At 35.3% G+C, this 72,089-nt stretch overlaps 2 long non-coding RNA genes across 4 annotated transcripts; both read left to right on the forward strand.

The window, feature by feature from the left end:
* Nucleotides 1-26,810: 26,810 nt before the first annotated feature.
* Nucleotides 26,811-32,083, forward strand: LOC141670571 (uncharacterized). Of its 3 annotated transcripts, none has more exons than XR_012554632.1 (3): nt 26,811-27,039; nt 27,189-31,493; nt 31,743-32,083. It is a non-coding gene; the product is annotated as an uncharacterized LOC141670571 (long non-coding RNA). The 3 variants fall into 3 exon arrangements; XR_012554633.1 differs by lacking the exon at nt 31,743-32,083 and having other exon boundaries at nt 27,189-29,301; nt 29,466-29,901; XR_012554634.1 differs by lacking the exon at nt 31,743-32,083 and having other exon boundaries at nt 27,189-28,984; nt 29,054-29,901.
* Nucleotides 32,084-33,869: 1,786 nt separating this feature from the next.
* On the forward strand, nt 33,870-37,266 carry LOC141672354 (uncharacterized). The gene is made up of 4 exons (XR_012555476.1): nt 33,870-34,239; nt 34,433-34,532; nt 34,791-36,182; nt 36,714-37,266. It is a non-coding gene; the product is annotated as an uncharacterized LOC141672354 (long non-coding RNA).
* Nucleotides 37,267-72,089: the final 34,823 nt, after the last annotated feature.

Below are 72,089 nucleotides of genomic sequence, written 5' to 3' on the forward strand. Positions count from 1 at the left end.
CCGGGTTTGAACCCTCCTAAGTCCTCTAATTCGATGGCTACCAGATACAGATGGAATGTTTTACCTTGAATCTTTATCCGTTGGGTGTAACCACACTCCATAGACGACGAGAAGTCAAAGGCTATGGTGCCAATCTACGGCTTTAAGACGTTAATGGTCATGCCTCGATCCTGTTCGTCGAATATTTCGAGGAATAACCCTTTCCTCTAATTGCGACCACACAATTATATTCACTTAGTTGGGCATCTCCAGAGATGTATTGCTATCATTTCGTCAAATGACTTGACCCCATTCAGAGTTTAAATAACTCTTGCTAACTAGCAGTTCAAGTACCTCTTAAGGTTTAGAGGGGATAGACTCAGATACATAAGTATCTAAATGTATACGGTAGAGGTACTACCAATTCATCCTTATAATTTGTTATTACCACATTGAATACACTTCAAGGGATCTCCTCTCAGGTGTATTGGGTTCCCGCTGTTGATGAATTATGATGGGTTAGCAGTCCCATCCCCAACCCCGACTTAAGGACTATAGCATGCTCAAGCCCTTTAGTCAGCGGATCAGCTATATTATCCTGAGTTCCTATGAACTTTATAGCAATAATCCTATCAGAAACAAGACCCCTTATAGACTTTAGTCTAACTTGGTTGTGTCTCTTTGTTTTAGAATTATACTATACACTTCTGACTTTGTCGATAGTTGTACGACTATCAGAATGAAAAGAAATGGTAGAAAACGGCTTGCTTACTACAGGTAACATACTCATGAGTCCGTGTAACCATTCAGCCTCCGTTCCCGTGGCATCAAGTGCACACAACTCAGCCTCAAAAGTAGACGGAGTAATCAAAATCTGTCTAGAAGACTTCCAGGACATTGTTCTACCCGTAAGGGTAAACACATATCTAGTCACTCCATTGGAACTAGATTTCTTTTCCATCTAACTTGCATCACTGTACCCCTAGAGTACCCCCGGAAATCTCCGATAATGCAAGCCAAGGGAATTAGTTCCCTTCATATATCTAAGGACTCTATCTTGTGCCTCCCAATGAGTCTTGTTTGGAAAGCTTGTATATGTAGCCAACTTAGACACAGAATAAGAAATATCTGGCCTAGTCACGTTAGCAAGATATTGTAAACTCCCAATAATCTGAGAATACCTTAACTGAGTCACAGGAACTCCTGAACTATTCTTGACTAAGGCAACTTTTGAATCATATGGTGTACTAGCGATTCTACAATTTGAATAACCGTACTTCTCAAGTATAGATTTCTCTATATAATATTCCATCAGTTGACTGAGTCAACTTGATCCCAAGAATCACAATAGCCTCACCCATATCCTTCATCTCAAAGTGCCTCTTCAGGAAACTCTTTGTGTCATTAATAATCACAATATTGGTTCTAAATAACAAGATATCATCTACATACAAGCACACGATCAGACAATCATTACCTCTAACCTTATAGTAGACACACTTGTCACTTTCATTAACTAAAACCTCAAAGTCTAAAATAGTTTTATCAAACTTTTTATGCCAGTCTATAGGTGCTTGTTTAAGGCCATAGATGGACTTGACTAGTCTACATACTTTCCTCTCATTACCATAAGCAACAAATCCCTCAGGCTGATCCATATAAATCTCTTCTTCAAGGTCACCATGAAGAAAAGTTGTCTTTACATCCATTTGATGGATGATAAGACCATGTAGAGAAGCCAATGGAATAAGCTTTCTGATTGTTGTCATTCGGGCAACTGGAGAATATGTATCAAAATCATCATTGTCTTCCTTTTGCTTAAAGACCTTAACAACTAGCCTAGCCTTGTACTTATCTATTGAGCCATCATGGTTTAGCTTCCTCTTGAAGATCCATTTACAACCAATAATAGAATACCCATGGGGGAGATCAACTAACTCCCATGTTCCGTTTAAAACAATTGAGTCAATTTCACTCTTTACAGCGCCTTTCCAATACCTTGACTCTGAAGAATCCTTGGCTTGACTGAAAGTTAAAGGCTCATCCTCGACATTGTAAGTGCTAAAGTCACTTCCAAAGTCCTTGACTACCTTTGCACGTACTACACCAAAAGTGACCTTCTGCATCATTTCACAAACGTTGCAACAGGCCAAATAAATGTTGCAACAGACCAAAAAATTTCTACGGCAACACTTTTGTGATATTAGTATTTTTGGTGTTGCCTTAGGGTTCAAAGGCAACATTTTCTTATCAAGGGCAACACCAAAAATTATATCGCCAAAAATTGTGATTTTGCAAAAAAATGGGCTCATATGACATGTGGATTGTCACGTGGACGGCCACGTGGCTTGACATGTGGAGAGGTGGGTCCCGCTGACGGGGGCCGCATAACCACGTGGACTGCCACGTCAACATGTGGGACCCACATAGCCACGTCATCATGTGAGTGGGTGTTACAAAAGGAAAAAGATATAATTAGATATAGATATCTCAATCAGTGCTACAAAATCAGTAACAACATTACACAGATGGATTCTTCAGTGCATGATAGAACTTTGCTTTACCAAAAAATATATTCATTCACATAATTACAAGAAATATGAAGTACAGCAAATGTGCACCATTTTTCACAAGAACTGTGCAGATATGATTACATAGCTTTCACAACAATTGAATAAACAAAATTATGCACAAAGAACCCAAGCTTGAAATTCGAAACACGTACAACGTATAACTTTTAAATTATCGAAAGCACATTTTTTAACATCCAACTGTTAATTCAGCATGCAGCAACATCTCTGGATTGGAGGAGTTCATGAATGAGTCATTGTACTGAACATGATTCTCTTCAGTTCCAACATCTGAACTATCCTTATCTCCGGAAAGGTTGAAGGGTTGTTTATTGCTTTCTTCGACAAGTATTGCTCGATCTTTCTGATGTGCAGGCTTCTGTCTCAACTTGACAGTGTTTTCCCCAGTTTTTGAGACTAGAAGACCCTGCATATAAAAATTGCAAGTTCATGATTCTAACCTCTTTATTCATCATAAAACGCTGATACATAATCCAAGTCTCATGAACAGGATTGAGAAGATAACATAACAATCAACACGAACAGAAATCAATGCTTCTATTTAGACACATGATTGAAAAGCATGATCAATTTACAGAATATATATTCCACTATTTTATACTCAAATTGTTAGGTTGATCCTGTCAGACCCAACTCCATGTCATTTAGAAGGAAAAAAGTGAGTTCTGAATGCAAACTACCCCATTCCCCCAAAACCCAACAGTACTGGCCTAATTTGTTAGAAGTGATGGATGTTTACTGTAACACCCCCAGATCCGGGGTCAGGGATCCGGGTCATCACGGTCTTTCTTTCCACAATATCACTTCACTTAATTAACAATAAATAACCTCATGTTGTGACCCCACACTAACACAGACCACAACCCGTTATAGTCTCAGAGATGAAATTGAAATAAGTACAAGTCTTTGAATCCACAATTTAAAAGTTATTACAACCCAAAAATGATTACATGATAAGTTTACAATTAATTGCCATTATCTTCCATAAGTTATAATTATACATAATTGATTCCCAAAAGTAGAAGGTCTGATCTACAAATAGATCTACCTCTACAACTATAGCAACTATGATCTCAACGGGAAGGCGCGGGGCGCTTCCCACGCTCTTGCGTTGGGTCTGCTGGAGTCTGGCCATCTTTCCTAACTGTTGTTGTGTGATGAAGAAATAAAGCAAGAGTGAGCATTACAGCTCGCAAGATAATATACAGTGTAAACAATAACGCAAACATCTAAAAGGATAACTTGCTGGAAACCTTTATCAGGTGAAAGATAATTACTTACTGGATATAAGCAAAAATAAGGGATGAAGTTACCAATTACTTTACTATACTCATATCATTTATAAGGCTAGTTGAACTACCACTGTTCAAAGTATTATAGGTTTCAAAAGGTCATCACATTGATGAGACCACAAGTTAAGACTTGAATAGATTCAATCTTTGAAATATTATTGAATGAAATAAAGTTACGAGATACTTTATTTAGTCCCGATATATATATCCACGTATATATCTCTTAAACATTTCCTGGAACCTCTGTTATGTAAAGTATGAACAGATTTTGTAACATCCAATGAATTTTGGAAAGGAAAAGAATTTTGGCATAAACCCGATATCTTGCTGATCAGGCAAAGATACCAATACGTAACCTTTTCTACTAGTAGATGGATGAATCCCCCACCGGTCATCACCCTGGCCACATAAGGACCTTGTGCTGGACCGCCACCCGGCCTCTTACGCGTTGATGGACTGCCACCCAGCCACTTACACTTTGATAGACCGTACCCCGACCTGTCGCTTATGCCGACTCAATTAGAGGGACTTACTTCCTGAACGTTGGGCAAGTAATCAAATTGTTTTCTCAAAACAGCAACCACGTTGTGAATGTAAAATACACCACAGAGCCGAATCCCCCAGGTTTTGAGCGAGTATTTAAATCCCCTTCGAAAGGAGGATCTCAAATATAAAAGAATGAGTTTTTTTTTGGATCCGCCCTAACTTTTAGAAATCATTTTGAAGACTCGAAAACATTTTTAAGAATGTTTGGAGTACTGCTGATTTATTAAAATAAATCAGTCCCGATATATTAGAAATACCTGAATATTATTATTTAAATAATATTCTCATAAAGTTAATCCTTATAAAAATAATCGAAGTAGAAGTTTTAAAACTCATACTTGAAATGAATATTAAATAACCAAAGATATACTTATACGAAAGTACTATCTTTATTTGAATAGTCGAAAATAAGTTTGATTATCGAAACATTATTCTTTAATAAAATAAAGAATATTATTAAATAATAAGGGGAGTCATAATACCTCGAATAAATATTATAAATAATATTCATTAAATAAAATAAACGGAGTCATACATCCTCAAATGAATATCCAATTAATAATCATTAAATAGAATAAACAGAGTCATAAGTCCTCGAATAAATATTCAAATAATATTCATTAAAAAAAATAAAGTTATCGAATAAACCTTATTCGATCAATAGTTTTGAAAACTATATCCCCATATATATAAATATATTTATATATAATATTCTCGGGAACATCGACTCCCGGATTAGAAATATGTTCACCTTTGGGTCCCCTATACTAAGGGTATACGCAACTACAGCTTATTTCTAGCATAGGTATTATGCAACTATAAGCATTGAAATCAACAGATAGATAACCAGATTACGATACAGACATGCATATATACCATATCAGCATGCTCCAATATATCGCAAAATTTGCTAATAACAATCATGCACTTATCACAAGATAATGCATATACATATATTTGCATCACAACAACAGTATAACGGGTAGAAAACTTGCCTGAGCGACTGGGGTTATAAATGGCTTAGGACGAGTCTGGTAACCTATAAACAACATATAAGTTGGAATTAAGCCAAAGTCACTTGTAAATCTATACTTTAACCAATTTAGAATCTAACGCTCGCTTTGCGCTTAATGATTCTCTTAAGTCGCTCGAGTACCCTCGGCTCCACTATTTTTAATAAATTAACCATTACGAGTTTTAAGGCGATTCTTTCACGAGTGTCTTACCAACTTCCTAACACACTTTACATAAATGTTTCATACTCCAATTAGCCCTTTTAGGTCTTTAACATATGTTTCAAAGTAAGGCGAGAGGTAATGATTCGTTCGCGAAATGTCGTTACTTAAAACGGTCGTTTCTCCTAAACCTTACATCGGAATCAAACAAACCACATATCAAAACGAAGCTCGTAACATGAACTATCTAAACATGGCAATGGTCAAAACCTAGCAGGGAGTTCTAAAGAAAATTGGACATTACGACGGCTATGTTTACGCTATTTCCCAAATTTATACCATTCCAAATCAACCACCAATCAATCCCAATTCATTCATACAACCAAAATCCATCCATATCACACTACAACAGCCCCAACACCTCAAGTTCTCCAACTTATGTTATTCTCAACATGAATTTAAAACTATACTTAAGTCCTTTACTAATCAACAAGATTCAACATTCAATTCACTACAACTCCAACCCAAACTCTAAACCTACAAGCGTCAAGCTACTCTTTTACCATAACAATCAAAATTATCCTAATATACAAAGTAAAGCTAGGGTTTGGAGATGTTATACCTTCCTTGAAGTAATTGGAGTAGCTAGGAAGCCTTAAGAAGCCTTGAGATGTCTTAGGGATGCTTGGATATTAAAGGAAAAACAAGAAAAATCAAGTTAAAAATCTTGAAATCACTATTCATTATCTTCTTCATTGATTTCTTGGAGAAGATTCTGAATGATTTGGAGGCTTAAACTTGTAGGATAGCTATATCTATGCATAAGGAGTACTAGATAATTATCTTACCAATTAAGGAAGCTTGGAACTTGAATTTTGAAATTCTTCTTCTTGAAATGGAGAGAAAAGTCGAGAACAATGGTTGAAGAAATGAAATGATTTTGTTTTTGTGATTTGTTTAGCATAGCTTGGTTGTTTTTGATTAGATTTTGGTTAATTACCTTATTAACCTTGAACTTTGTGTGGTTATCATTCATCCACACCTCCTTCCCCCCTATGTCATGCTTATGTCACCTTGTGATGTCATCATCCCTTACTTGCCCTCTTCTTATTGGTTGGATGACCTCATCATCCCTAACCTCCTTGATTAACTTCCTAATTATTTGCCTAATGACCACTGATCTGTTATGCGGTTCACTTAACTTTCGTTCTCGTTTCTCGTTTGAGGGATCATACCCGGGATCTTATTACTTGGGTTTCCTTAACCTTTCTCAGTACATTATAATCCTTTTATGATCCTTTCTTATAATCCTTTAATTTAAATCATTTTTATCCTGTTACCTTATACTCAATTCTTTCCGTATCTAGTGGATTTCCGGGAAAAATCAAAGTGTTCGGAATTGGATTCTGACGATCTTTACATACACTTATATACCATATAGAGTACTAATAAAATCTCAGAATATCCATATAAAAACCCCTACATAGTGTGGCATGAAAAGTTTTCTTGTTCAGCAAAAACAATATTCATAAGGGTTACAAAAAGTTCAAAATTTTGGGGGTTATTACAGTCTCCCCTCCTTAAAAGGATTCCGTCCCGGAATCAAATAGAAAACAAATGGGGGTACTTTTCTAGCATTGCGCTCTCTAGTTCCCAAGTTGATTCTTCCACATTATGATTCTGCCATAGCACTCTGACTAGCTTGATCACTTTGTTCCGAAGCACCTGCTCCTTCTTATCTATATTCCTTACTGGTTTCTCCACGTAAGTCAGATCTGGTTGCATATCCACATGCTCGTACTCCACTATGTGTCTGGCATCCCGATGATACTTCCTTAGCATTGACACATTGAACACATTATGAACTTATTGTAGGTTCGGGGGTAAGGCTAGCTCGTAAGCCAACTTCCCAATCCGTCTTAGTATCTCAAAAGGTCCAATGTATCTTGGGCTTAGTTTTCCTTTCTTTCTGAACCTCATTAATCCCTTCCAAGGGGATACTTTTACTAGTACTAAGTCCCCTACTTCATATTCCTTGTCCTTTCGGGCTAGGTCTGCATATTTCTTCTGTTTGTCTTGGGCTGCTACAAGCCTCCCTCTGATAAGATCCACTATGTCTTTGGTCCTTTGGACCACTTCGGGTCCGAGCATCTTCCGCTCCCCTACTTCATCCCAGTATAAGGGAGATCGATACCTTCTTCCGTACAGGGCCTCATAAGGCGGCATTCCGATGCTAGCATGAAAGCTATTGTTATAAGAAAACTCGATCAACGGTAAGTGATCATCCCAACTTCCTTTAAAGTCTATTGTACAGACTCTCAACATATCCTTTAGTGTCTGGATGGTCCTTTCACTCTGCCCATCCGTCTGGGGATGGTATGCGGTACTCATATTTAACTTGGTCCCCGCACATTCTTGAAAGCTCCTCCAAAATCTGGAGTTGAACCTGGGGTCTCGGTCTGAGACAATGGACGCTGGTACTCCATGTCGCGTCACTATTTCCTTAAGGTAAATGTCCACCAGTCTATCGACTGTGTATCTCTCATTGATAGGAATGAAATGAGCTGACTTTGTCAGTCGGTCTATGATCACCCATATGGCATCATGGTTGGCTTTTGACCTTGGTAAACCGACAACAAAATCCATGGCTATTTGTTCCCATTTCCATTCGGGAATCTCCAGGGGTCGTAAAAGTCCACTGGGTCTCTGGTGCTCCGCCTTTACTCTTTGGCAAGTCAAACATTTGCTTACCCATTCTGCTACGTCCCTCTTCATGTTGGGCCACCAGTAATATTCCTTCAAATCCCTATACATCTTGGTGCTTCCTTGGTGAATGGAATACCTTGAACTATGGATTTCATCCAAAATCTCATCTTTAAGCTCTTGAACGTTCGGAACCCAAATTCGGTAGGAGTACCTCATTATCCCTTTATCATATTTCTCAGTATGGATCTCTTCTCCAGTCATTGACTCTCTGCCTTCATTCATTATTTTCTCTTGGCACAATCTTATCTTTTCCAATAACTCTGGCTGCATTGAGATCTCAAAAAGCTTTTCAGTTCCGGTTCCGGTTACCTTTACTTCTATTTCCATTCTTTTGAAATTCCTGATTAATTCCTCTGAAGTCATTATCATTCTGAGCCTTTCCTTTCTACTGAGGGCGTCAGCCACCACATTGGCTTTCCCCGGATGATAGAGAATCTCACAATCCTAGTCCTTGATTAGCTCTAACCATCTCCTCTGGCGCATTTTGAGCTCTTTCTGCGTGAATATGTATTTGAGGCTCTTATGGTCTGCGAAAATCTCGCACTTCTCTCCATACAAGTAGTGCCTCCAAATTTTTAAGGCAAAAACTATTGCCGCGAGCTCAAATTCATGAGTAGATATCTAATCTCGTATTCCTTCAGTTGTCTCGATGCATATGCAATCATTTTACCGTGCTACATAAGCACACACCCTAATCCTTTGTGCGACGCGTCACTATATATCACAAAATCTCCTTTTCCGTATGTCAATGCCAACACCGGGGCCGTTACCAACCTTTTCTTTAATTCCTGAAAACTGTTCTCGCATTTCTCCATCCATTCAAACTTCTTTGTCTTACGAGTAAGTCGTGTCAAAGGGGCTGCGATCTTCGTAAAGTCCTGTACAAATCTCCGATAGTAGCCGGCCAATCCTATGAAACTCCTTACCTCTGTGGGTGTGGTTGTCCTTTCCCAATTTGAGACCGCCTCTATCTTGGAGGGGTCGACCAATACTCCTTCTTTATTGATCACATGTCCTAAAAATTGTACTTCATTCCGCCAGAATTCACACTTCGAGAATTTGGCGTATAACTGTTCCTCTCTGAGTATTCCTAGAGCTATCCTCAAATGCTCTGCATGTTCTGCCTCAGTCCTTGAGTAGATCAAAATATCATCGATAAAAACTATCACACACTTGTCCAAGTACTTCTTAAATACTCTATTCATTAAATCCATGAAAGCCGCTGGGGCGTTGGTTAATCCAAAGGACATTACCAAGAACTCATAATGCCCATACCTGATACGGAACGCTGTCTTGGGAATATCTTCCGGTTTAATCTTTAGTTGGTGATATCCAGTTCTCAGGTCAATCTTGGAAAAATAAACAGCATCCTTTAGCTGGTCGAACAGATCGTCTATTCTAGGTAACGGGTACCTGTTCTTTATGGTTAGCTTGTTCAACTCTCGATAGTCGATGCACAGCCTCATGCTCCCATCTTTCTTCTTAACAAATAAAACTGGTGCTCCCCACGGAAACACACTGGGTCTTATCATACCCTTATCCAAGAGTTCCTGCAATTGGGTAGCTAATTCCTTCATTTCTAACGGGGCTAACCGGTAAGGTGCTTTTGAAAGTGGCGCCGTCCCTGGGGCCAACTCAATAGCAAATTCAATCACTCTATCGGGTGGTAATCCCGGAAGGTCTTGTTGGAATACATCTTCAAATTCGTTGACTACTGGAATATCTTGTAAGTTGGGCACCTCCTTTCGCGTGTCTACCACATAGGCTAGGTAAGCCTCGTTTCCTTTTCGTAGCATCCTTCTAGCCTGGGCCATTGTCAAAAATTTATGCGTCTGCCTCTTTCCCCTAAATATGACTTCTTTCTTTCCTGGAATATTCAACTTAACTTTCTTCCCTTTACAGTCTATCTGAGCATCATTGCTAGATAGCCAGTCCATTCCCAAAATTATATCAAATTCCTCTAACTTAAAAGGAATCAGATCAACACTGAAAGATTGTTCCCCTATGCCTAACTCACAGGCGAGGTGAATCAGATTAACAAAAATAACTTCATGGTTGGCTATTTCTACTTGTAAGGGCTCTATTAAGGGTTCAGCTTTAAGTCTTAATTTACGCGCAAAGTCCCTTGATATAAAAGATTTAGTTGCTCCTGAATCAAATAAAATGTTTGCACTGACTGAATTTAGAGAAAGGGTACCTGCTATCACATCTGAATCTTTCATAGCATCCTGGACTGTCATGTTGAAAGTCCTTGCAGTAGGTGGCTTATTAGAAGCAGCCCTGCTTGCTCCCGAAGCTGCTGGTTTGTTCATTGGGCATTCCCTCTTCCAATGACCCGGGCGTCCACACTGATGACAAGTGTTGGTTGGGCGGGTAATGGGGGTTGGCGAAGTGCACTTGTCCGAATAGTGACCCTCTCGACCACACTTGAAGTAGATTACCGGCTTTCCTTTACATTTCCCAGAATGCATCCTTCCACAAGTGTTACAGGCTAGCAATGGGGGTCGAGACTGGTTGGAATAGGACATTCTTGACTTCTGGTCGCTCTGGCTCACATTTACATTCATTGGCCGCTTAAACCCAATGTCTTTTCCCGATAGGGACATTGCTCCCCTATTAACTCTAGTTGGGAAGTTCCTTCCTGCGGAACCTCCACCCATGCTCATACTTTTCCTCTTTATTCCCTTCTTTTCTTTTTCCTTCTGCATCTGTTCACTTCCGGCTTCTACAATTGTTGCCTTTTGCACCAGATAAGTTATTCTGCTTTAGCTACAAGAACTTGAGCTCCATCTGGTTTTCCATAAACCTCGGGAAATATTTTCCCAGAAACAACTGACTGAATCTTTCCCAGGTTATAATAGCATCTGTCTCCATGTTTTTCTCGGCCTCTCACCAGTAGTTAGCCTCACCTTTTAGAAGGTAGGTAGCAAATACAGTCTTCTGTGCCTCATCGATACTCAGAATCTCAAAGGATTTCTCCATTTCCTTTAACCATGCCCTTGCCTCAACTGGGTCGGCTGATCCGTGGAACTCAGGGGGCTTAAGGGACTTAAAAGCCCTGAAAGAGTTTGCCACATCATTGTTATTTCCTTGAGGGGGTGGGTTGTGTTGACGTTCCAAGTTCTGCCTTAGTAGTTGCATGAACTGGCCCATGGGATCCATGTCTGGGTTTGGTATTGGTTGCTCAACCTCAGTTTCTCCTTCCTCAACCTCTATCTCAAATCCCTCTGCATCATATGTCTCATCCTCCTCTTCATACAGGGAGTCATCATGTTCAACATAATCCTTGTCTTCCTCTTCACTGTGTTCCTGGTTCCTATCGTCCTGGTTATGGCTTCCCTGGTCCTCAGATCCAGGGTTCGCCCTAGTTCCAATCTTTCTTGGCGGCATGATACTGATAAAAAAAAATTATTAGGAAATTCAACGTTAGGTCACAATCATACTCAACAGTGTGCCTTGCACAACTCTATAATGGGGAGAATGTATCTCACAATTCTAATATTTTATGACAGTTCTAATAAGAAGTGCAGTAATAATAATGATAAAACAGTGATCTCGTTACTAAGGAACTGAACTGAAGGGAAACAAATATATACATAATGCGAGAAATACATAGTTTGATCTGGTCAAAAGTACAACAGTGCTACAGCCATCTGTCCCAAAAGTGATACACAAGAGTCTATGTGTCTAGTCAGAAAAAGGGATGATATATACAAGTCAACTATCCCGGAAAATTGGCTCTTACTAAGGCCTCGACTAGCTAGACAACTAGACTATCCCATCGTCAGTCCTGAATCACACACCGAGCGGGTCAGCTCCCATACCCTTTCCATCGCACGACGGAAGATATAGTCGGCCTGCCGCCTGGAGATCCTACCATGCTTGTCCCCCTGGAGCGATCTGAGTCTCGCTCGGGACGTGAGCTCTATCCCCGTCAGCTCCCTCCTCAAGGATCGGGGTATAGCAGCCCTAGTCTCATAAGCTCGGGTACGCCTACCCGCCCTCTCCGCATCCAACTCCCTCCTGGCCTCATCCAGCCGGGCCTCAGCAACAGCCACTCAGGTCCTCAACACATCCTGAACATAGTCGTGGGCTAACAAAGACTGCCTATGGGCAGGGTCGAGAGGTGGTGAATTCGGAGCCGCTGGGGGTGCCTCCTCGGTCTTCCTAGGCTCGGAAGTATGGGTCTCTGAGCTGTCATCATAGGGGATCCAAGATAGTGGTGGAGGGGTAGGAGCTCTGACCACCGGGAGTGTAGGTAAAGGGGTACCAGTGTACACTACCATAGGTCCGACATGCTCCTCAGCTACTGGGACCTCATCCGGGTCCTCCTCATCTGAAATAGCAATGACCTCTGTCTCTGACTCCTCTGAGGGGTCCTGCTTATCCTCGTCCATCTCAGGCTCCTCCTGATCCTCGACATCTAGCAGTACCTCATCATGCTCCCGCTCGAACATCTCAGGGTCATCTATCTAATGAGCCTACACATTAAACGATCTAAGTTACTATCATGATACTTTTAAGGGTTCCCGTAAGGGTTTTAACTGTCAGCGCTACTTTAAGTAGTCGGACCATGAACTTGGCAAGAGTTTATTATTATATCGTCGCATCATCTCTGAGGTTTATAACGCTTAGCTCTGATACCATTTTTGTAACACCCCCAGATCCGGGGTCAGGGATCCGGGTCGTCACGGTCTTTCTTTCCACAATATCATTTCACTTAATTAACAATAAATAACCTCATGTTGTGACACCACACTAACACACACCACAACCCGTTATAGTCTCAGAGATGAAATTGAAATAAGTACAAGTCTTTGAATCCACAATTTAAAAGTTATTACAACCCAAAAATGATTACTTGATAAGTTTACAATTAATTGCCATTATCTGCCACAAGTTATAATTATACATAATTGATTCCCAAAAGTAGAAGGTCTGATCTACAAATAGATCTACCTCTGCAGCTATAGCAGCTATGATCTCAACGGGAAGGCACGGGGCGCTTCCCACGCTCTTGCGCTGGGTCTGCTGGAGTCTGGCCATCTTTTCTAACTGTTGTTGTGTGATGAAGAAATAAAGCAAGAGTGAGCATTACAGCTCGCAAGATAATATATAGTGTAAACAATAACGCAAGCATCTAAAAGGATAACTTGCTGGAAACCTTTATCAGGTGAAAGATAATTACTTGCTGGATATAAGCAAAAACAAAGGATGAAGTTACCAATTACTTCACAATAATTATATCATTTATAAGGCTACTTGAACTACCACTGTTCAAAGTATTATAGGTTTCAAAAGGTCATCACATAGATGAGACCACAAGTTAAGACTTGAATAGATTCAATCTTTGAAATATTATTGAATGAAATAAAGTTACGAGATACATTATTTAGTCCCGATATATATATCCACGTATATATCTCTTAAACATTTCCTGGAACCTCTGTTATGTAAAGTATGAACAGAGTTTGTAACATCCAATGAATTTTGGAAAGGAAATGAATTTTGGCATAAAGCCGATATCTTGCTGATCAGGCAAAGATACCAATACGTAACCTTTTCTACTAGTAGATGGATGAATCCCCCACCGGTCATCACCCTGGCCACATAAGGACCTTGTGCTGGACCGCCACCCGACCTCTTACGCATTGATGGACTGCCACCCAGCCACTTACACTTTGATAGACCGTACCCCGGCCTGTCGCTTATACCGACTCAACTAGAGGGACTTACTTCCCGAACATTGGGCAAGTAATCAAATTGTTTTCTCAAAACAGCAACCACGTTGCGAATGTAAAATACACCACAGAGCCGGATCCCCCAGGTTTTGAGCGAGTATTTAAATCCCCTTCGAAAGGAGGATCTTAAATATAAAAGAATGAGTTTTTTTTTTGGGATCCGCCCTAACTTTTAGAAATCATTTTGAAGACTCGAAAACATTTTTAAGAATGTTTGGAGTACTGCTGATTTATTAAAATAAATCAGTCCCGATATATTAGAAATACCTGAATATTATTATTTAAATAATATTCTCACAAAGATAATCCTTATAAAAATAATCGAAGTAGAAGTTTTAAAACTCATACTTCAATTGAATATTAAATAACCAAAGATATAATTATACGAAAGTACTATCTTTATTTGAATAATCGAAAATAAGTTTGATTATCGAAGCATTATTCTTTAATAAAATAAAGAATATTACTAAATAATAAGCGGAGTCATAATACCTCGAATGAATATTATAAATAATATTCATTAAATAAAATAAACGGAGTCATACATCCTCAAATGAATATCCAATTAATAATCATTAAATAGAATAAACAGAGTCATAAGTCCTCGAATGAATATTCAAATAATATTCATTAAATAAAATAAAGTTATCGAATAAACCTTATTCGATCAATAGTTTTGAAAACTTTATCCCCATATATATAAATATATATATATAAAATATACTCGGGAACATCGACTCCCGGTTTAGAATTATGTTCACCTTTGGGTTCCCTATACTAAGGGTATACGCAACTACTGCTTATTTCTAGCATAGGTATTATGCAACTATAAGCATTGAAATCAACAGATAGATAACCAGATTACGAAACAGACATGCATATATACCATATCAGCATGCTCCAATATATCGCAAAGTTTGCTAATAACAATCATGCACTTGTAAATATATGCATATACATATATTTACATCACAAGAACAGTATAACGGGTAGAAAACTTGCCTGAGCGACTGGGGTTATAAATGGCCTGGGACGAGTCTGGTAACCTATAAACAACATATAAGTTGGAATTAAACCAAAGTCACTTCTAAATCTATACTTCAACCAATTTAGATTCTAACGCTCGCTTTGCGCTTAATGATTCTCTTAAGTCGCTCGGGTACCCTCAGCTCCACCATTTTTAATAAATAAACCATTATGAGTTTTAAGGCGATTCTTTCGCGAGTGTCTTACCAACTTCCTAACACACTTTACATAAATGTTTCATACTCCAATTAGCCCTTTTAGGTCTTTAACATATGTTTCAAAGTAAGGCGAGGGGTAATGATTCGTTCGCGAAACGTCGTTACTTAAAACGGCCGTTTCTCCTAAACCGTACATCGGAATCAAACGAACCACATATCAAAACGAAGCCCGTAACATGAACTATCTAAAAATGGACATGGTCAAAACCTATCAGGGAGTTCTCGGGTCCTAATGTTATGAAAAAAAGCAGTCTAAAGAAAATCGGACATTACGACGGCTATGTTTACACGATTTCCCAAATTTATACCATTCCAAATCAACCACCAATCAATCCCAATTCATTCATACAACCAAAATCCATCCATATTACACTACAACAGCCCCAACACCTCAAGTTATCCAATTTATGTTATTCTCAACATGAATTTAAAACTATACTTAAGTCCTTTACTAATCAACAAGATTCAACATTCAATTCACTACAACTCCAACCCAAAATCTAAACCTACAAGCATCAAGCTACTCTTTTACCATAACAATCAAAATCATCCTAATATACAAAGTAAAGCTAGGGTTTTGGAGATGTTATACCTTCCTTGAAGTGATTGGAGTAGCTAGGAATCCTTAAGAAGCCTTGAGATGTCTTAGGGATGCTTGGATCTTAAAGGAAAAACAAGAAAAATCAAGTTAAAAATCTTGAAATCACTATTAATTATCTTCTTCATTGAATTCTTGGAGAAGATTGTGAAGGATTTGGAGGCTTAAACTTATAGGATAGCTATATCTATGCATAAGGAGTACTGGATAATTATCTTACCAATTAAAGAAGCTTGGAACTTGAATTTTGAAATTCTTCTTCTTGAAATGGAGAGAAAAGCCGAGAGCAATGGTTGAAGAAATGAAATGATTTTGTGTTTGTGATTTGTTTAGCTTAGCTTGGTTGTTTTTGATTAGATTTTGGTTAATTAACTTATTAACCTTGAACTTTGTGTGGTTATCATTCATCCACACCTCCTTCCCCCCTATGTCATGCTTATGTCACCTTGTGATGTCATAATCTCTTACTTGCCCTCTTCTTATTGGTTAGATGACCTCATCATCCCTAACCTCCTTGATTAGCTTCCTAATTGTTTGCCTAATGACCGCTGATCTGTTATACGGTTCGCTTAACTTTCGTTCTCGTTTCTCGTTTGAGGGATCATACTCGGGATCTTATTACTTGGGTTTCCTTAACTTTTCTCAATACATTATAATCCTTTCATGATTTTTTCTTATAATCCTTTAATTTAAATCATTTTTATCCTCTTACCTTATACTCAATTTTTTCCGTATCTAGTGGATTTTCGGGAAAAATCAAAGTGTTCGGAATTGGATTCTGACGATCTTTACATACACTTATATACCATATAGAGTACTAATAAAATCTCTGAATATCCATATAAAAACCCCTACATAGTGTGGCATGAAAAGTTTTCTTGTTCCGCAAAAACACTATTCATAAGGGTTACAAAAAGTTCAAAATTTTGGGGGTTATTACATTTACTTCAAATCTCTATATCAAAAGATAGCAAAAACAGTTTTCCTTGTATCTTTCTTCTAATTTTAAGACCCTGGTTAAGTGGATTATTTCTACTGAGGTTTCGACAACTAATCAGCAACACTCACCTTTTGCCGTTCTTTCTGTTTTATAAGTGTCCACTGTATCATAATTTTTTCCAAGAACGGAGCTGGAGTGATACCCGTCACCCTTTCCCATATAATGGGGAAACAAGTATGCTCTATATTCCTTTGGAACCTTAACCTATTTCAACAAAGAAAGTACAGGAACAAAATCGCTCAGTTACATAAAAGAACAATTAATGTCTTCCTGAAGTTGGACTTTAGAAATAGTAGCAATTTCTAAAATAGCAATTAATGGAAAACCTCTCTTAAAGGATTTTGTTTGTTGTAGTGGTATCCTTGTTCCTTTAGCAGTAAGTATTTCCTTGCTGGCTTGTCCTCCTATGGAATTTTTCACCCTAATATGAATCAGGTAAAAAGATTTAAAACAAGAGCACTAAGCTTGTTTAATTGAACAACATACCAAGTTGGTGATGGGAAGTTCAGTAAAAAAACATATTGTCATCTCCAATATTTTGAGAGTTTGTTGTTAGAACAATATAAACTGAGAAAAATGGCAAGGTTTAAAAGCTGCGTAAATCTTCCATGTTAATAAACTTGATATATTTCCTTGCTACATTAGAAATGAAAGTTCATTCATATGCATGAATGGTGAAAAATACCTCTTTTGTTGTTGCTGCTGTTTGATCAAGTTTTCCATTCTCTTATTCCAATACCGTAAAACGTCACAAATCTGTCTCCCTTTTAGTTTGAACAATAATTGAATGATATTTTAGAAATTGGGAATCAAGAGATTTAGGGGCATCTAAAGCATCATAGTAAATGTCGATTAGCTTGAGCATCTTTTTATTCAACTTATTCTTTTCATTAGAATTATCATCCAGTGTTAGAAATCTATCCGTAAAAGCCATCCAGCTATCAGCTGCCACCCCCATACTAACACTGAAAGCAAAACTTGTCAAATGTGTTCTTTGTACAGAGCTACTCGACTCAAAAAATAGGTAGAGGAGAAAAGAATAGTTACCCAAGTGAGAAGAGAAGGATCGGAAGCAGGATCGGCGTTGAAATTGGAGTCACAAGCATTTGAAGATAAGGTTCTGAGGTGAATTTCATACTCTTTGTCTTGTTCCACCAATTATGTCTTCCACCATTGCTGCATTCAGAAACTCTTCCATGGATTTCACAGAGGATCCCTTGTAATCACCATTGTTGCAATCATTGATTTCACTTCACATGCTTTTTCTCTCATAACCATCTCTATCTTATGGACTATATCTTCATACCTAGCTACCTCAACAGAAACCCCAACCTCCTCTTCCATCACTCAGCGATTCAAGAACCGAATTCCATCCATAATCACTCAAAAACACAGCTACAAACTTGTGCGACAAAATCTCCACATGTGGTGCCCATTTAGTGATAATTGGTTGGCCGGCCCAATTGGCTTAGAATCTTTTCCTACGCGAGATCGATTATCTACTGATGGAGAACCGACCCAATTGGCCAAACAGACAAACCTATAATCGAGCTTGATTGACACGTACAGAGAGGAAGTGACGATATATACATATACAAAATAATAATCAAAATATCGAATCAATACCTGTTTGAGAGAGAAAGAGACAACATATAGAGAGATCGAGATTGGAAAAAGGGGAGAGGGCTTGAGAATCAATACATGTTGTTTGTAAACATGTATGTAGGTTTTTAAGTTTATATGAATCAACAGTCAGAATTTACCCAAATTGGTTTTCTTTAAATGGATTAGACGGTCCAGATTAAAACTAAAACTACTGATCAGCGTGATGCATTCAACAACCAATACTTTTCTGCCACATAGCAATCAAGTGGCCGATTTTCTATTTTCTATTTACTAAATTAAAGAATAATTAAAAATCAATATAAAATAACTAGAACAATTTAGAATTTCAACAAATATTACTATACACTGAAACAATTGTCTAGATAATTATAAAAATTATGAATAATATTTTTATTTTTTTCCCCATTTTTCAATATTTGTAAAAAAATCTAATATATAATTAAAATATTTAGAGAAAATTATAAATTAACTATAAATATTTAGAAAATAATGGTACACCCCTAAATTAAGAGTTTCTAACATCCGTCAAGACGGATCGTCGAAATTTTATTTTAAAAGAATCGATACGTCATTCGGGACAGTAGTACATATAGGGATTAATTTATTCTGACTGCTTTGACTGCTATATTATCCCACAAAATAAATAAATAAAATCCTAATAATGACGGTACACCCCTAAAATCGATAGTTTCTAACATCCGTACGGACGGATCGTCAAAATTTTATTCTAAAAGCATCGATACTTCATTCAGGACAGTACCGCAAACAAGCCTTGGTCTATTATAACTGCTTTGACTGATATAAAATCTCGCAAAATAAATATAAAAAAAGCTAATAATGATGGTACACGCCTAAAATCGATTGTTTTTAACATCCATACGGTCGGATCAACGAAATTTTAATTTAAAATAATCGATACTTCATTCGGGACAGTAGCGCATATAGGGCATAGTCTATTTTGACTGCTTTGACTGCTATATTATCCCTCAAAATAAATAAATAAAATCCTAATAATGAGTTTACAACCCTAAAATCGATAGTTTCTAACAACCGTACGGACGGATCGTCGAAATTTTAATTTAAAATAATCGATACTTCATTCGGGACGCATACAGGATATAGTGTATTCTGACTGCTTTGACTGCTATATTATCCCACAAAATAAATAAATAAAATCCTAAAAATGATGGTACACCCCTAAAATCGATAGTTTCTAACATCCGTACCGGCGGATCGTCGAAATTTTAATTTAAAATAATCGATACTTCATTCGGGACGCATACAGGGCATAATGTATTCTGACTACTTTGACTGTTATATTATCCCACAAAATAAATAAAAAAATTCCTAATAATGATGGTACACCCCTAAAATTGATAGTTTCTACCATACATACGGACGGATCATCGAAATTTTAATTTAAAATAATCGATACTTCATTCGGGATGCATACAGGGAATAGTGTATTCAGACTGTTTTGACTGCTATATTATCCCACAAAATAAATAAATAAAATCTTAATAATGATGGTACACCCCTAAAATCGATAGTTTCTAACATCCGTACCTACGGATTGTCAAAATTTTAATTTAAAATAATCGATACTTCATTCGGGACGCATACAGGGCATAGTGTATTCTGACTGCTTTGACTGCTATATTATCCCATAAAATAAATAAATAAAATCCTAATAATGATGGTACACCCCTAAAATTGATAGTTTGTAACATCCGTACGGACGGATCATCGAAATTTTAATTTAAAATAATCGATACTTCATTCGGGACGCATGGAGGGAATAGTGTATTCAGACTGCTTTGACTGCTATATTATCCCACAAAATAAATAAATAAAATCCTAATAATGATGGTACACCCCTAAAATCGATAGTTTCTAACATCCGTACCGGCAGATCGTCAAAATTTTAATTTAAAATAATCGATACTTCATTCGGGATGCATACAGGGCATAGTGTATTTTGACTGCTTTGACTGCTATATTATCCCACAAAATAAATAAATAAAATCCTAATAATGATGGTACACCCCTAAAATTGATAGTTTCTAACATCCGTACGGACGGATCATCGAAATTTTAAATTAAAATAATCGATACTTCATTCAGGACGCATAGAGGGAATAGTATATTCAGACTGCTTTGACTGCTATATTATCCCACAAAATAAATAAATAAAATCCTAATAATGATGGTACACCCCTAAAATCGATAGTTTCTAACATCCATACGGACGGATCGTCGAAATTTTATTTTAAAATAATCGATACTTCATTCGGGACGCATACAGGGCATAATGTATTTTGATTGCTTTGACTGGTATATTATCCCTCAAAATAAATAAATAAAATGCTAATAATGATGTTACACCCCTAAAATTGATAGTTTCTAACATTCGTACGGATGGATCATCGAAATTTTAATTTAAAATAATCGATACTTCATTCGCGATGCATACAGGGCATAGTGTATTATGACTGCTTTGACTGCTATATTATCCCACAAAATAAATAAATAAAATCCTAATATTGATGGTACACCCCTAAAATCGATAGTTTCTAACATTTGTACGGATGGATCGTCGAAATTTTAATTTAAAATAATCGATTCTTCATTCGAGACAGTAGCGCTTACAAGGCATAGTATATTTTGACTGCTTTGACTGCTATATTATTCCTCAAAATAAATATATAAAATGCTAATAATGATGGTACACCCCCTGCCACGTCGGCAGTGTGGGGCCCACATGGGGGACCCGCTTGTCATGTCAGCAGGGATCCACTTGCCACGTCAGCAAGGTGGGACCCACATGGGTGACGCACCTGCCACGTCAGCAGGGACCACCTGCCACGTCAGCAGTGTGAGGACCCAGCTCTGCCACATCAGCATTTATTTATTTATTTATTAATAAAAAATTGAATATTAATATTAATATATGTATTGGCAACACTTTACGAGACCTATGCTAACATAATTAAAACATGTTGCAGTACGGTACATCATCATATAGCTACTGTAACATTATCTACGGCAATATCAAGTAATTATGTGGTAGAAGGCCGTTTATGGCGTAGTGACACTTACTTTTTCTAGGTTCCTCTACTTCGTTAGGAGTAGAGCTATTACCAGGATCCACCCCCACATTTGTCATCTTTTCCACATGATCAGGAATAGAAGTCGATGTGTGAGTGGGATCATCCTCAGAACTACCCAAAGGTATACCAGTCTTCATAGGGAATACTTCCTCAAAGAAAGTTGTATCACGAACCTCTACTATCGCATTTTCCATAATACCATCTATGTAAGATTTTAATACTAAGAATCTCATAGCGCTTGTTGTTTCAAGATAGCCCAGAAAGATACAATCAACAGTTTTCGGACACAGTTTCTATCTCTTGTGTTCAGGGACAAGCACCTTAGCAAGGTACCCCCACATACGAAGATAACTCAAACTTGTCCTACTGTTTCTCCATAATTCATATGGTGTCTTGTCCATATGTTACAGAGGGACTCTATTCAGAATATGGCAAGCCGCATTCAGAGCTTTTCCCCACACGTACTTAGGAAACCCAGAATTAATTAGCATATTATTAATCATATCTTTAAAAGTTATGTTCTTTCGTTCTGCCACCCATTAGATTCAGGTGTGTATGGTGGAGTAACCTCATGAACTATACCATTGCTTGCGCAAAATTCATTAAACAAGGTACTCGTACACTCACCACCTCTATCAGACCTCAAACGTCTAAGTACTTTGCCAGTTTGTGTTCCAGCTTCATTTTTATACATAATGAATTTATCTAGTGCTTCATCCTTATGTTTAAGCAAATAAACATAACAATATCTACTACAATCATCTATAAAGGTAATGAAATATCTAGAGTGATCCTTAGAAAACACACCACCAAATTCACATATGTCTGAGTGAACTAAATCTAACAAGTATGAATCCCTAACAACATTATGAAAAGGTTTCCTTGTTTATTTAGCAGTTACACACACTTGACACTTAGATTTTTTATCAATGGCGTACTTTGGAATCAACTCTAAATTCATCATATTCTTTAGAGCACCAAAATTTAAATGACCAAGTCGTAAGTGCCACAAATCATATGATTCTACACAATTAACAGAAGGTGCAACACTATCAGTAATAAAACCACCCAAAACGGGTTCAACATTTTTTAAAAACAAACCATTAGACAAGTAACCCTTGCCAAAGAATGTACCAGTATGAGTAATAACTACTTTATTATATTTTAAAGAAAGTTCAAAGCCGTTCTTAACCAAACAAATTCCACTTATAATATTTTTACGAATAGAGGGAACATGATGCACTCTAGTGAGAGATATAATTCGCCCAGAAGCAAACTTCAGGTCCACGTTTCCTATTCCAAGCACTTGTGTAGCACTAGCATTCCCCATCGTCACTGTCACTCCATGACTGTTGATAAGATACAAACAAGCTAATATTAGCACAAATATGTATATTAGTTCGAGTATCAATCAACCACTCATGTGGCAGATAAGTGGAAAATAGTACAGAGGCAACAACCTCACCAATAACCATGTTAACTACTGGCACATTCATGGTTCCAAGTCCAAGCACAGTAGTTGCTTGAGCAACCACTCCAGCTTTCTTAGCTTTCTTACTTGGACAGTCCTTGCTCCAATGACCAACCTGTCCACAAGTCCAACATGGTTTGTTCGCCTATGGTTTCTTAGACTTGTTCTTGTCAGGTTTAGTGTTAGCCTTCTTAGTGACTATCTTTCTTTTCTGTCCTACAGTCACTACATTCACCTTCGAGCTCCCATGTTTCACAGGCAATACATGTCCCTGTTTGGACTTGTGTTGCTCCCGTACTGAGATGTCCAACATCAAGTTAGTCCATGTGATCTCTCCTTTCTGTCTTTTCAGGGAGAGAGCAAACTCTTCCCAAGCCTTAGGGAGCTTTTCAATCACAGACATCACTCAAAACTTCTCAGGAAAGACCATATCGGACTCACCCAAAGCATGAACCAAAATCTCAAACTAATGAACAAGTTCAGTCATGGATTTCCCATCCACCAACTTTAAATCAAGAAACCTAGCCACAGAATACTTTTCAAGACCTTAAAAATCAGTATTATGGGTTTGGTCCAGCTTATCGCATAAGACTTTAGCAGTATAGGTATCTGATGAAAAAACATCGAAAAAGGTATTCTCCAAGGCTGCCAAAATGGCTCCCCTGGCCACCCCATCCTTCTCAGCCCATAAAGCATAAACCTTAACAGATTCAGCTTTATCTTGATCCAACCCAGGAGGATCATACTGTACCACTAACCATAGACCCTTAACCATTAACCAGAGCTTCATTTTTTTTTCTTCCAACGAGAAAGAGAAGCTCCACCACTGAATTTCTTAGGCACATACTAGATAAATCAATTGGCCGGGGAAACGATAAGTGGTCCAGTCAATGGTAGTAGTACCACCAGACCCAGAACCAGTCTCAACAGTTTTAGGAACATCACCAGTTTCGTTAACCATCTTGCTAATTAACTATATATAACTATAATCTCTTCAAGATTGTTGGGTATAATTCTAACTACACAGCAACAATGGGCAGTTATATATAGATAGTAACAAGAATAAGGCAAATGACCAAATAACCAACTAACGAAACAAAAAACGAAGGCAATAACAAACTATAAAGACTGTAATTGACAAAGAAAGTAAAGAAAACTTATCTCTTATCGCTTTTCAAATTCGATAAGAAGAAGAACACAACAGCTGAGTCGTCAAACCCTTCAAGAGGACTTGACTGTTCTTGAAGAGATTATTGCCCCCCACTTAAGCTGTGATGAAATGCTCCAATATTGCTTCGAGGATAAAACATCAATAGATCAATCTAGCCACAGAACTAGCAATGATCAATGGCGACTCGCACCTCAGTTTGCCCATAAAACCTATGCAACTCATATATGTTTGCGAGGTAGGCACCGAGACTTATGTCATGTTTATCTCAACTGTACATCTCAATATATAGGCATCTCAAGTTACTCTTCTTCTATTTTACTCGATGTGGTACACCAAGTAACAAAATAGAAAAAGTAAGCAAAATGGGTTTTCCTTATTATTTATATTAGATCCTGATTAATTAATATTAATATTACAAAATATATTCAGAGTATGATTAAAATAATCCTTACTCAATATATTTTATATTAATGATTAAATAATCAATATAAATAATTAAACTTGTAATAAAAAAGAAAAATATAAGAGTTTCCACTAGCACTAGGCCACACAAGCATTCCACTTATGCTAGTAATTGTAAACAACACTAACACAAGATGTTATATAAACTCAATATCTTTCTTTCACAATATCAATGTGGGACAAAATCCCCATAACCCATTTCAAACAAAAAACTTTGTCGCATGGATTACACTAAGAAAATGTCTTAGATCCAAATATGAAAGTTAAAGTCCTCATGTTAAGGAACAACCTCCAAGTGTTAGCTTCCAGAAATCATATCAACAATATATATAAAATATGTCTCAAACTTTCCATTTTCTAACAATACCTAGTTATATATACTATTATTTTAATTTTTAACATTTATTTTTTACTATATCAAATTTTTAATCCCATTAATTTATTTTAAATATTTGGCAGTGTTTAAAAAATCCCCGATTAATCCCCGATTAATCCTTAAAAAATATTTGGCCGATCTATTTTTTGAAATCCGAATAATATTTATAAATTATTTTTGAATGATATATTTCATAATAAATAAGGTAAATATATTAAATATTATTAAAATATTTAAATATATCCGATTTTTATTCCGATTAATCTCTTCAATCAATCCCCGATTTTCTGATTAATCCCTAATCGGTACCCAAACCGATTAGTGCCGATTATCGATTTTTACAACCATGATATTTGGCAATAAATGCAATAAATCGAAGTAAAATCACAAGGGAGTAAGCTCACCCAATCAAACTGAAATTCAATTTATGAATTTGAAAGCAACGTTATTAAATGACATGACATGTTCCAAATATGGTTTTTAGATATCACATGCCCTCTAGCCTCTTCCCTCGATATAAAAATTTCATTGTATTAGCCAGAGGTTTTATCATGATGTATTTAGTATTATTTAAAATATGAATTTATTTTAATTTTTAAATTTAATAATATAAATGTTGTATACAAAATACTATTCTTTTCATAAAAATATCATATTGAAATGATTTGAAATTTATTTTTTTGGTATTTAGTATATTTAGCATTAAAGTTGTGCTACACAACTGCAACCTTTGATAATACTTTGGAATTATGGGCTTTACTAGTATATTATATACGATATAATTACCATACCTATTCAATTTACAAAATTTTAAACAATAATTTGAAACCCTCTAGATTATAAATTCGAATACATGTTACATTTACATTATGTAAAAAAATTCAAATTCGTCTCCATTGTAAATTTCCATGCAATATTTATTTAGAAACTTCAAACTATCTTTTTACAAATTTGAATATCTACTCTATTTTAAATATATTAAAAATATTTTAATTATTAATATGTTTAATCATATTAAATGTAGGATATAATTCTGTATATACCATAATTAATATTTTAAGTTAGATTAAAATAAAGTGGTTGATGAGTTTCGAATTGTGCACCTTTGTTAGTACTTTATAATTATTTATCTTATTCGTGTTATATATTAAGATATTATTATTATTATTATTATTATTATTATTATTATTATTATTATTATTATTGTTGTTGTTGTTGTTGTTGTTATTATTATTAAAAGTTAATGTTAAACTAGTTGTTTGTTTATGTAGAAAATATTCTACTTTTTCTTAACCTAATATAAAAAAGAAATTATTAGAACAAAGGGAAAAAGAAAGAGAAATTATAAAAAACTACTTTTTTCAATTTACTTTATTTTGAAAATATTTTAAAAAACGTGTACACCCAAAATCGAGTACATGAGTTCTTTGATGATATTAGAGGTTTTACCAAGTTGCACAAAAAGAGCATTTCTACAAAAAAATTGAAAAAACTGATTTTTTTACAAATAAAAAAAACTATTTTTTGCAATCTTCGTAAAATATGAAAGTATTTTTGTAAAATCTTTTTGAATTTGAATAATTTTAAAAAAAGCCCAATAAGAAATTATAAGTAGCTAAATAACATAGTATACAAGCCATTTGTGTTAAACACCTAAAATAAATTACTAAGGGTTAGGGCAACCTACACTGTTACCGGCCTCCTCTGGCTCTCCATCTACACACACTTTTGTATTTCTTACACACACTAATCATAACCAATACATAGATAAGACACAAAATGCCTTCATAAAACACTCCACATCGCTCACATGATGCTGAGCACAACAGTGAAGATTCTTCAGAACAACAAAATCAGATTGTCCAATACCAGCCTCAGACACAACAATAAGGTTCTAATATTACATATGCTTTAGGATCTTTGCTTGATTTACTCAAGATTTGTTTATTTCGATTTGTGTCTGGGCCTAAAGATATACATGTTATCATTTACACACCCATAGTTTTGCTTGTTTTCTATTGTGATGGTTGTTTTTTTCAGATTCACATGGAAGTGCCGCTGTTTGTGATGAAAGTGAAGAGTATGCGTTCTCCTTTATAAATGTATATTTAATCTTTTCTCACCGTCTTCTTTGACTTTCAAGTACATTGTTTGGTAGTTTTCTATATTAATGCTAATGCAGTCTTTGAATTAGTTCTTGGCCTTAAATTGGAATGTGTATATATGTTTTTCAATATTTGTAATTATTTATCCTTGTAAATTGACTATATTTTTATGCACTGTACTTCAGTAAAAAAAGACCTCTGCACACAATTTACAGAAGACTATATTTTTACAATATCTGTTTTTTAATTTACCAAAGGCCTTTTGAATTGGAATATTTTTAAAAAACAGACTTGTGCACACAATTTACAAAAGACCGAACAGAATGCTGGGGAATGGTTCCTGGGTCTTACAATTTACTGAAGGTACAAATTGTTAATTAATAAAATTTATAACATTTTGCATATATTTAAAAGTTTTCAAATTAGAAATTTAAAATAATATAAGATATTATTTTTCAAAAATAAAAGTTAGGCAGCCAGGTGGCGAATCGCGTGCCGGTTCCGGACCAGTTCCGGTTCAATCCCATCCAACTCGTGCTTGGCTCGTTTTAATATACGGTTTGTGCCGAATTTTGAACCGCACGAGCCGAGTTATATGAGTTTTTGGCGAGCCGATTCAGGAGCGTGCCGAGCCAAACCGCCCGTTTGGCCACCTCTAGGTACAATGCATATATAAAATAGGGGCATTATGGATCATTGCCCCATACTTGTAACCTAGATAAATTCAGTGTAATTCCATTACATCTCACCAAGCTGCCATGATCACGGAAACAGTCAACACTAACTTAATCCTCAAAACCTTGAAAGCTATGAAAAAGAACAAGGCTCATGGCCCTCATTGATTCACTGTAGAATTCTACGTATCAGTTTGGGATATGATTGGCTTCAATTTCTGTGAGGCTATCAAGCATTTTTTCAGTACATCAGTGATGCGCCCTGACTTTAATTCAACATCTATAGCTCTGATCCCAAAAACTTCATCTCCAACTTTAATGTTAGACTTTGGACCAATATCTTTGTGCTCAATTGCTTATAAGTGCACAGCAAAAATTCTTGCCTCCAGAATGAAAATTCGCATGCCCAAGATTATAGACACTTGGCTCAATCTGCTTTTGTAGCAGGCAGAAGCATTACTAATAATATTATAATGGCTCAAGAACTGTTCAGGGGATATAACAGGGACACAGGTACCCCTAAATGTGCACTTAAAACTGATCTTCACAAGGACTTTGATTCGGTCAGATGGGACTTCATCATAGCACCTATGATTAAAATGCAGTTTCCTAATCAGTTTGTGAAGTAGGTTGACAGCTGCATAGCCACCCCCAGGTACTCTGTAAAAATTAATAGTGCTTTGAATGGCTATTTCAGAGGTGAGAAAGGCCTCATATATGAATGTGTTGTTATTCTTTCTAGATCAGAAACCTAATAACTTCAAACATCGTTGGAAGTGTAAAGAATTACAGATTTCTCACTTATTCTATGTTGACGATGTACTTCTTTTTTCCAGATGTGACAAGTAATCTATTAGCCATGTCATAAATTATCTGACAATATTTTCTGATCTCAGTGTCTTGAAACCCAGTGTTCACAAAAGCAGTGTTTTCTTTAGTAACTGTTCGAATGAGGTGGCATCTTGGTTTGATGATCGGTTTAATATCCCCCACGGCCAATTCCCTGTCAAATTTTTGGGTGTTCCTTTGATTACTACTAAGCTCAGCATCAATGATTGTATGCCATTATTCTTTAAACTCACAGATCGAGTTAATACTTGGGCAAACTTATTACTCTCTTTTTCAGGAAGAACTAAATTGGTCAGGGCTGTTCTATTCTCTGGTCTACACACTTTATTCTTCCAGGTGCAGTTCATAAGCTTATACAACGAATTTTTACCAGGTTTCTGTTGGATTAATTTTAATCTAAACTTTGTTTTATTTATTTATGTTCAATAAATCAGCTGTGTAAGCGAGTATGTAGCAGTAGGATCAGGTCTTGAGAGATAGTCGTAGGTCTGGTATCTGGTGGAATAAGGTGTGGAGAAAAAACAGGTCATGATCCTGGTTTTTAGCTACCATTAGTTGAGTAGTTATCTCTTTATATTGGCTGTATTTTTTTCTGAGTGAGTTATCTCTCACATTAGTATTATCCATTTCAGTGATCATTTATGCAACTTTGTTTAGTTCAGCCATATATTTCTGCTTAAACTCTACAGTTTCTATGGAAGGGTGATATTGACAAAGTAGGTGGAGCTAAGGTTAGTTGGGAGAAAGTATGTCTGCCTCATCAGGAAGGCGGGTTGAATTTGAAAAACCCTAGAGACCAGAATCAAGCCCTCACCCTCTCACTACTCTGTAAGGTGATTGGTAACTCTGGTTCTCTGTGGCCATCTTGGATAAATAATACAGCCCTCAAAAGACACCACTTCCTGTCTATGCATATCCCCACTGACTATCCTTGGATATGGAGAAAGATTCTCAATCTTAGATCACTCGCTTTTCAGTTTATTTCATATAATATTGGGAATGGTCTTAGAACTTCCCTCTAGTTTGATGCGTGATGGAAGAACACTTGTTTGGCTACTAATTGTAATATGCGGGATATAACGTGTATTTATTTACGTCAATAAATATATATAATGTGGTTTTACCTGTGCGGTTCCCGGCGCAAATTTTACGATACAATTTTCATTTCGGTAAATCGATAAAACCCGTATTTACGAGAAACGGGATATTTTATTTATCCAAGATGGCCACAGAGAGCCAGAGTTACCAATCACCTTACAGACTTGTGCACACAATTTACAAAAGACCAGACATAATGCTGGGGAATGGTTCCTGGTTCTTACAATTTACTGAAGGTACAATGCATATATAAAATAGGGGCATTATGGATCATTGCCCCATACTAGTAACCTAGATGACATTCAGTGTAATTCCATTACATCTCACCAAGCTGCCATGATCACGGAAACAGTCAACACTAACTTAATCCTCAAAACCTTGAAAGCTATGAAAAAGAACAAGGCTCCTGGCCCTCATGGATTCACTGTTGAATTCTACCTATCAGTTTGGGATATGATTGGCTTCAATTTCTGTGATACTATCAAGCATTCTTTCAGTACATCAGTGATGCGCCCTGACTTTAATTCAACATCTATAGCTCTGATCCCAAAAACATCATCTCCAACTTTAATGTTAGACTTTGGACCAATATCTTTGTGCTCAATTGCTTATAAGTGCACAGCAAAAATTCTGGCCTCCAGAATGAAAATTCGCATGCGCAAGATTATAGACACTTGGCTCAATCTGCTTTTGTAGCAGGCGGAAGCATTACTAATAATATTATAATGGCTCAAGAATTGTTCAGGGATATAACAGGGACACAGGTACCCCTAAACGTGCACTTACAACAGATCTTCACAAGGACTTTGATTCCGTTAGATGGGACTTCATCATAGCAGCTATGATTAAAATGCCATTTTCTAATCAGTTTGTGAAGTAGGTTGACAGCTGCATAGCCACCCCCAGGTACTCTGTAAAAATTAATAGTGGTTTGAATGGCTATTTCAGAGGGGGGAAAGGCCTCATAAATGAATGTGTTGTTATGCTTTCTAGATCAGAAACCTAATAACTTTAAACATCATTGGAAGTGTAAAGAATTACAGATTTCTCACTTTTTCTATATTGACGATGTACTTCTTTTTTCCAGATGTGACAAGTAATCTATTAGCCATGTCATAAATTATCTGACTATGTTTTCTGATCTCAGTGTCTTGAAACCCAGCGTTCACAAAAGCAGTGTTTTTTTAGTAACTGTTCGAATGAGGTGACATCTTGGTTTGATGATCGGTTTAATATCCCCCACGGCCAATTCCCTGTCAAATTTTTGGGTGTTCCTTTGATTACTACTAAGCTCAGGATCAATGATTGTATGCCATTATTCTTTAAACTCACAGATCGAGGTAATCCTTGGTCAAACTTATTACTCTCTTTTGCAGGAAGAACTAAATTGATCAGGGCTGTTCTATTCTCTGGTCTACACACTTTATTCTTCCAGCTGCAGTTCAAAAGCTTATACAACGGATTTTTACCAGGTTTCTATCGAAGGGTGATATTGACAAAGTAGGTGGAGCTAAGGTTAGTTGGGAGAAAGTATGTGTCTGCCTCATCAGGAAGGCGAATTGAATTTGAAAAACCCTAGAGACCGGAATCAAGCCCTCACCCTCTCACTACTCTGTAAGGTGATTGGTAACTCTGGTTATCTGTGGCCATCTTGGATAAATAATACAGCCCTCAAAAGACACCACTTCCGGTCTATGCATATCCCCACTGATTATCCTTGGATATGGATGTTAGATATATTTGATAATGTCATGGCTAATATAATTTATGTTTAGATTTCAGATCTTACTTAACAGGACAAATCTGTACTTAACTGTTGATCAGTACTGGAAGTCAAGACTTAAGGATATCAGTACTTATATTTTCAGGAGATAATCATCAGAAGTTAGACATCAGAACTTAAGTGTTGAAGGACGATCAGATAAGGATAGTAGCTGATTAAAGGAAAGAAGATCGAGATAAACATAAGAAGGGATATGCATGAAGAAGGAGTTCCGTGAAGAATGGAATACTTGGATGAAAAGATATCTGATTGATATATTTTAGGAAGCAGAATTATATTCTATATCAATTAGCGATTATCTTGTAACTGTGTAGTATATAAACACAGACATAGGGTTTACACTAAAAGTGTTATCATATTCGAGAAGATTATTCATTGTAACCCTAGCAACTCTCGTGATATTTGTTCATCACTGAGAGGTAACAGTTCCACGCTGTAACAGAATTTATTGTTTCAATAAAGTTTGTTTTCTGTTATTTAATATCGATTTGATTGTATTATACACTGTATTCACCCCCTCTATAATGTGTGTGACCTAACAAGTGGTATCAGAGCCTATATGTTAACACACATACAGTTAAAGATCCAAACATAATCATGTCGGACACAGAAACTCCAACTAAGCCTACCAAAACTGAGGAACCACCAAAGACACAAATTCAGAGTCGGTATGAGACCATCAGAGTTCCCATACTGAGACCATCTGAATATCCCATATGGAAGGTAAGGATGACAATGTTCCTAGAAGCAACAGATCCAGAATACCTTGATAGAATCAAGGAAGGGCCTCACAAACCAACCAAGCTCGCTGTTGTAGTTGCAGGTGAAGCAGCAAAGACCATACCAAAGGAGAAGAGTGATTATACTGCTGAAGATATAGCATCAATTGCTAAGGATGCTAAGGTACGACACTTACTGCATAGTGCCATTGATAATGTAATGTCAAACAGGGTAATCAACTGCAAGACTGCTAAGGAGATATGGGATGCTCTGAAAATAAGGTGTTAGGGAACTGACACAATTAAGAAGAACAGGAAGACAATACTCACTCAAGAGTATGAACATTTTGACTCAAGGACTAATGAGTCATTGAATGATTTATATGATAGATTTGTCAAACTTTTGAATGATTTGTCATTGGTTGATAAAGAGTATGATCTTGAAGATTCAAACCTTAAATTTCTGTTAGCTCTTCCTGAATGCTGGGATTTGAAGGCAACGACAATAAGAGACAACTACAATCTTGATGAAACAACTCTTGATGAAATCTATGGAATGCTCAAGACTCATGAGCTTGAGATGGAACAAAGAAGCAAGAGGAAAGGAGGAAAGTCAATGACAGTTGCTCTTAAGGCTGAAGAAGAATCCCCCAAAGCACCTTCCTCAAGGAAAGACAAAGGTAAACCTCTTGTCATAAAGTCTGAAACTGAGTCATCAAGTTCTAAAAGTGATAATGACTCAGATTCTGAAAGCTTGCCTGAGACTGATGCTGATGAGCAGATGATGAAGCTGTGTGCTCTTATGGTGAAAGGAATCACAAAGATTGCATACAGGAAGTTCAGGAAGCACTACACCATAAATGACCTATGACAACCCTCTGCTCACAAATATTAGCGAAATATGATACCTTAGATATGCTATATATGGTCTAATATAACATTGTGTTTTTTGTGTTACTTTAGCCAAAAGCTTGACGTTGCATTAGCTAAAAAGTGTTGAAGTTTGTAACATACATGGATAAGTGTTACCTTAGAGTATTAAAAAGAAAATTATAATAATGTTTTAAAATTGAATTATTAGTTTTACAAGAATTTGAGGTAATACACCAATTAATATGTAAAATACATGATGATCTACCTATTTGTTTACGTAAATAAAATTAAAAAACAATTAAATAGAAATTTTAAAACTAATAAAACTAATTAAGATCCCAATTTAAAGATGCCTTAAATCAAAATAAAAATAATAAAATCTACCTCCACATAATATGAATATCTACAAATCATTTTCTAAATAAAAATATTAAGTTTTAAATCTATGAAAGTAAAAATTCACAGAAAAGTAAATATTTATTTTCTAAAAAACCAATTTAAATAATTATTTATTACAATTTGTAAATGTTAACTATACAAAATGTATGTAAAATTTTGAACCGACCGCCTAATTTTTATACGAGCGGCAGTTTTTTAGGTAACGAAGCCACCCAATTTTTCAGCCGCCTTCAAGTTTCAACCCAAAATCTCGTGCTCTCTCCTACCATTCTCTGGTGACCCCCCTCTCTCTCGTTGCACTCTCCCATTCTCTTCTTACCCTCTCAAAAATCTGTAATTGCTCTCTTATTCTTCTTTCAATTCTAATTTCGGTCTTAGCCTTTCTCATTCGTTCTTCGATTAGAACGAATTAGAAATTCAGTCAAATGGGTTAAAATATGTTTTCAATTAGAGATTCAGTTATCTCTCTTGTTCTCACCCTCCTCGCTTCAAATGGGTTCTTTAACTCTCCTATTTCGGTTCTTCTGAATTTCTGTGGATTAAGATCTTGTCGAGACTGCACATTACAGGTTCCCGATTTTGTATTCTCATGTAAGAATTTATTTACTTAAATTTTAGTTAATCATTTTCTCATTTTTTATATAGGTAAAAGATAGCTGAAAAAGTCCATAATTGCTGAAAATGAATCATGGTACTAAACTAGCTCTGGAAAGTTTGTGAACAGAGTATAGGTCGGTAATATAGCGTTGGAATTGACGGTTTAATTTGGTTGAATTGTGTGTAGGCAATTTTCAATGAGTTGTGTAAGATATTGGATCCGGGGAAGCCTGCGTTTACTCCGAAGAAGGGGAAACCGAGTGTGGTTATGTTTATCGGTTTATAAGGTACTCGTTGTTTTTCCCGATAATATTAAGAGTTTAGATTGTGATTTTCGGTTTGTGTTAATGTGTAATCTGCAATTTTTTTGTTAATTTATAATATATTAGATGGATTTTGTGATGTGGCTCCCGGATAGTTACGACCTTGAGCTAAAAGAATTAGTTTTTGTCCAAATAATTATTTTTTATTGAAGTTGATTTTGAGATATTGGTATCCTTTATTATGAGCAAGGGATTGTTCTTATTTGATGTAATTAACTCCAGGTTCCACGTGCATAAAATATGCATTTTTTCATCAAAAGAGCGGTTGGAAACCAGCTTTGGTTTGTGTCGATACATTTAGAGCTGATGTTTTTGACCAGTTGAAGCATAATGCTACAAAGCTAAAATTCCTTTATATGGGTTCATCTCGTGATCAAGTAAAATGTTATTCACTTTTAGATATCTTTGGATGATTCTTAGCCTGGAATCCTCGTGAAGGTAGAGTAGTCCCCTAGCAATCCCATTTATAATGTTGTGGCGCTTCAGCCAGTTAAGTTACATGTATTAAAGCATCGAAAGGCATTCTTGAAGATGCAATGCTGCTAGTTTCAGAATTTTGCACCTTGGTTAAAATATTAGTTATTATGTTATCCCAAAATCTGTTTATTACTAAGCAATTAAAATATTATTTGTTTAAATCTTTATATGTCTACATATATAATGCACAAAGCTTTCTAGATTGATTAATACCCATTTTTTACTCTAAGAGTTACTTGTATTGTAAAATTACATTAATCTAATTAATTAACTAAACTATTGCTTCAGACTAGAATCTAGACATGGTGATCCCACCTTTTCTAAGCTCATTGGTAAGAGCATACACATAGACCGCATTTATGGGTTGGTTGATACACTAACATACGAGGTATCCTCTTCCATTCATAAAGGCATAAACTTTTTATTTTTTCATATGCACTTGGTTATCACCTTCCATTCCATCGAGAGAATATCAGTTATAAGTTTGAACTGTAACATCCATGTCAATATGGATTATTGTATCAGGCCGTTTGTCCTATGCTCTTATAGTTCCTCCTTAATCAAGCCCTAGTTTATATAGAAATATTTAGCTTGAACCCAAATGAGCAGTACTTTTGGTTGTTTAGTTTCCCAGCATAAATCCCCTAATGAATTAAAGTAGTCACACACATTGGAAGGATACATTCCTCAAGATCATCTTATTTTAGATTTTGGAAAGGCCAGACTTTTAACGTCTGCCTTATTTGCCCTGTTCATGTCAGAATGAGGCATATAATTTATCTTGTTCATAATCTGACTGTACAAGAAATCAAGCATCACAGATTCTATCGATATTTGAATTAAAAAACATAGTTTAAGGCCTTGATAATCTGAAGCAGTTCTATTTTTGACTTACATATCTGTTCCATATTTATTTGCTTACTTTGTAGCAAACTTGTGAAGCCCTCGTGATTCTCCAGAAGTAAGGTTTACTTTGTAGTTATTAAATTCTTAACGTTTTTCCTTTCACCTAATCTAACTTGCTTGTCAGTACTCATGAAGTACATCTGCTTGCTAGCATGTGTTCTAAGCCTTGGATTTTGTAGCACTAAAGGAAGGGCATTGTATCATGACCTCCACACTTTTCTGTTTGATCAGGTTTTCTCATTTCTTTTAATCTCTTATCCATTGTATCATGATTTTGCTACATATTTCAGTATTCGATCAATACCAGTTCTAGATTTTCTCAAAGAAGCCGTTTTAAAGAAAATACAAATAACACATGATAGAAAAAGATTATTGCAGAAGTGCCAAAATTGTACTGGCTTTTTGTAGTTTCTAGGACCAGCTATTTGCTTGTAATTTCTAAAACATAAAAGTTAAAAATAATTATATTTTTAGTTTAGAGATAAATAATTGTTAAAAAATAGTTCTTTAATTCTAAATAACTTATAATTTCTGTAAAAAATTATAAGTTGAAATTATTTTCTAGGATAAACAAAAGAACTTGATAGATAGATTATAATACTTGGCTAAAATATTTGCTACCCTTAAGTGAGAAATCGAACCCAACAATGAAAAAAATTATTAACTTCATTAAAAAAATAATTACAATGAACTAGCACAGTTATTCAACGTTAAAGTGTCAGATGAAATGAAGTCTCTCAACAACCGTCTTCCTAATGCAAGGATGGTTTACCTGGATGTGTACAATTCTCTGATGGAACTCATTCATAACCCTCGAAAATATGGTACATGATCTATCTTTCTATATATGTACTAGAAAATATTAAGACTTACTAGTCTGCATCGTTTTTTCTGTCCTCACACCTTGTTCTACAAGCGGGGTACAACGACTAAAGCAAATTCGAATGCTTATTGAGTGATATGCTTTGCAGGATTTAGAATAGCAAACAGAGGTTGGCAGAGGCACCATTGAAGTGGCTTTCTTATGTAAATACCCTTGTCCAGATGTTAACAACTACATTTTCTGGACAATCAATATCCCCAGCCCCAATATACATCAATTAGTGGAAAAGAGCCTTGGTAGACTGATCTTCAAGGAGATAGCTAAAGACAGCTGCCGGATTAGTTAAGTTAATTGTGATTCTCGTAAATTAGACTTGTAATGTTTGTATTTAGTAGATTAAGAAGTTTGGGATGTATTAGATATATTACATTTAATTGTACATCGGTTTTATGAAATGGTATTGTTGGATGGATCGTTGGGTTAATAAATTTGTTTTTGGGATTACATAAATATTAACAACAAATTTTCATTTTTTTTATTAGCAAAGTGTTACATTAACTTTATAAAATGTTACAATAACAAAAAAAATGGGACCCATATTCCATGTAATAACTGTGGGCCCTAATGTGGGTCCCACTTTTTTAAAAACATTTCAGAACTCTAAGGTAACATAAAAAACAAGTTACAACTATCTCTCTTTCTGTTGCATTAGCAAGCTAAGGCAACATATAAACAAGTTAAAACACGATGTTGCCTTAGGCACCAAAGATGTTACCTTAGACCCCTAAGGCAACATGGAAAAACCTATCTTTAAGAAAATATTACCTTAGCTTAAAAATGGGGCAAGAGCAACATATTTACCCCTTAATGCAACGTTTTTTTGGTGTTACAGTAGGCATTTTATGGTGTAGTGAAGGGAAAGAAGTTTTCCAGGAAAGGCATAAGTTCTGACAAGAAGAATTTCAGAAGATCTGAAAGCAGAGGAGGAAAGTCTGACAGAGGAGATTATACCAATGTTAAATGCTATAACTGTGGTGAGAAAGGCCACATATCTCCTGATTGCAAGAAAGCAAAGGGTGACAAAGGCAAGGCTCTTGTCACAAAGCAAAAATGCTGGACAGACACCTCAGAATCTGAAAGTGAGGAGAACTATGCATTGATGGCAAATGCTGATAAAAAAAGTGCTGAGAGCAGTTCTCAAGCTGCTGAAACAAAGGTACATCGGACTACTTATGCTTGTCATACTGATGATATTAATGAGTTGAGAAGATATCTTAAAACCATGTTTGTTAGTTATAGAGATCAAACTTTAATATGTGAAAGATTAACTTCTGAAAATCTTGCTTTTAAGAAAAGAAATGATTTCTTAGAAAAAGAGTTAGTCATGTTCCATCAAACTCAGAAGGATAGAGATGATGCTTTTATGTTAGGGATGAAGTACTAAAAATGAATGAATCTCTAAAAACTGAGTTAGAAAAGGAAAGAGAGATTATCAGGACTTGGACTAACTCTGGCAAAATAACTCAAAATTTACTAAGTAGTGGAAACTGGAAAGAAGGCTTAGGTTATGGAGAAGATAAGAATGATAAAGGAACTGTAGAGATTAAGCCTGTTGTTAAGCAAAAGCCAAAGTTAAAACCTGTTAAGTTTGTAACTGTAAAGTCTGAAAATGAAAAATCAGAAGTTAAAGAGGAATCAACTTCTGACAAACTAAAACAGGAAAAGACAGCTGAAGTGAACATAGGCTTAATGACAAAGAAGCAGCTTAAGCATAAGCTGAAAGATGTCAAGAAGGCAAACAAGGTAAAATCACCTAGGAAAAATAGGAATGGAAAGGAAGGTGTGAATAAAAGCAATGATTATAAACCTGTTCCTGATGCTCCTAGGAAAACATGTCATAACTGTGGATGTTCAAACCATCTGGCTTCTTTTTGCAGGAAGAATAAGAATATTAACTCCTTACCTTCAAAATCAGGAATTAAGAGTCAGTCTGTTAGATACAAACCACAAAATCCTTGTTTTCATTGTGGTAGTTTATGGCATTCCATTTATACTTGTAAGGAATATCATAGTTTGTACTATGATTATTATCAAATAAAACCTTCTTTGAAGAAAGTTTCCATTGTTCCTTCTAGTGTAAATTCTGATTCAAAGTCTGATAGTGTAAGTTCTGATAAGAAAATTGTTAACATAAACTCTGATGCTAAATCCGCTGTAAATGTTAATAAACTTAATAAGGCCAAAGGATCCAAGCAAGTCTGGGTCCTTAAAATTAATAATTAGTGGTCTTTATGATTGCAGGGCAACAGGAAAAATATTCTAGTTCTGGACAGTGGATGTTCAGGACATATGACTGGAAATAAGGCCCTGCTATCAAACTTTGTGGAGAAAGTTGGCCCAAGTGTTTCTTATGGAGATGGCAACATTGGAAAAACATTGGGATATGGCAATATCAATCTTGGAAATGTTATAATTAAAGAAGTAGCTCTGGTCTCAGGACTTAAACACAATCTGCTGAGTATAAGTCAAATCTGTGACAGAGGTTATCATGTTGATTTCTTTGAAGAACACTGTGAAATTGTGAGTAAATCTAAAGGCAAAGTTGTTCTGAAAGGATACAGGCGTGGTAACATTTATGAAGCTAAGCTTTCAACAAGTACTGATGGTTCTGAAATCTGTCTGATGAGTAGAGCATCAATTGAAGAAAGCTGGAATTGGCACAAGAAACTCTCTCATTTAAATTTCAACAATATAAATGAACTGGTCAAGAAAAATCTTGTGAGAGGACTGCCAAAGTCAGTATTTACTCCTGATGGCCTTTGTGATTCCTGCCAGAAGGCCAAACAAAGAAAATCTTCATTCAAGAGCAAGACTGAATCATCAATTCTTGATCCTTATCATCTACTACATGTTGATCTATTTGGTCTAGTGAATGTCATGTCCATTGCAAAGAAGAAATATGCATTGGTCATAGTGGATGAGTTCACCAGATACACATGGGTGTATTTCTTGCACACAAAAAGTGAAACTGCGTCTATCTTGATTGATCATGTCAAACATTTGGATAAATTGGTCAAAGATTCTGTGAAAATTTTAAGGAGTGATAATGGCACTGAGTTCAAGAATTTGATAATGGAAGAGTTCTGCAAAAACCATGGAATAAAGCAGGAATTTTTTGCTCCTGGAACTCCACAGCAAAATGGAGTTGTTGAAAGGAAGAATAGAACTCTCATTGAAGCTGCACGAACAATGCTTAAAGAAGCAAAGCTTCCAACCTATTTCTGGGCTGAAGCTGTGTAGACTGCTTGTTTTACTCAAAATGCAACACTCATTAACAAGCATGGAAAAACACCATATGAGATGGTGAAGAAAAAGAAGCCAAATCTGAAATACTTTCATGTATTTGGATACAAGTGTTTTGTTCTCAAGACTCATCCTGAACAGCTATCCAAGTTTGATCTAAAAGCTGATGAAGGAATCTTTGTTGGATATCCACTTTCCACAAAAGCCTTCAGAGTCTATAATTTGAGAACAAAAGTGGTCATGGAATCTATCAATGTCTCTTTTGATGACAAGAAGATTACTGGTCTTGAAGATTTCATTGACCATGATCAGCTGAGATTTGGAAATGAAGACTTAAATTCTCATACTGAAAATCCTGACTGTCTAAATCCTGATACTGCAAACTCTGATGGATTAAACTCTGATGTTATTGAAACTGTGGTGACTACGCCAAAGAAAGATGCACCTATGCAGGGGGAGCATACTCAAGATACAACCACATCTCAAGAAGCATCAGAACATACAACTGGCTCTTCAAGTTCTGATTTGTCAAGTTCTGATAAGCCAAGTTATTATAGTTCTGAAAACTTAAATTCTGAAGGATCCAACTCATAGAGCATAGTTTCAGGGGGAGCATCAGAAAATGTTGATGAAGATATCATGGATCATAGGGGAGCATCCAGTTCTAGAGAAAACCTTCCATCTGCAAGGAAGTGGACTAAATCACATACACTTAACTTAATAATTGGAAATCCTGATGCAGGTGTCAGAACTAGAACAGCTACTTCAAGTGAATGTCTTTACAATTCTTTTCTTTCTCAGACTGAACCAAAGAAAGTGGAAGAAGCTCTTCAAGATGCTGATTGGGTGCAAGCAATGCAGGAAGAGTTAAATGAATTTGAAAGAAACAAAGTCTGGACCCTAGTGCCAAGACCAAAGAATAGATCTGTTGTTGGTACAAAGTAGGTATTCAGAAACAAAACTGACAGTGATGGCATAATTACAAGGAATAAGGCAAGGCTGGTTGCAAAAGGATATTCTCAACAAGAGGGAATTGATTATGATGAAACATTTGCACTAGTTGCTAGGTTAGAAGCCATAAGGATATTTATGGCTTATGCTGCTCACAAAAAGTTTACTATCTTTCAAATGGATGTGAAAAGTGCTTTTCTCAATGAAGAATTGGAGGAGGAGGTATATGTTGAACAACCTCCAGGCTTTGTAGATTCCAAACATCCAGATTATGTCTACAGGCTTGATAAAGCACTTTATGGACTTAAGCAAGCTCCTAGAGCATGGTATGAGACTTTAGCTCAGTTTCTTCTGGAAAGTGGATTCAACAGAGGAACAATAGACAAAACACTGTTCTACCTCAACCATGGAAAGGACTTACTTCTGGTCCAGATTTATGTTGATGATATCATTTTTGGGTCTACAAATGATAAACTTTGCAAGAAGTTTGCCAAAATAATGCAGTCAAGATATCAGATGAGTATGATGGGGGAACTTAGCTATTTTCTATGCCTTCAAGTCAAGCAGAATGAAGAAGGCACTTTTATTTGTCAAACTAAGTACACTAGAAACTTGCTGAAGAAATTTGGAATGCAAGATTGTTCAAGTGCATCCACTCCCATGGCCACTGCAACAAAACTGGATAAGGATACTGGTAAATCAGTAGATATTACTGACTACAGAGGTATGATTGGCTCTCTACTCTATCTAACTGCTAGTAGGCCGTATGCTACCTGTCTTTGTGCAAGATTTCAAGCAGATCCAAGAGAACCTCACTTAACAGCTGTGAAAAGAATCTATAAGTATCTTAAAGGAACAGCTGATCTGGGATTGTGGTATCCCAGAGAATCAGATTTTAAACTAATAGGTTACTCAGATGCAGATTTTGCAGGTTGCAAAATTGACAGGAAAAGAACAAGTGGAAGCTGCCAATTTCTTGGAGGCAGATTGGTTTCTTGGTTCAGCAAGAAACAAAAGTCAATTTCCATTTCAACTGCAGAAGCAGAGTATATTGCTGCAGGAAGCTGTTGTGCACAGATTCTTTGGATGAAAAATCAGTTACTGGATTATGGGTTAACATATTTCAAAATCCCTATTTACTGTGATAATCAAAGTCCTATTGCTATGACAGGTAATCCAGTTCAACACTCTATGACAAAGCACATCAGCATCAGGTACCACTTCATAAGGGAACATGTGGATGAAGGTACAGTGGAATTGCACTTTGTTCCAACAGATCAACAACTAGCAGATATCTTCACAAAACCACTGTGTGAAGCCACTTTTACAAGATTGGTAAATGAACTTGGAATGATTTCAGGTTCTTTCTCTAAATCTTCTTAGTATTGTTCTGTATTATCAGACTTTATGATCAGTCCTTACCGAATTTAATCTCTTTCTGTGATTACTTGCTAAATGTTTTTAAGTACTAACTGTTGTCTGATATATGTTTCTAAACTCTGATAAGTGATTTGTCTGTCTAAGTAACAATTCAATCCTATGAGGATAACTGTGCTAGATACTGACCTAGTAGTTTTCAATAAACAAATGATCCCATGTAAGAAGTAATTATTTATGTGGAAATTTTATGACACAAGCAAATTCTGATAATTGAGCTTAGTTGAGTTTACTTTGTTTATCTTATTACTAAGTCACAAATTAGAATAATGCTACTCATCTGTTAAGTTCTGATACTAGTAAAACTGCTGAATGTACTAAGTGTTGATAAACCTCATTTATAAAAAGAAAAAGGATCAAAGAAAAAAAATCAGGTACTCCTTTGAGATCTAGAGCAAAAATGTGGAAGGGAAGACCCAAGTGCATTGCTGGTATTAAGTAAATATGCATTAGAAAAGCAAAATATTTTCTTGGTGACTTTTCACACTCTATGATTACTAGAGAAATACTCTGATAATAGCATAAATTCTGATAAGCAGTCGTGACTCACTTACACTGAGAAGCCACTGTAAAATAGAATTTAAAAAGATGCATAAAATTAGCACAAAACAGTTGAGGTGGACTCAAGCATGAACTCATTCATCAGTAGGTTTCAGGATAATGACAGTTCTTTAGCAAAATTTTAGTTATGCCTTATTTCTAAGATATACTGAAGTGAATCAGACTATACTCTATGTCTGCTATTTTGCTTGATACACACACTAATCACTTCATCTGAATGATGAAAATTACTGTGGTGGTCTATGTTGTTTTAGATACACAGTCATTGTGTCATTTTACACTAACTCTGAGGACAAGTTCTGGTTGCATATTCTGACGATTAAGTTCTGAAGAGTATAACTCAGCACTTGTATGAGGATTTACTAAGATAGGCATTCCTTTTTCGAGTTAAGAAATTATGTTCTGATGACTGTTAGTTCTGAAATAAGTCTAAGTCATGATATTACAGTCTAAATTCTTTACTTGACTTATCTGTGGATAAAATTTGATAACAGTCTCGATACAATCTAGAACATGTGAAGTGGAAGATTAATAGTCACTATGGTTAGGATTAATGGTACTCGTACTTGAACAGTCAACTTTTACTTGTATCTTGTGCGCATTAAACCATGGTTTCTCTTTCCAATGAATGTTATTCTTTTTCCAAGTCTGGGGAGACGAGGTAGAATTAATTCTACCTGTCAGCATTAAAAACCTTTGTGTCTCCTGGCATTCTCTTGCCTATATAAACAACCTCTTCACATCAGCCTTCCCATCAAATTCTTTCTCACAAACTTACCTTCATACTTTTTCTTTCAAAAACACAATGGTCAGTTACAACATGTTTTTGAACTACCAAAACTTCAATATGGAGCTAAGCTGTGCCGACTGGCAGCAGGAATGGCACGTCACGGTCATTCCTGAGGAGATATGGGACTCTGTCCCACAGGAGGTACTGACCCACCTCATGTTCTTCTATATGGACTACCATCGCCATCTAGAGCGATTGGAGGAGGAAAGCCTGGAAGCTCTCCGCCAGCAAGAGCGAATCATCCGACTCGCCATTCTGTTTATCGAGAGTCGGAAGAAGAAATGATTTAATCTCGTCTTCTTCCTGTTTTTCTTCATCATCAGCTTTGTCAGGCTTCTTAGCTAGGACTAAAGCTGTTGATGTTAGGTTTCGTAGCTTAGGGAAATCTTGTATAACTACTGATGTAATTTCCATTTCATGAATGTATTCTCTTGATATATTAATGAAATCTGTCTTTATTTCAAGTTTTTGTCTCTAAGTTATTTTGTAATGCATTGATAAATCCTGATTGATATTCTGATGACCATAGAAATTCTGTTTTAATTTAAGTTCTGACTTTCCTTTATCAGTACTTACTCATTTGATTTATCTTGGTCATTTTAACTTGATTTCTTTTCAGAATATTAATGATGCAGTGAAAAATAATTAAATCAGTGGGAACGGTTTCAATTTTGAATTAAAACTGTTTCACCTTGATTAATGGAATATCTGGGTAAATGAAACGGTTTTTCCTTGAAAACAGGCAAGTGGGCAAGTAATGATTCATGTTTTCTCGCGCTCAGTAACTATCCGTTATTACTGCATGTCTGACAGGTGTCCAACGGTAACATTTTTTTTAGAGTATAAGTACGACAGAGAAAGGATTTCTTTAATCTTTTATTTCCTTCATACTTTTTCTCTCTACTTGCTTTTACTTTCTCTTTCTCTCACGTTGGTTTTTCATACAGACATTTTATCAAACACCTAACAGGCACATTTAAATCTCAATTTTTCACATGGCACCTAAGGATTTAATCATTGACGGAGCTAAGTTTGTTCCAAACAACTATGCTGCAATTCTTGATCATGCTGAAGCTCCATCTGAATTGCATTTTGTGCAAGATCTTCTTGCACACAGTGAGATTGGGTATGCACTGACCCATCCTTCAGTCTTTTCGAGCCAACAAGTTTTGACGTTTTGGCGGACTAGGCATTTTGATGATGGTGGTAAACATGGCACTCCCAGTATTGTTTTCGAAAAGGGTGATTCATCTTATGCAGTCACTCCTGGTACAATACGTAAAGCTCTACATCTCCCAGAAGGTTGTACTTTTTCAATTCTAGAAGAATCAGCTCTTCAGGAGTTAATGGCAAATTTGGGGTATGAACGGAGTTTGGAAAAACTTGGGCAGTTGAAACGGGCTCATATCAAAAGAGAATGGAGCTTTTTCTTCGACTGCATCACCAAAGCTTTTAGGAACAAATGTTCGAATTTTGATGCTATCCCAGTTCTGAGTCAGCACATAGGGTATGCTATTATCCATCAAACTTATTTAGATTTTGCAACTGGAATAATTGGTTTTATTGGGGATAGGATGACAGAGGATAGGAATGTTGTCTATTTTGCTAGATTCTGTCAACTTATATATACTTTTTGTACTGATGAACCTCAATTAATCAATTCCTCAACCCCACCTTTTAGAGTTGCAAAACGATATTTTAATGACCTGGTAAATGCTGATACTAAGAAATCAGTGGTTAGACCATTACAGATTCCTCAGTCTGTAAAACAGATCTTAGTAAATGTTGATCCTCATACTTATAGATCTGTTTACTCTGATGTCCAACCAACCACAAACACCCAAAAACCATCATCCTCAGCACCTACCACTCATTCTACTCAACCTACCCTCAGGAAATATCTCAAATCCTATCTCTCCACTTCACAGACTGAACAACCCTCAGCCTCAGCACCTACTGTGAAGCCTTCTTCCTCCAAGCCAAAGAGGATAAAAATTGTTCCTCAAACACCTCAAAAGAGAAGGAGGATTACCCTGAGAGATGAATCTGATACAGAGGAACAGGTTCCTTCTTCAGAACCTGTTGTAAGTGAAGCTGAGAAAAAGACTTCTCAGAAGGATTCTGGAATTGGGGGATCTAGGCTTCTCAAAAGGATTAGAAGAATGACAGTTCCTAAAACTCCCAGGGAATCCAAATCAACAAAGAGATACCAGAAACAGAGGGCAAAAAGGCCAGTTTCAAATGATGAAGAGGAAGCAGCTAAGGAAGGGGATCAGGAATCTCTGATCTCACAAGACAAGGAATTTGCTCCAGTCACTTCTTCTCCATCAACTCCATCTAAGGAAGCTGCTACTGAAAAGGCCAACACACCATCTGTGTCTCCTATTCAAAAGTCTGTATCTCCTGTTGATCCAGGCCTAAATGCTGAAATTGATATTCAGAATATGGTTGTGCCTGACATACTTTTCTTAGAAGCTCCACCATCAACTAATCCTTCTACAACACCTGTTCCTTATGCTGTTCAAACTCCAGAGTTATCAACAACATCTTCTCTGAATCATGATGCTGATGATCAGACTTTAGGTGAGCATCAGGATTTTCCTGTTGATCAGAACTTAGAACAAGATCAGCAATTAGAGGATGCTGAAGCCTCTATTGCTACTCACACTGTTGTCTTATCAGAAGATACTGATTCTTTAAGTTCTGATGCTGCAAATGCTGGAGATACTGGTAATGCTGCTCCAACTACAGATGCTGATACAGCAGGTCCTTCAGGACATGCTCCTCAACAGACTATTCTAAAGTCTGAACTGGTTAAGAAGTATGTTACCGGAGAAGCACCAGTACCTTGGAGTGAAACTCCTGCAGGTCAAGAGTGGACTAAGGAATGGAACTCAATTTCCTGTGTTCCAACTGAAAAGCATCTTGTTGAGCACTTGACTAAAGCTGATGCAATGTTAAATTCTGATGATTTCAAAACCCAGCTTAGAGTCACTGCATTGAGTACCAAACATCTACAAGGTCTTCATTCAACTACTCATGCAGAGCTCCACAAGATTCAGGAGAACTTTATCAAATAGGAACAAGTTTAGAAAATTGATAAGAAAAAGTTCTTCCAACCTACCATTGACAGGATTGCTTATATTGAGAAGACTCAAGATCATCAACAAGCTCAGATTGATGAAATTCTGAAAAATCAAGCTTATCTCTCTTCTACTACCTGCTGATGCCAAAAAGGGGGAGAAAGTAATTAAGTCCAAATGCAAGACTGACAAGACACTGGAAGGAAAGGATAATGAAAAAGATGATCAAGGAAACTCTGGAATGGGTAGAGGTCATAGTCAAGGTAGAGGATTCACATCAAGACAAGCTAGTCACAGGACAAGTTCTGATACTGGGAACATAATAAGTTCTTCTAGTGGTAAAAGGATAAGTTCTGATGAACTTTTAGATCTTGATGAGGAAATGTCAAGTCAGTTATTTCTTCAGGAAAATCCAGGAATGGACTTGGATAGTTTAATGAAAGAAGAAGCCAGGCTTAAATAAGAGAAAGTCACATCTAAATCTGAAGCTTCTAGTAAAAAGCCACTTCCAAAAATCAAAGGCATTGTGATCAAAGAAAGGACACTTACTGAAGCAACATTGGATAGATCACAACCGCAGATAGATCCAAGAACCAAGGGTAAAGAAAAAGTTGGTGAACCTATCAAGGTTTATGTGCCTCCTGAGGATGAAAAAATTACTGATGAAAAGGATAATCTTGCTCTGACTTCAAGAAAAGTTCTTAAAACAACCTCTGACATGGCTCAAGTTGTTCAGAGTCAAGAAATTGTAAGTTCTGATATTCAGAAGAAGCAAGTAACCTCTGACATAGCTCAAGTTAACTTGATATCAGAAGATAGACCAAAGACACTCCTACCAGGATTCACTAAAACAAAACAGACTCAGCCTTTGAAGACTACTGCAAGTGGTTTTGAAGCAAGAGTAGTTACTGGAAAGGAAGCAAGAGATAAAACTGGATTGGGAAGTGCTGATGAAAGGAGAATACATAACACTACCAATGATCCAACTTTCTTGAGTGAACCAGGTATTGGAGCAACTCCTGAGAGATTGAATCAACTGGAATCTGTACAGATGGTTTACCATACCTACTTGAAAGAATACATCATATTGTATTTCATGACAGATGGTAGGGTTTATCATATAAGACAAAATTCCATTCCATTGAAGTATTTTGAAGAATTGGAGCATATACTTTTCTTACTTCAAGTGGATGACAGAATAACAGGGACTGCTGCAAACTATTTAAAAGAACAGATTCAGAGACAGAAAAGGCTTTATTCTGTTAAGTCTGACAACACATATGTTCCAAAGTACAGAGATCACAATGGTGATATTATTGATATGAAACCTAATACTGCACAGATCAGAACATATCTTGGTATTAAGGGACTTGAATTCAATCTGGAGTCTGACAAAGCCTATGTCATAAGACTAGATCAGGAGTTGAGAAAAGCAAAGATCAATGATCTCAGAGCTGCAATCTTTCAAACTAGTGAAGATACTGCAGAGCTTAAAGATGCCAAAAGGAGAATGATTGATGAACTCAGATATGCCGAGAAATGTTTGTTGAAGAACTATCTCAGAACAACTCCTGACATCAGAGAGATCAGATGATGAAGCCAAGTCGAAGATCTACAACTGCTTAAATTCTGATATTTGTACAGACTGAAGTTTTTATCAGAAGTTAAATATTGGTAAAGCTTTAAGGACTGTAAGTTATAGTTATCTAGTCTAATTCTCATGCATTTGTACTTAATATTTTTGACATCATCAAATATCTGTTAAACTTGTATATTATGCTAATTTACAAGTTGGGGGAGATTGTTAGATATATTTGATAATGTCATGGCTAATATAATTTATGTTTAGATTTCAGATCTTACTTAACAGGACAAATCGGTACTTAACTGTTGATCAGTACTGGAAGTCAGGACTTAAGGATATCAGTACTTATATTATACGGAGATAATCATCAGAAGTTAGATATCAGAACTTAAGTGCTGAAGGACGATCAGATAAAGACAGTAGCTGATTAAAGGAAAGAAGATCGAGATAAACATAAGGAGAGATATGCATGAAGAAGGAGTTCCGTGAAGAATGGAATACTTGGATGAAAAGATATCTGATTGATATATTTTAGGAAGCAGAATTATATTCTATATCAATTAGTGATTATCTTGTAACTGTGTAGTATATAAACACAGACATAGGGTTTACACTATAAGTGTTATCATATTCGAGAAGATTATTCATTGTAACCCTAGCAGCTCTCGTGATATTTGTTCATCACTGAGAGGTAACAGTTCCGCACTGTAACAGAATTTATTGTTTCAATAAAGTTTGTTTTCTGTTACTTAATATCGATTTGATTGTATTATACACTGTATTCACCCCCCTCTACAGTGTGTGTGACCTAACAATGGAGAAAGATTCTCAATCTTAAATCACTCGCTTTTCAGTTTACTTCATATAATATTGGGAATGGTCTTAGAACTTCCCTCTTGTTTGATCCGTGATGGAAGAACACTTGTTTGACCACTAATTATAATATTCGGGATATAACGGGTATTTATTTTTGTCAATAAATAAATAGAATGTGATTATTACGTGAATTTTTGGTGAATTACCTCTTAATTGGTATATGTGTTATATGTTTACATGTAATAAAATTTGAGAATTTTAATTTTTATATGTCTAAACTAAAGTATAGATAATTTTGATATTTTCTACTAATTTATATATTGTTATATGATTTTATAAAGGAATTACAGATTTAATACATTACTTTTCAGATTAATTATAAATTATCTTGAATAATCAGGAATCATCCAACATAAATCGTTTTTACGTTTTTACTGCCCGAAAGTCTCTGGAAAACTCCTTTCTAAACTAATTTGATTATTCCGAGTTTTTTTCGTATTTTAACTTTTTTGATCGGGGATATGGTTTTACCTGTGCGGTTCCCGGCGCAAATTTTACGATACAATTTTTATTTTGGTAAATCGATAAAACCCGTATTTTCGAGAAAAGGGATATTTTGATTAAACTATTATATTCTCTTCTCGTAATTCATGTAACCAAAGCGCTGAGACCAAGACTGTATGTACAAAAAGCTCGGTTTTGATAATTATCGTAAAACTGGTACATAATTGGATCAGTTTTATTAATACTTAACGATTAAGTATTCTATTTTTATATCCGATATGATCTAACGGGGTACCAATATTCCGTAAATATAAATAGCCAATACATTATCTTATGTTGTACAGATAAACACAAATAATCAGTAAAATTATATAATTTCCAGAGAAAAACCCTAGAATTCATCGTGTTCTTCATAATCAAACGAGGATTCGAAGGCGTTATCGAACTTCGATTTGGGTGTGCAAGTAGTCGAATCGACGCTCGTGGCAAGTAGAATCAAGTTTCATAATCCATACTACTGCAGATTTAACAGGTTAGTTACTAATTATTTTTTAAATTTGAATTTAATTATGATTAAATTGGGACTTTCTAATTTTGAAGTTATTTATGTGATTTGATGATTGTATGGCGTAGATCATGAAATTCTGGTCAATTTGGTATATCATGTGTGAAATTTGGAGCTCAATAACTTGTTCAAATTTGTGTTAGATTTTGGAAATAAGAAATTAGGGTTTGTATAGTATAAATGTTCTTAATTGAGGGTTATTAGTCCAATTGGTTGGTACCAGTGTGTACATCGTACCAAAAGGAATTGATTGACATGGGTTTGAAGTAGAAACGATTCCATATGGAGCCTCGCCGAAGTAGAAGAGCTCGATGGCGGCGGCGATGTTTGACAGAATTTTCCGGCCATTTGGTGGATCCTTTGCGTGAAATAAAAACTCGAGTCGACTCCTGGTGGCCTGAAGAAGAAATTTGCACCTTGTGGTGCTTGTTTGATTGGGAAATCATTCCGTCATCGTCTCCGGCGACCTGGGCCGCGGCGATTGGCAAAATTGCCAATCAGCCCCCAAGGTTTTGGAGATGCTGAGTTTTAGTCCTGAAAGTTTACAATTTTTGCAAAACATCCCTTACTAAGTTTCAAAACTTGCATTTTCAACACTATAGTTTTAAAAACTTTTAAAATTGTCTTTAATTATTTATTTAAATTCCAAAATTCATTTTAATTATTTAAAAATTTAAAAATAAATCTAAATTATTTAATTAATTCATCTTAGTTAATAATTAATTATTTATTTGGTAAATTAATTTAAATATTAATTGATAATTTAATTTAATAATTTATTAATAAATTTTAATTGATTATTTAATTGGATTTAATTATTCTTTTGATCTAAAAATTCTGAAAAATAGTTTTAAGCTTTAAAATATTTTTCTAAATTATGTTCAAGCCTCGATATTTATTATTAAATGATTTTAAAATCAGATTCAGGTATTTGAACCTTGTTATTTATTTATAAAATGATCCTGGTACCCATTTTAATTCCAAAAAATATTCAAAAATTCCTATTAAATACCAGAAAAATCATTTTAACCCCGATCATTCTTTGAAAAATTATTTTTATCGAATACCATGCATGTTATGTGTTATGTGCTATCTGATTAATGTGTTATATGCATATGTATTTATTGTTTGATTGTTTTGGTCATAACTTTCAATCGGATTTGGGTGAAACGAAAGGTATATAAAAGCTTATAACGTATATGTGACGATTAGAATAATATGAGATTGAGTATTGATAGATACTTGTGATGACTAATAGAGTAAATGAGGCATAGAAAAAGAAAGCAAGTGATCAGGTAAATTGAAGTGAAGCATAGGAAAAAAACAAGTGATCAGTGAGTAGAAGCGAGGCATAGAAAAAAAAGACGAGTGCAAGTGAAGTTGGAAATCATTTGTGATAAGCTAAATGTTCATTACAATTCTTATCATATTAAATTATTTTAGAATTGGATAGTTTTCTTTATGTGGACCAGATTCGTGGTCATATTAGGCCAATGTGTGTCTTGCGTCCAGTTTATAGAGCAGAGATGTGTGCCTTGCTCGGGGTTAGTGCGTGACTGATCAGCAGCCTAACCATGGTTTAAAATTTAAAATGAATATCCAATTCTAATGATTGTTTGACAGGGAACTTGATTCCTCTGAATCATTTCAATTGATCATTGTTGAACCTCAGTTATTGTCATTATAACTTGCTGAGCTAGTTAGGTCACTCTTGCGAATCTGTTATGTTATTCTACAGTTAAAAAAGGAATGGTTTGTAGCAAAGATTCTCAGTCCAGTGTGCGAGCTAGGATTCCAGTTTGAGTTGGATCGAGCTAGCAGGAGCTTTATATTTAGTTTTGAGTTATGTAAGCTTGTAAAAATAATTTCATTATCAGTTGTAAGTTAAATTAGTTTATATCTGGTACGATGGAATACAAGTGAAGGTTGTGGCTTATTTTCATACTTTAACCTGTTGCGATCCGTGGTTGTATAAAGAAGGGTCATTGCATTTAATATTTCATAAACAGGTTTATATTGTGTATGTGTGTTTGAGCCCCGAACTTCTCACCCGGGTTTCGAGGGCTTCACACTAATAATAGTGATTTGATTATATCTCAAACGGGTCTTAACTCTAATGACAAGGTTAGTGCTCTTCTGAACTCAGGTTCTTGGGTATTGCCAGTCCCCAGCTACAGAATTCATCATATTAACCTGGGGTTACAGAATTGGATTAATAATTTCAATTTCTACCTTTTGATCTAAATAAAGAGGATAAAATTCTCTGGAATAATATTAATATTCAAAGAGTGAAATCATGGCATATTTGGGATGCAACCAGATTCAAACTTCCAAAGGTCTCTTGGTATCATTTGATTTGGCACAAACTCAGAGTTAATCGATATGCATATCATCTTTGGCTCATTTGCCTTGGTAGAATATCCACATTGCACAGATTGACCAATTTCAGAATTGATATCATACCTAGTTGTTTTCTCTGTGTTGGTGGCACTAAAATATGTGACCATCCTTTCAATAACTACACCTATTGTAGTTTTGTTCTTCATGATCGTTCTTTAAAATTGCACCTTCCATCTCTTGGACACACATATTCAACAACACTCCAGTTTTGGGGAAGCATCACTTTTAAACCCCACCAACTCCTGGGTTTGCTAGCTCTTTAAGTAGCTTGTTATCACTTGTGGAGGGAAAGAAATGCTTGAAAACACAAGGGATCCGTTGGTCCTAGAACGCCGTTGAGCTGCATTTTAACTGATGTCCGAGCCAAGGTCCCGGGTTCTACACGGGTATTAAGATTAAATTGCATTAGGCATTTTAATGATTGGCTTAGTTTTTTGTAACCTTCTTTTGCTTTCTATTATCAATATGTCCAATGAAGATTGCTTATAGATAGTTCTCTATGTGGCATGTCACATAGCATGGGTTAATCCCTTTGTACATTACTCATTCATTTTTTCTTTATGTATATATATATATATCAATTTAGCAAAAAAACGTGTTTGGATATGTTATATATATATATATATATATCAATTTAGCAAACAAACGTGTTTGGATATGTATTTATAGCGTATGAATATCATTTTTTTGTTTTTATGATTTTTATATCCATTACATTAATTATTGATGGGTATATGTTTTTAGAAAAAGGTGAATCTTACTATTATTTTTCTGTCGTTATTATATTCCTTAATCTATTGTTTTATATTTGATATGCCTAATGGATAAGTACTAATGCAATAGATGTTTTTTTCAACTTTAGGTGAATTAGTTTCAAAATGGGCAAGAGACAAGGATTTTGAATCTCACAAACTTTGTAGCATAGGAAGAATGATGTTAGAAAGGATGGAACTTTATACAAAAAATATGTCCACATTAGGTGTTTCCTGTTTCTCACCATACATTTCATTTGTATCCTGTCCAGTAAACTTGTAGTCTAACCCTTAATAAAGTCTTAATATCAAGCAATATGAGACATGATAAAGTTGTTTATTTTGAATATGAGTGATAAATTTTGAATGTTGTTGAAGACATAATAAACAATCATATTTCATGTTAATAATTATAAATGTTCATGAATATTTGAGCAACATTTGATCTTCTCTCTATTGTGTTAAACTATAAAAATATATGATCTTCTATATATGTATGGCCTGGAGTTTTCTATCAACAGCGGTTTGAGGTGTTCTTTGTGGTGGGATGTCAAAGTCTAAGTTGAACACTTGTCACATGCCTGTCTTTAAATCACTGTCATATAAAGGACCTTTTTATCACTTGCATTTAACGTATAAACTTTTCATGTATATTATTATTGACCTTAGTTTTGCTGGCATTTTATTGTATATTTTGAGGTTTCTATCATTTCCAGATACATCACTGTACCATTGGCCGATATACCGAAGGAACTACAATGTTCAATTTGTTTAGGTACGGTCCACATCTTTAACTGAATTAAAATATTATTTCTCATTAGAAATTTGATTTGGAAGGACCATTCTTATTGTCTTGATGATATGGTTATGTGGGATATATGGTGAGCATACGGGTTATATTTTTGTATTAGTAATGATTTTCAACTATTATATGAGAGTAGATTGTATTACAAATATAGATATATAATGCTACTTTAGTGCTTTTTTAAATAAATCTTTCCAAATATTTGTTTGTGTACATACCAAAATATTTCATTAAAAACATGAAACACCGGACATATTAGTATGAAAGACCACATTGTTGAGGATGGTAGATATCGCTACTCTATCAAGTATATAAAAGTTATTTCCGTCAAAGTCCTAAACGATTTGATATGAAAAACCAGTTTGGCAAACATGACCAACCACCACCATTCCCATCATGTCAACACACTAAAAGAAAACAAGGTTAAATACAACTGATTTAAATTTGACCGGGGTTAAATTCGATCACAGGCGGTCGAATCCTTTTGACACGAATAAATTTGACCGGCCTCGGTCGAATTCAAACGGTCCTATTTAAATGGTCGTATTTACAACCAATTTTAATCAAATACGGTTAAAATTAAAACGGTCGAAATTAAAATGGTCGAATTTAGCCCCAATAAAAAGTGGAGGGAATTTTCCCGCAAAGTAAGTTATTTGGAAATCTTAAATTCAACCGATTTATGTCAATTTTTATATTTAAAAATTGCAGGAAATTTACCCATGCTTTTAAAATTTTCGAAAAAAAGAGAGGAAACTTCCTGCCCTTTTCGAAGTTATATTTCAATGAAATTCAATTGTATTTAGGATTTTTCAAAATTTTAATTTTTATAAAACAAATTATTTAAATGTTAGTGAATATTTTGAAATTATGAATATGGGAGAGAATAAAAGTTATCCAAATAAAAAAATTTAGTTCTTGAAAAAATAAATTGCTCGCTAAAAGAATTTTCAAATTTCTTTATTTGTTAAAAAAATAAAATTAATGCTAGTTAGTTGTACAGTCAATCTGAAACTTTGGTTATATCACTAATATATATATGTCTTGAAATCAATATTGTTGGAATGATGAAAAATATTTTTTTAAAAATCAAAACATCGATTTAGGAATAAAAATTAGATAGATATACTAGTCGAAATGATGTTTGACTCTTAAAATGGCATATCAAATAAAAATATTTAGATGTGAAACTTAGGTTACATCACTAATATATTTATTTATTGGCATCCATACAGTTTGATCGATAGAAAATATTTTTTAAAAAATCAAAACACCAATTTAGGAATAAACACTACTTAGTTGTACGAGTCAAACTGATACTTGACTTTTAAAATGACAAGCCAAATAAAATTATTTTGATATGTTACTAGTAAAATTATAGTAGTAGGTTTTCGAAAAAATATATAACCCTGTAATAATTTTTAAAAAATTACACAAACTAGTCATGTGTAATTAAAACAGTTTTACTTCCAAAATATATTTTCACCTCATTTTTACCCCTTACCCATTTAGCAATTTAAACAAATAACTCTTTATTTTTTAAGTAAACTAGAGAACTAAAACTAAATCTTTTTATTTTCTTTCTTTTCATTCATTAAGCAAATTAATTTGTACCCATCACTAATTTAATTAATATTTTTTTTAAATTAAAAGCTAAAACTTAAGGCCCAATTTTGAAGCCTAGTAAGTTAAATGCTGAAAACCCTGTTCCCTCTTAAAAAACCTCCCCTTTACTCTCTCTCCACCTCTATCTCTAGGCCTCTCTCTCCCTTGTATCCATCTCATAGTTTGTAACAATCTTTGCCCATGTACAGGCAATGCTTGCAATGGTGTTTTTGGAGGCGGTGAAGTTTGCAATAGATATATGTATTGGATTTTAGTTCATTGTAATAACAATATTGCTAATAAATATATATATTAGTTGTGTTCGTTTTGGTTTGCTCATTATATTTGTTTGGTTTATTTTTTTATAAAAAATTATTGTACACTCTATTTTTAGCTAATTGGTATTATTTTAAATACAAGAATAGTTGTAATTAACAAAAACTGTTGTTTAAACTCTTTCTTAAAACGGTTATTAAATTTATATAGTTTTTATAATGTATTTTTGTAAAATTTCACACAATATTTTTTTACTACAACTTAGACAACAGTTGTGTTACATTGTTTAGAAGAATGGTTCTTAAATTAATATATACATAAACTGTGGTGTGTCTCATTACACAAAATAATTTTTGTAAACTAACCATTATTTATGATAATTTGGGATAACTGAGAGATCAATAAAACTATTGTTGAATAGTCATCCAGACAATACCTTAAAAAAAACTGTTGTTCGAGGAATAGTGTGACAAAAGTTTGAACAAATTGGTAACTGTTGTTTGACAAGGCTGTTAGAAAACCATTGTTTATATAATACTAAAACAAATGTTTTATTTATAAAACTGTTCTTATTACCTTTTTAGACAGTGGTTATATTTACTGAATGGTTGTCTCTATTATATTGTAACATGCATTCTAAAACCGTTGTAAAGTATTCCTCTAATAAGTGTAAAAACAACAGTTGTCCAACCTTCGATCACACGAGTGTTGGATAGACAACAGAAACTCTATCTGTCACACAACGGCAAAAAAATAGTTGTATAATTGCAAATATGTTGTAGTGCCCCCTATCTTCCCCTGCTCCCTAAGGTAAACCACTTTTCTCTTAGTAGTGCGTATATGCGTATGTTTATGCAGATGTGGAAGTATACGTTACAACTTAATTCGGTTGAATTTAGGAGATCCATTTTAGCAACCCTACTGCCTCTTTTTTCCAGCAATCGTAACTTTTCATCTTCTCCCTTCTTCCACCTCATTTTGCATTCATGTAATCATCCATTATCATCAACTAAGTAAAATTATCAATTTTGTTTATTGTATTTTATGAATTTTATAAGTCATTGTTTTTTATAATTGCATATCTATAACATATGTAGAAATGATTTGATTAATTTGAATTTGTTGATAAATATCAAATAATTTTTGTTTACTAACTTTATTGATAGGATGATATATAATGTAATATATTGATATTATTTTGTTTAACAAGCCATATATTAATATTGTTAGTGGTAATAATTACGTATATGTCCGTATTTATAGATGGCATCCGATCTTAATTGGATTGGTCGTAATCGATTTAATGAGGCAAAATATATAACATAAGAATATAAAGCTAGAGTGGATCATTTCATTACATTCACTATAGAACATGGTGAAGAAAAAGATAATGGTCTTATAAGATGTCTGTGTCAAGTTTGTCGAAATAGGTATTTTAAGTTGCCTAATACCGTGAAAATTAATCTGTATCGACATGGTATCATGCAATAATATACTATATGTGATTGTCACGGGGAGAAAGATATATCACAAGTCGAGGTTGGAACGAGTTCTAGTTATAGAGACGATGATATGTACGATGCCCATGATGATAATAATTTTGAGGATTGCGAGAATTTCGAGGAAGAACCAAACGAAACAGCAAAAACATTTTTCAAGCTGCTTCTGAACCAATTTATCCAAACAATGTCAATTTTACAACATTGGAGTTCTCAATGAAGTTACTTGAGTGGAAAAACAAGCATAATTTCTGTTAGGTCCCGAATTATCGTAGAAGGGGGGGTTGAATACGATAATCACTAAATTAAAAATTCTTTCGAATCTTTAGCGGATATAGAGTTAGTGCTCCACTAGTGGTTCCGTGTTCTTTAGAGGAATAATGTTTGGAACAATAAAAATAAGGAACACAAGATATTCTGGGAAATATATATTCATATATAAATACTCGAGGGTGTTGCTACACTTCGGTAAATAAATTAACCGACTACAATCTAAGAATAACAAAGTTCCTAGTTTCTACAAAGATTTACAAATCAAATCCTATACAATAATCTAGCTTTGGTTTGTACAAGGATTTAATTACCGGGTACCGATTATAATGCCCCTAAGAATATATAAGAATTAAATCGGGCATTATAACGTTACTCCGGTGAGAAGTTAAATGAATATACAAAAAGCTTGAGCTTCTCTGTAAATGATTGCTGCCATTTTTTTCACCTCTCTTGGGAGAGAAGATGAACAGAAAATGATCCAAAATGAATGGCTCTTTTTCTTCTGCTGCAAAGTGTAGACTTTTATCCAATAAAATTTGCGGCTGAGGAGATGCACTTCTGTGGCGATCAACTAAAACTTTTCTGTGGCGACACGAAGCTCTGTGACGACAGGAAGTGTGTGGCGACCAGAATGGACTAATAGTACATGTATTTAATTAATCCAAAAACAAACACACAGTAACCACCTGTGTGGCGACCAATGTCACCCAAGGTTTCTTTTGTTTTATTTTATTTTATTTTACTTTTTTTGTTTTTCTTTTATTTTTCTTCTCTTTTATTTTCTTTTTCCTCTTTTTTATTTTCTTTTTCTTTTCTTTTCTTTTAGTTTAAATTGTAACTAAATTAATTTATAAAAGTAACTTAAATATTACTTATATAAATAAACTAATTAAGATTTATAAAATAAACTTATTTAAAGTTTATAAGATAAATCATTTGAAGATATTAAATAAATTATATTAAAGTCTATTAAATAATTTATTTAATTTAATAATTAAATTTTGAGTTTTGCTAGTCCCCTGAGCTGTTTAGCTGTATACCTCACGCACCTCTTCTTGTACTTCAACAGATAAATATTCAATCGAAGTACGTTCCTCAACTTAACAATTCTATTATAAATAATACCGAGATTCCTTTCACGAGCTATTGACGCCTAGTGCAACTGGTCTGATTCACAGACGACTAATCCTGATTCTAGTCTTCGTATTATAGCCTTGATTACATTGTTAAGCTTTCTTCAACTTTATTGCTTCGGACACTGACTGTTAATAAATAACTGTATTTTCACTGGAATCCTTTCTGGTACTTTAGAAAACATCTTCATTAACCTATGTCTATACTCTGTCCTCAATTCTTCAAATTCCTATGCTTCCAACACTGTCTATCTTCAATCAATGCCAATACACTGAAATCTTCCGGTGACACTTGTATACTGAATCTTCAAAATTTCTGAAACCCTGAAAGTCTTTAATCTTTGTTCTTCACTAAGGCATGATCATATTAATGAACTTCTTTCAGTGACCTGTAGACAGACTTCAGGCCTTCTTCTAATCTTCTGATTTTTTGTATTTGTCGTGTCTTAATTCTTCCTGATTTCTTGTGTAGATGTAGTATTATTAACCTGTCATGTTCTAGTGTTGTTATCATGTTCAGTTATCACGTAACCGTACATACAGCTACGTAGTTTCACCAACAATTGCAGTAATAATGGCTTTGATGACTTGCTTCATCTTTTTGGATTAGTCTTGCCTGATGATCATAAATCGCCCCAAAAGTACTATACTATGTGAAAAATGATTAAAGGATTGCATATGCAGTATGCGAAAATTGATACTTGCGAGAATGATTGCATGTTATTTTATAAGGAACATAGTGACAAGACAAAGTGTGATATATGCAATGGAGACAGATACCAGAAGCAAAAAGATCCTAAAAAATAGAAGATTCCCCGAAAAATCTTGCGTTACTTTCCTATTACCATGAGATTGCAACGTCTATTCATAGCCGAGACTACTGCAAAATGTATGAGATGGCACCATCATAGAATGGTAATTAAAAGTGAATTAAGTCACCCAGTAGATGGAGATGAATGGAAATAATTTGATCGGAGATTTCAAAGATTTTCAAAAGAGATTAGAAATGTAAGACTCGGGCTCTCTACAGATGAATTTGACCCTTTTCGCGACAAGCATGCGAAGGAGTATACGGTATGGCCTGTGGTAGTTATTGTGTACAACCTTCCTCCCTCTATGTATACAAAGACTCCATATATGTTCATGCCTCTTCTTATTCCTGGCCCGACAGATCCACCAAAAGATTTGCATGTTTATCTTAGGCCATTAATTGATGAATTGAAAGTGTTGTGGAATACCAAGGTTGAAACATATGACATGTTCTCAGGTACAAATTTTATCATGAAGGCGACACTTTTGTGGACTATTAATATATTCCCTGGACTTTACATGCTTAGCGGATGGTCCACCAAAGGTAAGTTATCATGTCCAGTTTTATGGGAGAAGTAAAAGGTAAACAACTTAAATATGGTGGGAAAATAAGTTTTTATGGCACTGCTCAATATGTTTTAGAGGCAGATGATCCCCTAAGAAGGAGTACCAAATTTGGAAGAGTAGAGAGACGACCAGTTTGTACTCTCGATTCAGGGGGCCGTGCAAAGGTGATGTGTGAGCAAATATAGTTTCCCCTCCGGGAAAGTCGCATAAAAAAACCAAGAGATTATGGGGTGAAACATAATTGGACTCATTGTTCTCCATTTTTTGAGCTTCCATATTGGGAGACACTCAGTCTTCGTCATAATATTGATATTATGCACACAGAAAAATATGTCTTTCATAATATTTTCTACACAATTCTTGGTGATGCAAAGAAGCCCAAAGATAACACAAAGTCAAGAAAAGATTGTCAAGAATTAGGTGTTCATCGTGAATTGTGGATTTGAGGTGATGACACTAAACCACATGCATCATATACACTTTCAAAGGAACAAGTTCATAAGTTATTCAAGTGGATTGTCTCATTGAAACTTCTGGATGGTTATGCCTCAAATATATCTAGGTGTGTCAATTAGGCAAAAAATTGCATCCGTGGTATAAAATCACATGATGGCCACTTATTCATGCAAAAATTGTTGCATATCGTTTGTTATGTCCTTCTTCTGAAGCATGTAGCCGATCCTATCATTGAATTGTGCAACTTCTTTCAAGATATATGCTCTTCAACTTTCATGTACTCATATTTAGAAAAAAATGGAGTAAGATATAGTGAGGATAATGTCTAAACTCGAAACCGTCTTAACTCTTGGTTTATTTGATCCAATGGAGCATTTGCCACTACATTTAGCAACTGAGTGTAAGTTGGGTGAGCCAGCTAATGGGCGTTGGATGTATTTTATTGAAAGATACTTCCACAACTTGAAATTAAAAGTAGGAAACAAAGCTCGAGTGGAAGGTTTAATGGCACAACGCTATATTGAGGAGAAATACGTACACTTTTGCACATTGTATTTTGATTCCAGAAATGGAATAATACAAATAAATAAAGGTGAAATGAGGCTCCTCGAATATTTTATGATGAGGATTTGTTAGAAGTGTACACATATCCAACACATCCTAGTCTTCGGACTAATGATAGAATGTTGAGTGGTGATGAATATGAACTAGTGGCATACGATGTTCTTATTAATTCGCCGGAGGTTGCAAAGTACTTGCAGTACGTTATTTATTTATATTAATTTTTACATTTATCCGGATTACAATATAGTTTTTGATTATTTAACTTGAATATGTAGTGGATTCCAAAAGTTGGTACAACAACAATACCCGTATTTCAATGATGCAAAAAAGGAACAATTTCAAAAAGAATAATTTCGGGATTGGTTCGAAAGAAGGGTATACATTATATTTACACATGCACACATATTTACAAACTTCGTGTAAATTATATTTCTCATATATTATTTTTAAGTGCAAGATGATGAGAAACTCAAGATAAAATTCATAGACCTAATAAGAGGTCTGTTGAATAAAGTGGAGTCTTATAAAGCATGCAAGTGCAATGGTTACAAATTTAATTCAGTAAATGCTAATGAGCTCACTTCACCAAATTCCGGTGTAATTGTCATAGGTGACGAATTTATACTTTCTTATTATCCAAGTTCTAATTTTTCATTACTATTTGTTTCCAAATTTAATACATTTGTAATTGTAGGGACTATGGAAACTATTATGGGAGAATAGAAGAAATTTTAAAACTCTTCTATCATAATGGACAAAAAGTGATCGTTTTCAAATGTCATTGGATTGATCATACAAAACATGTCAAAGTAGATAAACACTGGATGACAACTGTGGATGTGAAAACAAAACTATTTATCGAAGACATGTTTGTGTTGGCTAGTCAGGCCTATCAAGTATACTATGCACCAAATATTTTGAATGTGAAATCATCATGGTACACGGTTCTAACAATAAAGGGATGATTAGTAGATGAAAGTGTGTCAACTCAAGAAAAAACAAAATCAATAATGATGCTCTGCAAAACGAAGTGTCAAATGTTTCATCATCACATATCAAAAGAGTTATTGTTCATGATCCCTCAAATTTCTTAATTGATTTGAGGATGTTTGAAAATAATTATTCAGTGGATGAGAATGAGGAAGAAGAAAAAAAAATATGAGGAAGACGAAGACGATAATGAGAATTAAGATGAAAAATTAAGTGATAATGACGATTTAGTGTAATTTAACAATTTTTATGTGTACTAAAAAGTTTGTCAATTAATCTAATTTCTTTAATTTGAGTTAAATTGCATATTCCTTGTTATTTATATAAAATGATATGATATTTTGCTTTTTTAAACAAAAACAGTGGATTATACTAAAGGGCAGGGGTGGTGAGAGATTGTGGTCACTTAAATTAAACCACATTAACTCAAATATAATTCCGACTAAACTCAACTGTATTATGTCATAAATTGTCACGACTAAATTCAACTTCTTGCAATTATTTATATGTTTGATATATAAACAATTTAATCCCCTTTTTGCACTTTTCATCGCCGCCTCATCATAGAGAAATTAGGGTTTCTCTCGATTCCAAATCAGACAGACTAGAATAATCCAATTATTGGTTTTTATAATCAGAAACTTGCTTTATTATTTATTTATTTTGTTATGTATTTTATTATTGTGTCTAGCTGATGTTTTACTGAGACTTGGTCTTCTCAGGTTGTGGAATTAGTTCAGGAATCGTTTAAAATAAAATATAGGTTGGTGGAGTTATTTTAGGGAGTCTGGTCCTTATTTCTAGCAGTCAGTTTGTTCACAGGTTTTATATTTTGTAATGTTCAGTTCTAATAAGATTATTAGCACGTTCAGAGTACATTGCTTTGCCAGTTTTTCATAGTTAAACACCTGTAGTATACATATACCTGTATGTATGATTTGACTAGGTCTGAAACTTTGCGATTAATCTGGTATTAGAGCGGGTTGCAAGCAGTGAATGCCAAAGTACATGCCTAGATCAACAGTGATGAAAACGAGCAAAGCAAAAGATGGAACATTGGGGCTGAGTTATCCTATGCTGAACAGAGGAAACTACACCGCGTGGGCCCTTAAAATGAAGGTTTATATGCAAGCACATGGTGTCTGGATTGCTGTGGAACCTGGGGAACAAAAATCTGTGGAAGACAGGACTGATAAAATAGCTTTAGCTGCTATTTATCAAGGAATCCCTGAGGATATTTTATTGTCAGTGGCTGAGAAGGAAACAGTGAAAGAAGTGTGGGATGCAGTGAAAACCATGTGTTTGGGAGCGGAACGTGTGAAAAAGGCGAGGATTCAAACTCTTAAGGCCGAGTTTAAGTCACTGTGTATGAAAAAGCTGCTACGAGCTGTGCCCACCAAATTTTTGCAAATAGCCTCTACCATAGAGCAGTTTGGGACTGTTGAAACAATGAGTGTGGAGGAGACGGTAGGCTCACTGAAGGCACATGAAGAACGCCTGAAAGGTCAAACAGAGACTGGTGGTGGTAGTCAGCTCCTGCTCACGGAGGAAGAGTGGTCAAAGCGTGAAAGGGAGGAAGGGAAACTTCTGCTAACGAGGGATGAATGATTGAGGCGTAGTGGTAAGGGTGGTTCTGAAACAAACCAAAAATTGAGGAGTGGCAGAGAGTTTCGTGACAAAAGCAAAGTGAGATGTTTCAATTGTCAAGGTCATGGGCACTATGTTGCTGAGTGTAAGAAACCTAAGCGCATGAAAGAACATAAGGAGGAAGTGAATATAGCTCAAATACAGGATGACGAGCATGCATTATTGGTGGCAGAAGTAGCAGAGAAAAAAGACACAGTCATGCTCATCAATGAGGAGAAAGTGACGCCAAAACTGAAGCTGAATTGCGAGACTGAATAAGAGAATTCAAATTTGTGGTACTTAGATAATGTGGCCAACAACCATATGACTGGCCAATTATCCAAGTTCAGAGAGATAGATAAAAATGTGATAGGTAAGGTGAGATTTGGTGATGGATCCACGGTTCTGTTAAAGGGAAAGGGGAGCATTGTGTTGAACTGCAAAAATGGTGAAGAAAGGGTCCTGCGAGATATGTATTATATACCGATATTATGCAACAATATCATAAGCCTCGGATAATTATCCGAGGAGGGGAACAAGGTCATTATGTCAGGTGACTACCTGTGGGTATATGATAAGAATAAGAAACTACTTATGAAGGTTAAACACTCGTTGAACAGACTCTACAAGATTATTATTGACAGCAGAAACACAGAGTGCTTCCTGGCGAAACAGACTGAGGAGTTTTGGCACTGGCACACCAGGCTTGGGCATGTAAATTTCAAGGCATTATCATTACTGTCATCGAACAAAATGGCGTACGGAATTCCAGAAATCAAACTGCAGAATGAAGTGTGTTCAGGATGCCTTATGTCAAAACAGGTGAGACGGTCGTTTCCAGGCCAAGCTACATACAGTGCCAAGAAGGTCCTCGAATTGGTGCACGAAGATTTATGTGGGCCAATCACACCTTCAACCCCAGATGGTAATAAGTATTTCTTCCTCTTAGTCAATGATTTCAGTCGTGTTATGTGGGTTTTCATGTTAATAAACAAAGATGATGCACTAGATGCCTTTAAAAATTTTCGAGCTTTAGTTGAAGATGGTGCAGAAAAGAAGGTGAAAAATCTTAGGACAGACAGGGGCGGCGAGTTTAACTCGAAGAGGTTTAATTCTTATTGTGATGAAGCTGGAATTGGTAGGCAATACACTGCACCTTATTCACCCCAGCAAAATGGGGTGGTGGAGAGGCGAAACAGAACATTTGTTGAAATGGCGAGAAGTTTTTGAAGGAGAAAAATCTGCCATTATATCTTTGGGGGGAAGCTGTGCGCCACTCGGTGTACGTGCTGAATCGTTTACCCATAAAAGCAATCTCAGGTATGACCCCGTTTAAAGCATGGAGTGGACAAAAACCCAACATAGGACACATACGTGTGTTTGGTTGTGTAGCATATATGAAGTTACCTTCTATTCATACGACAAAACTAAGTGATCGGAGTAAATGTGTCATCAACCTTGGAAAAGAACCTGGGACAAAGGCGTATAGAGTGTTAGATCCAGTAAGTAAACAAATTCATGTGTCTCGAGATATTGTGTTTGAAGAAGAAAAAGAATGGGATTGGTGTGAAGGTGAGGATACATTGATGAGGTCACAGGGAATGTTTACTGTACCTGAAATGGCTGGTCCTGAGAGTGAAGATAAAAATGAAGAATCAAGTTTTCAGGAGTCACAAAATGGAGACACCAGTATTGGTGAAGGGACTGATACAACAACAAGTAGTATATCTCAACCAAGTGAAACCCTATCAGATGAAGAAATGAACAGTGAACCAAGGCGCTACAGATCTTTGGGAGAAGTGTACGATCAGACTGAAGAAATTACCCTAGAAGATGATGAACTGTATTTTTCAGGAGTGAAAGAACCCACAAACTTTAAATCAGCAGCTCAGGAATATCATTGGAAGCAAGCCATGAAGGCTGAGATAGAAGCAGTTGAAAGAAATAACATCTGGAAGCTGACAGAACTCCCTCCAGGCAAGAAAGCAATCGGTCTAAAATGGGTTTACAAAATTAAAAAAGATACAGAAGGAAGAATCATAAAGTATAAGGCAAGAATTGTTGCAAAGCGGTTCGTTCAAAAACAAGGAAAAGATTTTGAGGAAATTTTCGTGCCTGTAACACGCCTTGAGACTGTCAGGTTTCTGTTAGCTCTTGCGGCCAAAAACCAATGGGAAGTACATCATTTAGATGTACAATCCGCTTTTCTTAACAGAGAAATTCAAGAAGAAGTGTTTGTTGCACAACCTGAGGGCTTTGTTAAGAAGGGCCGAGAGCATCTCGTGTACAAACTAATAAAAGCTCTATACGGTTTGAAACAAGCACCCCGTGCTTGGTATGCAAAGTTAAACAGATGCCTCGAAGAACTTGGTTTTACACGCTGCCCTTATGAACATGTCGTGTACACAAAGAAGATGGGAGATGAACTACTGATAGTGGGAGTATATATAGATGATTTATTAGTAACAGGCACAAAACTGGCAATCATCGAGGAGTTTAAGGAACAGATGACAAAAAGATTTGAAATGAGTGATCTAGGTAAGTTATCTTATTATTTAGGAATTGAGGTCGAACAGGGTGATGGTTACATTGAGTTAAAACAGTCTGCTTATGCGAAAAAAATTCTCGAGAAAGCTGCTATGCAGGAGTGTAATCCCATAAAATTTCTCATGGATCCCAAGGAGTGTCTCACAAAAGATGGGGGAGGAAAACTTGTAGATGCTACTCAGTTTAAGAGCATGGTCGGGAGATTGCGCTATTTGGTTCATACGAGGCCCGATATAGCTTACTCGGTGGGAGTAGTGAGCAGATTCATGGAGAAACCAACGTTACTACATCAACATGCTGTGAAACGAATTTTTTGTTATGTTAAAGGGACGCTTAATTTTGGACTCGTATACACGAGGGACAGTGGGAATAGTATATTGACAGGATACTCCGATAGTGATTTAGCTGGACATGTCGAGGATCGAAGAAGCACAGGTGGAATGGTATTTTACTTAAACGAGAGTTTGGTTACTTGGGTATCACAGAAACAGAGGTGTGTAGCTCTTTCCTCCTGTGGAGCTGAGTTTATGGCAGCTACAGCTGCCGCCTGTCAAACCATATGGTTAAGGAAGCTACTTGGACAAATCACTGGTAAGTATGTCGGGCCAGTCACATTGTTTATAGATAATAAATCAGCCATTGATCTAGCCAAAAATCCTGTGTTCCATGGACGAAGTAAACATATTGATATTCGTTATCACTTCATACGTGAATGCATTGAAAGGGGTGAGATCGTGGTTAAACATGTTGCCTCAGAAAAACAGTGTGCTGATACTCTTAGAAAGGCCTTGACCACAACAAAGTTTGAGATGATGAGGAAACTTTTGGGCATCAAGAATCTGCAGAAGCAAATTTAGATTACAGGGGTGATTGTTGGTTTTTATAATAAAAAAACTTGCTTTATTATTTATTTATTTTGTTATGTATTTTATTATTGTGTCTAGCTGATGTTCTACTGAGACTTGGTCTTCTCAGGTTGTGGAATTAGTGCAGGAATCGTTCAAAATAAAATGTAGGTCGGTGGAGTTATTTTAGGGAGTCTGGTCCTTATTTCTAGCAGTCAGTTTGTTCACAGGTTTTATATTTTGTAATGTTCAGTTCTAATAATATTATTAGGACGTTCAGAGTACATTGCTTTGCTAGTTTTTCATAGGTAAACACCTGTAGTATACATATACATGTATGTGTGATTTGACTAGGTCTGAAACTTTGCCATTACAAATCACAGGTTCAGATCCATGACTGAAGAGGGATCCATGGCTGAAGAAGGCTCAAAACTCTTAATCAGACAGATAATACGTTCACAGGTCTCTCTTTCTCACTCACTCTCTCTCTCTCCCCTCCCTCCCCCCTCTCTCTCCATCCCCTTAGCTTTCTATTTTTCTCTATATTTATATATAAACCCTAATTTATTTTGGGTTATATTTGGGGTTTTCTATAATTTAGGGCTTTATGTTTGGTTTCGAGTTTTAGGTTGTGTTTGTATTTTGTGTATTATAATTGCTGATGTTATTTTGTCATTACTTCTTTTTGGGTTTGAGTTGTGTTTGTGAATGGGTCGGAAGAAATTCAATTAAGTTGTATATAGAGGATGCTACTTGTACTAATCAACATTTTAAATATTGTACTCTATTTTTTTGCTTTTCTTGACTTGCCTGCCAATTGGGGTTTGTGCTTTTCAAACTCCTGAGTGTTGGGTCAAAAGGACCGTAATTGCTTATGTGTGTAGAACACCTAAAGCAGATTATAAACATATTAATATGGTGTTTCTATCATCCCTTCCATAAATGAAAATTGTGCAATTGAATATCTTGCTTCTTTTCCATGATTCATTGTCACTTTCTGATAAGGTGAATACATCCTGTTGTTGCTCCATGCCTTGAACATATAAGTGCAACTTAAATGTCAAAATATTGGAGTTAAAGTCGTAATGGTAGATGTCCCAAAATATTTACTAAATGGTGTATTTATTATGTCACTTATTGTGGGCATACATGGTTCACGGTCACATCATCATTTGGTAAAGATTTCGGGACCTCTGATATTTCGATGAATATTACTTAAAATTGTATTATATCGTAGGTAATAAGAACAATTTACCATTGCCGCTTCCCCTTCCATGACAATGAAAGAAGAAGGAGAGAGCTCTACCGAAAACATTCTCCATCTTTTGCTTTTATCTCCAACCATTGACTTGATTTTGATGAAGTATGGTTACAAAATCCTTGTCTGTGTGAGAAACAAATCACATGTTACTCTGGTTCTTTTCTGGTGTTTTATAAACACTTATGTGTTTACATAAGCTACAGGGAGGTTGAGGGTCTGATATATAGCAACAACTAAGCTTTTTTTTTGGATTTTGCTACTGGAAAATAAATATAGAGTGATTAAATTTAGTTTTTTAGTAAATTACTTTAATTAAGTGGCTTAATTCTAGGGGTTGCCTAATGTTGAGGAATGTACTGTTTTTCCTGACTTGTGCTGGTGGATTCATGTTTTGCAGAATAATAGTACAAGATGTACCAAATTTAAACATTTTATTTTGACCGGTCAGTTTTATGTTATTGGGATTATTTAATAAAACTCCCAATTTTTAGTTCATGGATATAGAATGGTTGCTCAATTTTAATGATTTGAATTCCCATGTTATTTTGCAGGTGGTCTGGGCTGGTCCTAATTCGCGGAAGTGGAAAGAAATTAAGGATAAAGAGAACAATGATGATGAAGAAAGTTATGTGGAAGGGACTTACTAGGAGGGTGACAGCAGTCGTAAGATTATATTTGAGAGGAAAAGGCGAAACTGTTGTCAAGGGGACTATCCGAGGAAACCCGCAAGAAATGCAAGGCCAACAATTCATTTTCTTCTGAAAGAGAAAGGGTAATAGATTTTACTAAACATTCTTACACAACTGAGGGTATTTACTTGACCATTTCTTATTTTTGTGAGAAATTCCTGTTCTGGTTTTTTTCCCGAAATTTAGGTATTTATTTAGAACATGAGATAGGTATCCTGCAGATTTACATTGTTGCTATTGGGTCCAACTAGTACAAACAATTTTGTGCATGTAGTAGTAGCTTCAACTTATTCTTTGTCAGAAAAAAATATATACCTGCAAGTTATAAAATTGAGAGACATAAGGCATATTACGTAGCTCCTGCTACTCTTTATGTGACAAATATTACTCTTAATCTAATCAGTTTTCATTATTTGTTACAACATCAAGGAAAATACACCCAAGAAAACTCTAAGACATATTTTTCGTATAAAATTTGATGATCAAACTATCTGGACAAGGGGAGCTTCACGTGAAGCTTTTTTTATAGCTAGTGTATGAAGAATTTTAAAGTAACACCAATATTTTTTCCTTTCCACCTTTCCACCTATCCCGTACTGTACTGCTTGTTCAATTTCATTCAACATACATTTCACTACAAGAAAAACAAGCTTCAACAACGGTTTATGTCCGTGGTCTGATACCCTATTTTTCCGTTGACTATTGAGCCGCTGTCTGTTAGTTGGATCAGACAACGGCTAAAAAACATTGTCTGAGATTATACAGACAATGATTATGGATTAAGCCCGTTGTATTACATCCAGAAAAGACAACGTTTTTTACTTGTTTTCGTCGTAACAAGCGACATTACTCAAGGGTTCTCACAAACTCAGAAAACCGTTGTGTAAGGTATAACATTAAAACCAATCCTACAACACTTATTGTTGTATAAACGTTGTTGTGTATTCAGATAGACAACAAAAATGAAATTGAGCTCGTAGAACTCTTGTAATAAATTTCTACACACAACAGTTTTGGATTTTAATGTATAGCATGATCAGATACATACAACTGTTTATTTGTTCAAACGTATTGCATGAATACCTTTGATACAATATCTTAATATTATATAGACAATGGTTTACTAGTGTTGTGAGAGTTAATTTTGCACCAAAGTTTTGTGTTCGAAAGCATTATTTTAGTATTAAAGACATGATATTTTAATGAAGCTTGGTTGTTAAAAGCGTTGTCTTACACAAAATATAACAAGTAATCAAATGAAATTAACTTTGCAAATTTAAACAAAAGTTCTAAAGTTAATCCATGATCGAAAATCACAGCAACATAGTTATACAAAAGCTAAAAGCATATTGACATCACTGCCTTCATGAGTCTAAGATTTCTACTACAAATTAAAGAAAATATAGAGTCTACAAGGATTTTCAGCTTCTCTTCACGTCTTCCAGAAGAGCTATGTTGTCCTTGCAATATCATTACAGCATGTGATAGGCAATTTCCCAATCTAGAGAAAACAATCTTCAAAATAAATCGACAATATAATTATTTAATTACATAATTACAACATAATTCCATACAATATAATTACATAGAAAATTATTTATCCTTGTGACAAACTTTTGGATGTGATTGACCGAAATGTACACTAGATACTGTTAGATATCATAAAGGGATGTACACTAGATTTTTTTAAATAAGAAAGAGTAATTTGAGAGAGATTTAAAATCTATAAGTTTTAAGAAAAATACAACTTGGCACCTCGTTTTTCCTGTACATGTGGATAGTAGCAACTCTACTGGTCAGGACTATCAACAGATCACCTGCTGAATTTATCCCTTTCCCCTCTCACCTGCATTATATGACTATCAACACACTTTTTAATAAAAGATATTCAACCTAGTTAACTAGAACAAATTTTATCTTGTGTAAGCTTAGAAACATACCTAGTTTAGCATGTTAAGGACAGTTTCTCAAGTGAAAATATAATATTTGTGCTGAAAATTGAACTCATATTTGCAATTTTGTGTGGACAGAAGGAAGGCAGGCATACAGGAGGAAGTGTTCATGACTACATTGGCTAGATCTGGTCGTTGTTCAAGTGCACTGACAAACTTTCGGGAAATGATATTGAGCATCTTCTTGAACTGGGAAATGTATCTTCTGTATAGAGCAAAGCCTGCCATCTACGCAAGGAAACATAACATTAAATTTGATACTACTTTAGCAATTGTATATAATGATAAGAATTTCTTGATCATAACATTAAATTTTTATATTCAATATCAGATAGGTATACAAAATGGCCTAGCTTAATATTACAAAGAAGAAGAATGTACAGAAGGTATGTGTCAGCTGGACAATGTCAACAGTAAGCTCATCGCATTGAGCTGGAATCAGAAGTTCAGACAACGAAAAGGAAAGCCCCGACTAAATATAATACATAATCCCCCAGCTCCAAAAACCCCGGATAAAGAAAAAGACAATAATATGGCTATTTGAAATGACATAACATGGTAGCTTGAAAGCTCTTCATCTTTTAGCACAAAAAGCTTAGCAGAACCCTCCCATGCACATTATTAATCAGATTTTAGATGGGGAAAAACAAATAATATTAAAGTAAAAAGT

Source organism: Apium graveolens, chromosome 7 (assembly GCF_009905375.1).
Source record: "Apium graveolens cultivar Ventura chromosome 7, ASM990537v1, whole genome shotgun sequence".
Lineage (NCBI taxonomy): Eukaryota > Viridiplantae > Streptophyta > Magnoliopsida > Apiales > Apiaceae > Apium > Apium graveolens.